Source organism: Heterodontus francisci, chromosome 22, assembly GCF_036365525.1.
Source record: "Heterodontus francisci isolate sHetFra1 chromosome 22, sHetFra1.hap1, whole genome shotgun sequence".
NCBI classification, from domain to species: Eukaryota; Metazoa; Chordata; class Chondrichthyes; order Heterodontiformes; family Heterodontidae; genus Heterodontus; species Heterodontus francisci.
In genome coordinates this window covers 21729848-21801936 of record NC_090392.1, presented here as the reverse complement: position 1 = coordinate 21801936, position 72089 = coordinate 21729848, and positions in this window count along the sequence as shown.

Genomic DNA, 72089 nt, shown 5'->3' with positions numbered 1-72089 from the left:
TTCCCCACACTCTGAAACCCCTTCCGCACACACTGAAACCCCTTCCACACAGAGTGAAACCCTTCCCCACACACTGAAACCCCTTCCCCACACACTGAAACCGCTTCCGCACTCAGTGAAACCCTTCCCCACACACTGAAACCCCTTCCCCACACACTGAAACAACTTCCCCACACACTGAAACCCCTCCGCATACACTGACACACTTCCCCACAAATTGAAACCCCTTCCGCACACACCGAAACCCCTTCCCCACAAAGTGTAATCCTTCCCCACACACTGAAACACATCCCCACACACTGAAACACCTTCACCACACACTGAAACCCCTTCCCCAGACACTGAAACCCCTTCCCCACACACTGAAACCACTTCCACACACACTGAAACATCTTCCCCACACACTGAAAACCGTTCCCCAAGCACTGAAACACATCCCCACACACTGAAACCCCTTCCCCGCACACTGAAACACATCCCCACACACTGAAACCCCTTCCCCACACACTGAAACACATCCCCACACACTGAAACCCCTTCCCCATACACAGAAACACCTTCAGCACACACTGTAACACATCCCCACACACTGAAACCCCGTCCCCACACACTGAAACCCCTTCCCCACACAATCAAACACATCCCCACAGACTGAAACCCCTTCCCCACACACTGAAACCCCTTCCGCACACACTGAAACACCTTCCCCACAAACTGAAACCCCTTCCCCACACACTGAAACCCTTTACGCACTCTTTGAAACACCTTCCGAAACACACTGAAACACCTTCCCCACACACTGAAACCCCTTCCCCACACACTGAAACCCCTACCGCACACACTGAAACACCTTCCCCACACACTGAAACCCCTTCCCCACACGCTGAAACACCTTCCCCACACACTGAACCCCTTCGCCACACACTGAAACCCATTCTGCACAAACTGAAACCCTTCCCCACACACTGAAACCCCTTCCCCACACATTGAAACCCCTCCCCACACACTGAAACCCCTTCCCCCCACACTGAAACCGTTCCCCACACTCTGAAACCCCTTCCCCACTCACTGAAACCCCTTCCCCACAAGCTGAAACACTTCCCCACACACTGAAACCCCTTCCGCACACACTGAAACCCCTTCCATACACACTGAAACAACATCCCCATACACTGAAACCCCTTCCCCACACTCTGAAACCCCTTCCGCTCACACTGAAACCCCTTCCGCACAGAGTGAAACCCTTCCCCACACACTGAAACCCCTCCCCCACCCACTGAAACATATCCCCACACACTGAAACCCCTTCCCCACACACTGAAACACATCTGCACACACTGAAACCCCTTCCCCACACACTGAAACCCCTTCCCCACACACTGAAATCCTTCCCGACACACTGAAACCCCTTCCCCACACACTGTAACCCCTTCCCCACACGCTGAATCACCTTCCCCTCACACTGAAACCCTTCGCCACACACTGAAACCCCTTCCGCACACACTGAAACCCTTCCCCACACACTGAAACGCCTTCCCCACACATCGAAACCCCTCCCCACACACTGTAACCCTTCCCCACACACTGAACCAATTTCCCACACACTGAAACCCCTTCCCCACACACTGAAACCCCTTCCCCACACACTGAAAACCTTCCCGACACACTGAAACCCCTTCCCCACACACTGAAACCCCTTCCCCTCACACTGAAACACCTTCCGCACACAGTCAAACCCTTCCCCACACTGAACCCCCTTCCGCACACAATGAAACACCTTCCCCACACATTGAAACCCCTTCCCCACACACTGAAACACCATCCGCACTCACTGAAACCCTTTCTGCACACACTGAAACACCTTTCCCACACACTGAAACCCCTTCCCAACACACTGATACCCCTTCCACACACACTGAAACACCTTCCCCAAACACTGAAACCCCTTCCCCTCACACTGAATCCCCTTCTGCACACAGTGAAACCCTTCCCCACACACTGAAGTCCCTTCCCCCCACACTGAAACCGTTCCCCACGCTCTGAAAACCCTTCCCAACTCACTGAAACCCCTTCCCCACAAGCTGCAACCCTTACCCACACTCTGAATCCCCTTCCCCACACACTGAATCACCTTCCCCACACATTGAAACCCCTTCCCCACACACTGAAACCCCTTCCGCACACACTGAAACCCCTTCCACACACACTGAAACACCGTCCCCACACACAGAAACCCCTTCCCCACACTCTGAAACCCCTTCCGCACACACTGAAACCCCTTCCACACAGAGTGAAACCCTTCCCCACACACTGAAACCCCTTCCCCACACACTGAAACCGCTTCCGCAGTCAGTTAAACCCTTCCCCACACAGTGAAACCCCTTCCCCACACACTGAAACAACTTCCCCACACACTGAAACCCCTCCGCATACACTGAAACACTTCCCCACAAATTGAAACCCCTTCCCCACACACCGAAACCCCTTCCCCACAAAGTGTAATCCTTCCCCACACACTGAAACACTTCCCCACACACTGAAACCCCTTCACCACACACTCTGTAACCCCTTCCCCACACACTGAAACCTTTACCCACACAGTGGAACCACTTCCCACACACTGAAACCCTTTCCCCACACACTGTAACCGTTCCCCACACACTGAAACCCTTCCCCACACACTGAAACCCCTTCCCCACATACTGAAACCCCTTCCCCACACACTGAAACACCTTCCCCACACACTGAAACCCCTTCCGCACACAGTTAAACCCTTCCCCACACACTGAAACCCCCTCCCCACACACTGAATACCCTTCCGCACACAATGAAACACCTGCCCCACACAATGAAACACCTTCCCCACACACTGAATCCCCTTCCGCACAAACTGAAACCCCTTCCGCACACAATGAAACACCTTCCCCACACACTGAAACTCCTTCCCCACAAACTGAAACACCTTCCGCACACACTGAAACCCCTTCCGCAAACACTGAAACATCTTCCCCCCACACTGAAACCCCTTCCCCAGACACTGAAACCCCTTTCCCACACACTGAAACCACTTCCACACACACTGAAACATCATCCCCACACACTGAAAACCGTTCCCCAAGCACTGAAACACATCCCCACACACTGAAACCCCTTCCCCGCACACTGAAATACATCCCCACACACTGAAACCCCTTCCCCACACACTGAAACACATCCCCACACACTGAAACCCCTTCCCCATACACAGAAACAACTTCAGCACACACTGTAACACATCCCCACACACTGAAACCCCGTCCCCACACACTGAAACCCCTTCCCCACACAATGAAACACATCCCCACACACTGAAACCCCTTCCCCACGCACTGAAACCCCTTCCGCACACACTGAAACACCTTCCCCACAAACTGAAACCCCTTCCCCACACACTGAAACCCTTTACGCACTCTTTGAAACACCTTCCGAAACACACTGAAACACCTTCCCCACACACTGAAACCCCTTCCCCACACACTGAAACCCCTACCGCACACACTGAAACACCTTCCCCACACACTGAAACCCCTTCCCCACACGCTGAAACACCTTCCCCACACACTGAACCCCTTCGCCACACACTGAAACCCCTTCTGCACAAAGTGAAACGCTTCCCCACACACTGAAACCCCTTCCCCACACATTGAAACCCCTCCCCACACACTGTAACCCTTCCCCACACACAGAACCAATTCCCCAAACACTGAAACCCCTTCCCCACACACTGAAATCCTTCCCGACACACTGAAACCCCTTCCCCACACACTGAAACCCCTTCCCCTCACACTGAATCCCCTTCTGCACACAGTGAAACCCTTCCCCACACACTGAAACCCATTCCCCCCACACTGAAACCGTTCCCCACGCTCTGAAAACCCTTCCCCACTCACTGAAACACCTTCCCCACAAGCTGCAACCCTTACCCACACTCTGAATCCCCTTCCCCACACACTGAATCACCTTCCCCACACATTGAAACCCCTTCCCCACACACTGAAACCCCTTCCGCACACACTGAAACCCCTTCCACACACACTGAAACACCGTCCCCACACACTGAAACCCCTTCCCCACACTCTGAAACCCCTTCCGCACACACTGCAACCCCTTCCACACAGAGTGAAACCCTTCCCCACACACTGAAACCCCTTCCCCACACACTGAAACCGCTTCCGCACTCAGTGAAACCCTTCCCCACACACTGAAACCCCTTCCCCACACACTGAAACAACTTCCCCACACACTGAAACCCCTCCGCATACACTGACACACTTCCCCACAAATTGAAACCCCTTCCGCACACACCGAAACCCCTTCCCCACAAAGTGTAATCCTTCCCCACAAACTGAAACACATCCCCACACACTGAAACACCTTCACCACACACTGAAACCCCTTCCCCAGACACTGAAACCCCTTCCCCACACACTGAAACCACTTCCACACACACTGAAACATCTTCCCCACACACTGAAAACCGTTCCCCAAGCACTGAAACACATCCCCACACACTGAAACCCCTTCCCCGCACACTGAAACACATCCCCACACACTGAAACCCCTTCCCCACACACTGAAACACATCCCCACACACTGAAACCCCTTCCCCATACACAGAAACACCTTCAGCACACACTGTAACACATCCCCACACACTGAAACCCCGTCCCCACACACTGAAACCCCTTCCGCACACAATCAAACACATCCCCACACACTGAAACCCCTTCCCCACACACTGAAACCCCTTCCGCACACACTGAAACACCTTCCCCACAAACTGAAACCCCTTCCCCACACACTGAAACCCTTTACGCACTCTTTGAAACACCTTCCGAAACACACTGAAACACCTTCCCCACACACTGAAACCCCTTCCCCACACACTGAAACCCCTACCGCACACACTGAAACACCTTCCCCACACACTGAAACCCCTTCCCCACACGCTGAAACACCTTCCCCACACACTGAACCCCTTCGCCACACACTGAAACCCATTCTGCACAAACTGAAACCCTTCCCCACACACTGAAACCCCTTCCCCACACATTGAAACCCCTCCCCACACACTGTAACCCTTCCCCACACACAGAACCAATTCCCCACACACTGAAACCCCTTCCCCACACACTGAAATCCTTCCCGACACACTGAAACCCCTTCCCCACACACTGAAACCCCTTCCCCTCACACTGAATCCCCTTCTGCACACAGTGAAACCCTTCCCCACACACTGAAACCCCTTCCCCCCACACTGAAACCGTTCCCCACGCTCTGAAAACCCTTCCCCACTCACTGAAACACCTTCCCCACAAGCTGCAACCCTTACCCACACTTTGAATCCCCTTCCCCACACACTGAATCACCTTCCCCACACATTGAAACCCCTTCCCCACACACTGAAACCCCTTCCGCACACACTGAAACCCCTTCCACACACACTGAAACACCGTCCCCACACACAGAAACCCCTTCCCCACACTCTGAAAACCCTTCCGCACACACTGAAACGCCTTCCACAAAGAGTGAAACCCTTCCCCACACACTGAAACCCCTTCCCCACACACTGAAACCGCTTCCGCACTCAGTGAAACACTTCCCCACACACTGAAACCCCTTCCCCACACACTGAAACAACTTCCCCACACACCGAAACCCCTCCGCATACACTGAAACACTTCCCCACAAATTGAAACCCCTTCCCCACACACCGAAACCCCTTCCCCACAAAGTGTAATCCTTCCCCACACACTGAAACACATCCCCACACACTGAAACACCTTCACCACACACTCTGTAACCCCCTCCCCACACACTGAAACCTTTACCCACACAGTGGAACCACTTCCCCACACACTGAAACCCCTTCCCCACACACTGTAACCGTTCCCCACACACTGAAACCCTTCCCCACACACTGAAACCCCTTCCCAATATACTGAAACCCCTTCCCCACACACTGAAACACCTTCCCCACTCACTGAAACCCCTTCCGCACACAGTTAAACCCTTCCCCACACACTGAAACCCCCTCCCCACACACTGAATACACTTCCGCACACAATGAAACACCTGCCCCACAGAATGAAACACCTTCCCCACACACTGAATCCCCTTCCGCACAAACTGAAACCCCTTCCGCACACAATGAAACACCTTCCCCACACACTGAAACCCCTTCCCCACAAACTGAAACACCTTCCGCACACACTGAAACCCCTTCCGCAAACACTGAAACATCTTCCCCCCACACTGAAACCCCTTCCCCAGACACTGAAACCCCTTCCCCACACACTGAAACCACTTCCACACACACTGAAACATCTTCCCCACACACTGAAAACCTTTCCCCAAGCACTGAAACACATCCCCACACACTGAAACCCCTTCCCCGCACACTGAAACACATCCCCACACACTGAAACCCCTTCCCCACACACTGAAACACCGTCCCCACACACTGAAACCCCTTCCCCACACAATGAAACACATCCCCACAAACTGAAACCCCTTCCCCACACACTGAAACCCCTTCTGCACACACTGAAACACCTTCCCCACAAACTGAAACCCCTTCCCCACACACTGAAACCCTTTACGCACTCTTTGAAACACCTTCCGAAACACACTGAAACACCTTCCGCACACACTGAAACCCCTTCCGCACACACTGAAACCCCTTCCGCACACACTGAAACACCTTCCCCACACACTGAAACCCCTTCCGCACACACTGAAACACCTTCCCCACACACTGAAACCCCTTCCCCACACGCTGAAACACCTTCTCCACACACTGAACCCCTATGCCACACACTGAAACCCCTTCTGCACAAACTGAAACCCTTCCCCACACACTGAAACCCCTTCCCGACACACTGAAACCCCTTCTGCACACACTGAAACACCTTCCCCACAAACTGAAACCCCTTCCCCACACACTGAAACCCTTTACGCACTCTTTGAAACACCTTCCGAAACACACTGAAACACCTTCCCCACTCACTGAAACCCCTTCCGCACACAGTTAAACCCTTCCCCATACACTGAAACCCCCTCCCCACACACTGAATACACTTCCGCACACAATGAAACACCTGCCCCACAGAATGAAACACCTTCCCCACACACTGAATCCCCTTCCGCACAAACTGAAACCCCTTCCGCAAACAATGAAACACCTTCCCCACACACTGAAACGCCTTCCCCACAAACTGAAACACCTTCCGCACACACTGAAACCCCTTCCGCAAACACTGAAACATCTTCCCCCCACACTGAAACCCCTTCCCCAGACACTGAAACCCCTTCCCCACACACTGAAACCACTTCCACAAACACTGAAACATCTTCCCCACACACTGAAAACCTTTCCCCAAGCACTGAAACACATCCCCACACACTGAAACCCCTTCCCCGCACACTGAAACACATCCCCACACACTGAAACCCCTTCCCCACACACTGAAACACCGTCCCCACACACTGAAACCCCTTCCCCACACAATGAAACACATCCCCACAAACTGAAACCCCTTCCCCGCACACTGAAACCCCTTCTGCACACACTGAAACACCTTCCCCACAAACTGAAACCCCTTCCCCACACACTGAAACCCTTTACGCACTCTTTGAAACACCTTCCAAAACACACTGAAACACCTTCCGCACACACTGAAACCCCTGCCCCACACACTGAAACCCCTTCCGCACACACTGAAACACCTTCCCCACACACTGAAACCCCTTCTGCACACACTGAAACACCTTCCCCACACACTGAAACCCCTTCCCCACACGCTGAAACACCTTCTCCACACACTGAACCCCTTCGCCACACACTGAAACCCCTTCTGCACAAACTGAAACCCTTCCCCACACACTGAAACCCCTTCCCCACACACTGAAACCCCTTCTGCACACACTGAAACACCTTCCCCACAAACTGAAACCCCTTCCCCACACACTGAAACCCTTTACGCACTCTTTGAAACACCTTCCGAAACACACTGAAACACCTTCCGCACACACTGAAACCGCTTCCCCACACACTGAAACCCCTTCCGCACACACTGAAACACCTTCCCCACACACTGAAACCCCTTCCGCACACACTGAAACACCTTCCCCACACACTGAAACCCCTTCCCCACACGCTGAAACACTTTCTCCACACACTGAACCCCTTCGCCACACACTGAAACCCCTTCTGCACAAACTGAAACCCTTCCCCACACACTGAAACCCCTTCCCCACACATTGAAACCCCTCCCCACACACTGTAACCCTTCCCCACACACAGAACCAATTCCCCACACAATGAAACCCCTTCCCCACACACTGAAATCCTTCCCGACACACTGAAACCCCTTCCCCACACACTTAAACCCCTTCCGCACACACTGAAACCCCTTCCGCACAACGTTAAAACCTTCCCCACACACTGAAACCCCCTCCCCACACACTGAAACCCCTTCCCCACACACTGAATACCCTTCCGCACACAATCAAACACCTTACCCACACAATGAAACACATTCCACACACACTGAATCCCCTTCCCCACTCACTGAAACCCCTTCTGCACACAATGAAACACCTTCCCCACACACTGAAACCCCTTCCCCACACACTGAAACACCATCCGCACTCACTGAAACCCTTTCTGCACACACTGAAACACCTTTCCCACTCACTGAAACCCCTTCCCAACACACTGAAACCCCTTCCACACACACTGAAACACCTTCCCCACACACTGAAACCCCTTCCCCTCACACTGAAACCCCTTCTGCACACAGTAAAACCCTTCCCCACACACTGAAACCCCTTCCCCCCACACTGAAACCGTTCCCCACACTCTGAAACCCCTTCCCCACTCACTGAAACCCCTTCCCCACAAGCTGAAACCCTTCCCCACACACTGAAACCCCTTCCGCACACACTGAAACCCCTTCCATACACACTGAAACACCATCCCCACACACTGAAACCCCTTCCCCACACTCTGTAACCCCTTCCGCACACACTGAAACCCCTTCCGCACAGAGTGAAACCCTTCCCCACACACTGAAACCCCTTCCCCACACACTGAAACATATCCCCACACACTGAAACCCCTTCCCCACACACTGAAACACATCCGCACACACTGAAACCCCTTCCCCACACACTGAAACCCCTTTCCCACACACTGAAAACCTTCCCGACACACTGAAACCCATTCCCCACACACTGTAACCCTTCCCCACACACTGAAATACCTTCCCCACACACTGAACCCCCTTCCCCACACACTGAAACCCCTTCCACACACGCTGAAACACCGTGCCCACACACTGAATCCCCTTCCTCACACTCTGAAATCCCTTCCGCACACACTGAAACCCCTTCCACACAGAGTGAAACCCTTCCCCACACACTGAAACCCCTTCCCCACACACTGAAACTACTTCCGCACTCAGTGAAACCCTTACCCACACAGTGGAACCACTTCCCCACACACTGAAACCCCTTCCCCACACACTGTAACCGTTCCCCACACGCTGAAACCCTTCCCCACACACTGAAACCCCTTCCCCACATACTGAAACCCCTTCCCCACACACTGAAACACCTTCCCCACACACTGAAACCCCTTCCGCACACAGTTAAATCCTTCCCCACTCACTGAAACCCCCTCCCCACACACTGAATACCCTTCCGCACACAATGAAACACCTTCCCCACACAATGAAACACCTTCCCCACACACTGAATCCACTTCCGCACAAACTGAAACCCCTTCCGCACACAATGAAACACCTTCCCCACACACTGAAACCCCTTCCCCACAAACTGAAACACCTTCCGCACACACTGAAACCCCTTGCGCAAACACTGAAACACCTTCCCCCCACACTGAAACCCCTTCCCCAGACACTGAAACCCCTTCCCCACACACTGAAACCACTTCCACACACACTGAAACATCTTCCCCACACATTGAAAACCGTTCCCCAAGCACTGAAACACATCCCCACACACTGAAACCCCTTCCCCGCACACTGAAACACATCCCCACACACTGAAACCCCTTCCCCATAAACTGAAACACATCCCCACACACTGAAACCCCTTCCCCATACACAGAAACACATTCAGCACACACTGTAACACATCCCCACACACTGAAACCCCGTCCCCACACACTTAAACCCCTTCCCCACACACTGAAACCCCTTCCGCACACAGTTAAACCCTTCCCCACACACTGAAACCCCCTCCCCACACACTGAAACACCATCCCCACAAACTGAAACTCCTTCCCCACACACTGAAACCCTTTACGCACTCTTTGAAACACCTTCCGAAACACACTGAAACACCTTCCCCACACACTGAAACCCCTTCCCCACACACTGAAACCCCTTCCGCACACACTGAAACACCTTCCCCACACACTGAAACCCTTTCCCCACACGCTGAAACACCTTCCCCACACACTGAAACCCTTCGCCACACACTGAAACCCCTTCTGCACAAACTGAAACACTTCCCCACACACTGAAACCCCTTCCCCACACATTGAAACCCCTCCCCACACACTGTAACCCTTCCCCACACACAGAACCAATTCCCCACACACTGAAACCCCTTCCCCACACACTGAAATCCTTCCCGACACTCTGAAACCCCTTCCCCACACACTTAAATCCCTTCCCCACACACTGAAACCCCTTCTGCACACAGTTAAACCCTTCCCCACACACTGAAACCTCCTCCCCACACACTGAAACCCCTTCCCCACACACTGAATACCCTTCCGCACACAATTAAACACCTTACCCACACAATGAAACACATTCCACACACACTGAATCCCCTTCCCCACTCACTGAAACCCCTTCCGCACACAATGAAACACCTTCCCCACACACTGAAACCCCTTCCCCACACACTGAAACACCATCCGCACTCACTGAAACCCTTTCTGCACAATTGAAACACCTTTCCCACTCACTGATACCCCTTCCCAACACACTGAAACCCCTTCCACACACACTGAAACACCTTCCCCACACATTGAAACCCCTTCCCCTCACACTGAAACCCCTTCTGCACACAGTGAAACCCTTCCCCACACACTGAAACCCCTTCCCCACAAGCTGAAACCCTTCCCCACACACTGAAACCCCTTCCGCACACACTGAAACCCCTTCCATACACACTGAAACACCATCCCCACACACTGAAACCCCTACCCCACACTCTGAAACCCCTTCCGCACACACTGAAACCCCTTCCGCACAGAGTGAAACCCTTCCCCACACACTGAAACCCCTTCCCCACACACTGAAACATATCCCCACACACTGAAACCCCTTCCCCACACACTGAAACACATCCGCACACACTGAAACCCTTTCCCCACACACTGAAACCCCTTCCCCACACACTGAAAACCTTCCCGACACACTGAAACACCTTCCCCACACACTGTAACCCTTCCCCACACACTGAAATACCTTCCCCACACACTGAAACCCCTTCCCCACACACTGAAACCACATCCACACACACTGAAACACCGTCCCCACACACTGAAACCCCTTCCCCACACTCTGAAACCCCTTCCGCAAACACTGAAACCCCTTCAACACAGAGTGAAACCCTTCCCCACACACTGAAACCCCTTCCCCACACACTGAAACCGCTTCCGCACTCAGTGAAACCCTTCCCCACACACTGAAACCCCTTCCCCACACACTGAAACAACTTCCCCACACACTGAAACCCTTCCCCACACACTGAAAGCCCTCCGCATACACTGAAACACTTCCCCACAAATTGAAACCCCTTCCCCACACACCGAAACCCCTTCCCCATAAAGTGTAATCCTTCCCCACACACTGAAACACATCCCCACACACTGAAACCCCTTCACCACACACTCTGTAACCCCTTCCCCACACACTGAAACCCTTACCCACACAGTGGAACCACTTACCCACACACTGAAACCCCTTCCCCACACACTGTAACCGTTCCCCACACACTGAAACCCTTCCCCAAACACTGAAACCCCTTCCCCACATACTGAAACCCCTTCCCCACACACTGAAACACCTTCCCCACACACTGAAACCCCTTCCGCAACCAGTTAAATCCTTCCCCACACACTGAAGCCCCCTCCCCACACACTGAATACCCTTCCGCACACAATGAAACACCTTCCCCACACAATGAAACACCTTCCCCACACACTGAATCCCCTTCCGCACAAACTGAAACCCCTTCCGCACACAATGAAACACCTTCCCCACACACTGAAACCCCTTCCCCACAAACTGAAACACCTTCCGCACACTCTGAAACCCCTTCCGCAAACACTGAAACACCTTCCCCCCACACTGAAACCCCTTCCCCAGACACTGAAACCCCATCCCCACACACTGAAACCACTACCACACACACTGAAACATCTTCCCCACACACTGAAAACCGGTCCCCAAACACTGAAACACATCCCCACACACTGAAACCCCTTCCCCACACACTGAAACATATCCCCACACACTGAAACCCCTTCCCCATACACAGAAACACATTCAGCACACACTGTAACACATCCCCACACACTGAAACCCCGTCCCCACACACTGAAACCTCTTCCCCACACACTGAAACACCTTCCCCACACATTGAAACCCCTTCCCCTCACACTGAAACCCCTTCTGCACACAGTGAAACCCTTCCCCACACACTGAAACCCCTTCCCCACAAGCTGAAACCCTTCCCCACACACTGAAACCCCTTCCGCACACACTGAAACCCCTTCCATACACACTGAAACACCATCCCCACACACTGAAACCCCTACCCCACACTCTGAAACCCCTTCCGCACACACTGAAACCCCTTCCGCACAGAGTGAAACCCTTCCCCACACACCGAAACCCCTTCCCCACACACTGAAACATATCCCCACACACTGAAACCCCTTCCCCACACACTGAAACACATCCGCACACACTGAAACCCTTTCCCCACACACTGAAACCCCTTCCCCACACACTGAAAACCTTCCCGACACACTGAAACACCTTCCCCACACACTGTAACCCTTCCCCACACACTGAAATACCTTCCCCACACACTGAAACCCCTTCCCCACACACTGAAACCACATCCACACACACTGAAACACCGTCCCCACACACTGAAACCCCTTCCCCACACTCTGAAACCCCTTCCGCAAACACTGAAACCCCTTCAACACAGAGTGAAACCCTTCCCCACACACTGAAACCCCTTCCCCACACACTGAAACCACTTCCGCACTCAGTGAAACCCTTCCCCACACACTGAAACCCCTTCCCCACACACTGAAACAACTTCCCCACACACTGAAACCCTTCCCCACACACTGAAAGCCCTCCGCATACACTGAAACACTTCCCCACAAATTGAAACCCCTTCCCCACACACCGAAACCCCTTCCCCATAAAGTGTAATCCTTCCCCACACACTGAAACACATCCCCACACACTGAAACCCCTTCACCACACACTCTGTAACCCCTTCCCCACACACTGAAACCCTTACCCACACAGTGGAACCACTTCCCCACACACTGAAACCCCTTCCCCACACACTGTAACCGTTCCCCACACACTGAAACCCTTCCCCAAACACTGAAACCCCTTCCCCACATACTGAAACCCCTTCCCCACACACTGAAACACCTTCCCCACACACTGAAACCCCTTCCGCAACCAGTTAAATCCTTCCCCACACACTGAAGCCCCCTCCCCACACACTGAATACCCTTCCGCACACAATGAAACACCTTCCCCACACAATGAAACACCTTCCCCACACACTGAATCCCCTTCCGCACAAACTGAAACCCCTTCCGCACACAATGAAACACCTTCCCCACACACTGAAACCCCTTCCCCACAAACTGAAACACCTTCCGCACACTCTGAAACCCCTTCCGCAAACACTGAAACACCTTCCCCCCACACTGAAACCCCTTCCCCAGACACTGAAACCCCATCCCCACACACTGAAACCACTACCACACACACTGAAACATCTTCCCCACACACTGAAAACCGGTCCCCAAACACTGAAACACATCCCCACATACTGAAACCCCTTCCCCACACACTGCAACATATCCCCACACACTGAAACCCCTTCCCCATACACAGAAACACATTCAGCACACACTGTAACACATCCCCACACACTGAAACCCCGTCCCCACACACTGAAACCCCTTCCCCACACACTGAAACACCTTCCCCACACATTGAAACCCCTTCCCCTCACACTGAAACCCCTTCTGCACACAGTGAAACCCTTCCCCACACACTGAAACCCCTTCCCCACAAGCTGAAACCCTTCCCCACACACTGAAACCCCTTCCGCACACACTGAAACCCCTTCCATACACACTGAAACACCATCCCCACACACTGAAACCCCTACCCCACACTCTGAAACCCCTTCCGCACACACTGAAACCCCTTTCCGCACAGAGTGAAACCCTTCCCCACACACTGAAACCCCTTCCCCACACACTGAAACATATCCCCACACACTGAAACCCCTTCCCCACACACTGAAACACATCCGCACACACTGAAACCCTTTCCCCACACACTGAAACCCCTTCCCCACACACTGAAAACCTTCCCGACACACTAAAACACCTTCCCCACACACTGTAACCCTTCCCCACACACTGAAATACCTTCCCCACACACTGAAACCCCTTCCCCACACACTGAAACCACATCCACACACACTGAAACACCGTCCCCACACACTGAAACCCCTTCCCCACACTCTGAAACCCCTTCTGCAAACACTGAAACCCCTTCAACACTGAGTGAAACCCTTCCCCACACACTGAAACCCCTTCCCCACACACTGAAACCACTTCCGCACTCAGTGAAACCCTTCCCCACACACTGAAACCCCTTCCCCACACACTGAAACAACTTCCCCACACACTGAAACCCTTCCCCACACACTGAAAGCCCTCCGCATACACTGAAACACTTCCCCACAAATTGAAACCCCTTCCCCACACACCGAAACCCCTTCCCCATAAAGTGTAATCCTTCCCCACACACTGAAACACTTCCCCACACACTGAAACCCCTTCACCACACACTCTGTAACCCCTTCCCCACACACTGAAACCCTTACCCACACAGTGGAACCACTTCCCCACACACTGAAACCCCTTCCCCACACACTGTAACCGTTCCCCACACACTGAAACCCTTCCCCAAACACTGAAACCCCTTCCCCACATACTGAAACCCCTTCCCAACACACTGAAACACCTTCCCCACACACTGAAACCCCTTCCGCAACCAGTTAAATCCTTCCCCACACACTGAAGCCCCCTCCCCACACACTGAATACCCTTCCGCACACAATGAAACACCTTCCCCACACAATGAAACACCTTCCCCACACACTGAATCCCCTTCCGCACAAACTGAAACCCCTTCCGCACACAATGAAACACCTTCCCCACACACTGAAACCCCTTCCCCACAAACTGAAACACCTTCCGCACACTCTGAAACCCCTTCCGCAAATACTGAAACACCTTCCCCCCACACTGAAACCCCTTCCCCAGACACTGAAACCCCATCCCCACACACTGAAACCACTTCCACACACACTGAAACATCTTCCCCACACACTGAAAACCGGTCCCCAAACACTGAAACACATCCCCACACACTGAAACCACTTCCCCGCACACTGAAGCACATCCCCACACACTGAAACCCCTTCCCCACACACTGAAACATATCCCCACACACTGAAACCCCTTCCCCATACACAGAAACACATTCAGCACACACTGTAACACATCCCCACACACTGAAACCCCGTCCCCACACACTGAAACCCCTTCCCCACACAATGAAACACATCCCCACACACTGAAACACCTTCCCCACAAACTGAAACCCCTTCCGCACACAATGAAACACCTTCCCCACACACTGAAACCCCTTCCCCACAAACTGAAACACCTTCCGCACACTCTGAAACCCCTTCCGCAAACACTGAAACACCTTCCCCCCACACTGAAACCCCTTCCCCAGACACTGAAACCCCATCCCCACACACTGAAACCACTTCCACACACACTGAAACATCTTCCCCACACACTGAAAACCGGTCCCCAAACACTGAAACACATCCCCACACACTGAAACCCCTTCCCCGCACACTGAAACACATCCCCACACACTGAAACCCCTTCCCTACACACTGAAACATATCCCCACACACTGAAACCCCTTCCCCATACACAGAAACACATTCAGCACACACTGTAACACATCCCCACACACTGAAACCCCGTCCCCACAGACTGAAACCCCTTCCCCACACAATGAAACACATCCCCACACACTGAAACCCCTTCCCCACACACTGAAACCCCTTCCGCACACACTGAAACACCTTCCCCACAAACTGAAACCCCTTCCCCACACACTGAAACCCTTTACGCACTCTTTGAAACACCTTCCGAAACACACTGAAACACCTTCCCCACACACTGAAACCCCTTCCCCACACACTGAAGCCCCTTCCGCACACACTGAAACACCTTCCCCACACACCGAAACCCCTTCCCCACACACTGAAACATATCCCCACACACTGAAACCCCTTCCCCATACACAGAAACACATTCAGCACACACTGTAACACATCCCCACACACTGAAACCCCGTCCCCACACACTGAAACCCCTTCCCCACACACTGAAACACCTTCCCCACACATTGAAACCCCTTCCCCTCACACTGAAACCCCTTCTGCACACAGTGAAACCCTTCCCCACACACTGAAACCCCTTCCCCACAAGCTGAAACCCTTCCCCACACACTGAAACCCCTTCCGCACACACTGAAACCCCTTCCATACACACTGAAACACCATCCCCACACACTGAAACCCCTACCCCACACTCTGAAACCCCTTCCGCACACACTGAAACCCCTTCCGCACAGAGTGAAACCCTTCCCCACACACTGAAACCCCTTCCCCACACACTGAAACATATCCCCACACACTGAAACCCCTTCCCCACACACTGAAACACATCCGCACACACTGAAACCCTTTCCCCACACACTGAAACCCCTTCCCCACACACTGAAAACCTTCCCGACACACTGAAACACCTTCCCCACACACTGTAACCCTTCCCCACACACTGAAATACCTTCCCCACACACTGAAACCCCTTCCCCACACACTGAAACCACATCCACACACACTGAAACACCGTCCCCACACACTGAAACCCCTTCCCCACACTCTGAAACCCCTTCCGCAAACACTGAAACCCCTTCAACACAGAGTGAAACCCTTCCCCACACACTGAAACCCCTTCCCCACACACTGAAACCGCTTCCGCACTCAGTGAAACCCTTCCCCACACACTGAAACCCCTTCCCCACACACTGAAACAACTTCCCCACACACTAAAACCCTTCCCCACACACTGAAAGCCCTCCGCATACACTTAAACACTTCCCCACAAATTGAAACCCCTTCCCCACACACCGAAACCCCTTCCCCATAAAGTGTAATCCTTCCCCACACACTGAAACACTTCCCCACACACTGAAACCCCTTCACCACACACTCTGTAACCCCTTCCCCACACACTGAAACCCTTACCCACACAGTGGAACCACTTCCCCACACACTGAAACCCCTTCCCCACACACTGTAACCGTTCCCCACACACTGAAACCCTTCCCCAAACACTGAAACCCCTTCCCCACATACTGAAACCCCTTCCCCACACACTGAAACACCTTCCCCACACACTGAAACCCCTTCCGCAACCAGTTAAATCCTTCCCCACACACTGAAGCCCCCTCCCCACACACTGAATACCCTTCCGCACACAATTAAACACCTTCCCCACACAATGAAACACCTTCCCCACAAACTGAAACACCTTCCGCACACTCTGAAACCCCTTCCGCAAACACTGAAACACCTTCCCCCCACACTGAAACCCCTTCCCCAGACACTGAAACCCCATCCCCACACACTGAAACCACTTCCACACACACTGAAACATCTTCCCCACACACTGAAAACCGGTCCCCAAACACTGAAACACATCCCCACACACTGAAACCCCTTCCCCGCACACTGAAACACATCCCCACACACTGAAACCCCTTCCCCACACACTGAAACATATCCCCACACACTGAAACCCCTTCCCCATACACAGAAACACATTCAGCACACATTGTAACACATCCCCACACACTGAAACCCCGTCCCCACACACTGAAACCCCTTCCCCACACAATGAAACACATCCCCACACACTGAAACACCTTCCCCACAAACTGAAACCCCTTCCGCACACAATGAAACACCTTCCCCACACACTGAAACCCCTTCCCCACAAACTGAAACACCTTCCGCACACTCTGAAACCCCTTCCGCAAACACTGAAACACCTTCCCCCCACACTGAAACCCCTTCCCCAGACACTGAAACCCCATCCCCACACACTGAAACCACTTCCACACACACTGAAACATCTTCCCCACACACTGAAAACCGGTCCCCAAACACTGAAACACATCCCCACACACTGAAACCCCTTCCCCGCACACTGAAACACATCCCCACACACTGAAACCCCTTCCCCACACACTGAAACATATCCCCACACACTGAAACACCTTCCCCATACACAGAAACACATTCAGCACACACTGTAACACATCCCCACACACTGAAACCCCGTCCCCACAGACTGAAACCCCTTCCCCACACAATGAAACACATCCCCACACACTGAAACCCCTTCCCCACACACTGAAACCCCTTCCGCACACACTGAAACACCTTCCCCACAAACTGAAACCCCTTCCCCACACACTGAAACCCTTTACGCACTCTTTGAAACACCTTCCGAAACACACTGAAACACCTTCCCCACACACTGAAACCCCTTCCCCACACACTGAAGCCCCTTCCGCACACACTGAAACACCTTCCCCACACACCGAAACCCCTTCCCCACACACTGAAACATATCCCCACACACTGAAACCCCTTCCCCATATACAGAAACACATTCAGCACACACTGTAACACATCCCCACACACTGAAACCCCGTCCCCACACACTGAAACCCCTTCCCCACACACTGAAACACCTTCCCCACACATTGAAACCCCTTCCCCTCACACTGAAACCCCTTCTGCACACAGTGAAACCCTTCCCCACACACTGAAACCCCTTCCCCACAAGCTGAAACCCTTCCCCACACACTGAAACCCCTTCCGCACACACTGAAACCCCTTCCATACACACTGAAACACCATCCCCACTCACTGAAACCCCTTCCGCACACAATGAAACACCTTCCCCACACACTGAAACCCCTTCCCCACACACTGAAACACCATCCGCACTCACTGAAACCCTTTCTGCACACACTGAAACACCTTTCCCACTCACTGAAACCCCTTCCCAACACACTGAAACCCCTTCCACACAACTGAAACACCTGCCCCACACACTGAAACCCCTTCCGCTCACACTGAAACCCCTTCTGCACACAGTGAAACCCTTCCCCGCACACTGAAACCCCTTCCCCCCACACTGAAACCGTTCCCCACACTCTGAAACCCCTTCCCCACTCACTGAAACACCTTCCCCACACAGTGAAACCCCTTCTGCACACACTGAAACCCCTTCCATACACACTGAAACACCGTCCCCACACACTGAAACCCCTTCCCCACAATCTGAAACCCCTTCGGCACACACTGAAACCCCTTCCGCACAGAGTGAAACCCTTCCCCACACACTAACATACCTTCCCCACACACTGAAACCCCTTCCCCACACACTGTAACAACTTCCCCACACACTGAAACACCTTCCCCACACACTGAAACACCTCCCCACACACTGAATACCCTTCCGCACACAATGAAACACCTTCCCCACGCACTGAATCCTCTTCCCCACACACTGAAACCCCTTCTGCACACAGTGAAACCCTTCCCCGCACACTGAAATCCCTTCCCCCCACACTGAAACCGTTCCCCACACTCTGAAACCCCTTCCCCACTCACTGAAACCCCTTCCCCACACAGTGAAACCCCTTCTGCACACACTGAAACCCCTTCCATACACACTGAAACACCGTCCCCACACACTGAAACCCCTTCCCCACACTCTGAAACCCCTTCCGCACACACTGAAACCCCTTCCGCAAAGAGTGAAACCCTTCCCCACACACTAACATACCTTCCCCACACACTGAAACCCCTTCCCCACACACTGTAACAACTTCCCCACACACTGGAACACCTTCCCCACACACTGAAACCCATCCCCACACACTGAATAACCTTCCGCACACAATGAAACACCTTCCCCATGCACTGAATCCTCTTCCCCACAAACTGAAACCCCTTCCGCACACAATGAAACACCTTCCCCACACACTGAAACCCCTTCCCCACACACTGAAACACTTTCCGCACACACTGAAACCCCTTCCGCAAACACTGAAACACCTTCCCCCCACACTTAAACCCCTTCCCCACACACTGAAACCCCTTCCCCACACACTGAAACCACTTCCACACACACTGAAACATCTTCCCCACACACTGAAACCCTTTCCCCAAACACTGAAACACATCCCGACACACTGAAACCCTTCCCCGCACACTGATACACATCCCCACACACTGAAACCCCTTCCCCACACACTGAAACACATCCCCACACACTGGAACACCTTCCCCACACACTGAAACCACTTCCCCATACACAGAAACACCTTCAGCACACACTGTAACACATCCCCACACACTGAAACCCCTTCCCCACACACTGAAACCCCTTCCCCACACAATGAAACACATCCCCACACACTGAAACACCTTCCCCACAAACTGAAACCCCTTCCCCACACACTGAAACCCTTTACGCACTCTTTGAAACACCTTCCGAAACACACTGAAACACCTTCCCCACACACTGAAACCCCTTCCCCACACACTGAAACCCCTTCCGCACACACTGAAACACCTTCCCCACACACTGAAACCCCTTCCCCACACACTAAAACCCTTCCCCACACACTGAACCAATTCCCCACACACTGAAACCCCTTCCCACACGCAGAAACACCTTCCCCACACATTGAAACCCTTCGCCACATACTGAAACCCCTTCCGCACACACTGAAACCCTTCCCCACACACTGAAACCCCTTCCCCACACATTGAAACCCCTCCCCACACACTGTAACCCTTCCCCACACACTGAACCAATTCCCCACACACTGAAACCCCTTCCCCACACACTGAAAACATTTCCGACACACTGAAATCCCTTCCCCACACACAGAAACCCCTTCTCCACACACTGAAACCCCTTCCACACACAGTTAAACCCTTCCCCACACACTGAAACCCCCTCCCCACGCACTGAGACCCCTTCCCCACACACTGAATACCCTACTGCACACAATGAAACACCTTACCCACACAATGAAACACATTCCACACACACTGAATCCCCTTCCCATCTCACTGAAACCCCTTCCACACACAATGAAACACCTTCCCCACACAATGAAACCCCTTCCCCACACACTGAAACACCATCCGCACTCACTGAAACCCTTTCTGCACACACTGAAACACCTTTCCCACAGACTGAAACCCCTTCCCAACACACTGAAACCCCTTCCACACACACTGAAACACCTTCCCCACACACTGAAACCCCTTCCCCTCACATTGAAACCCCTTCTGCACACAGTGAAACCCTTCCCCACACACTGAAACCCCTTCCCCCCACACTGTAACCGTTCCCCACACTCTGAAACCTCTTCCCCACTCACTGAAACCCCTTCGCCACAAGCTGAAACCCTTACCCACACTCTGAATCCCTTCCCCACACACTGAATCACCTTCCCCACACATTGAAACCCCTTCCCCACACACTGAAACCCCTTCCGCACACACTGAAACCCCTTTCATACACACTGAAACACCGTCCCCACACACTGAAACCCCTTCCCCACACTCTAAAACCCCTTCCGCACACACTGAAAACCCTTCCGCACAGAGTGAAACCTTCCCCACACACTGAAACCCCTTCCCCACACACTGAAACATATCCCCACACACTGAAACCCCATCCCCACACACTGAAACACATCCGCACATACTGAAACCCCTTCCCCACACACTGAAACCCCTTCCCCACACACTGAAAACCTTCCCGACACACTGAAACCCCATTCCCACACACTGTAACCCTTCCCCGACACACTGAAATACCTTCCCCACACACTGAAACCACTTCCCCACACACTGAAACAACTTCCCCACACACTGAAACACCTTTCCCACACACTGAAACCCCTTCCACACACGCTGAACCACCTTCCCCACACACTGAAACCCTTCGCCATACACTGAAACCCCTTCCGCACACACTGAAACACATCCTCACACACTGAAACCCCTTCCCCACACATTGAAATCCCTTCCCCACACGCTGAAACACCTTCCCCACACACTGAAACCCTTCGCCGCGCACTGAAACCCATTCCACACACACTGAAACCCTTCCCCACACACTGAAACCCCTTCCCCACATATTGAAACCCCTCCCCACACACTGTAACCCTTCCCCACACACTGTACCAATTCCCCACACACTGAAACCCCTTCCCCACACACTGAAACCCCTTCCCCACACACTGAAAACATTCCCGACACACTGAAACCCCTTCCCCACACACTGAAACCCCTTCCCAACACACTGAAACCCCTTCCGCACGCAGTTAAACCCTTCCCCACACACTGAAACCCCCTCCCCACACACTGAAACCCCTTCCCCACGCACGGAATACCCTTCCGCACACAATGAAACACCTTACCCACACAATGAAACACATCCCACACACACTGAATCCCCTTCCCCACTCACTGAAGCCCCTTCCGCACACAATGAAACACCTTCGCCACACACTGAAACCCCTTCCCCACACACTGAAACACCATCCGCACTCACTGAAACCCTTTCAGCACACATTGAAACACCTTTCCCACACACTGAAACCCCTTCCCAAAACACTGAAACCCCTTCCACACACACTAAAACACCTTCCCCACACATTGAAACTCCTTCCCCTCACACTGAAACCCCTTCTGCACACAGTGAAACCCTTCCCCACACACTGAAACCCCTTCCCCCCACACTGAAACCGTTCCCCACACTCTGAAACCCCTTCCCCACTCACCGAAACCCCTTCCCCACAAGCTGAAACCCTTACCCACACTCTGAATCCCCTTCCCCACACACTGAAACACCTTCCACACACATTGAAACCCCTTCCCCACACACAGAAACCCCTTCCGCACACACTGAAACCCCTACCACACACACTGAAACACCGTCCCCACACACTGAAACCCTCTCCCCAAACTCTCTGAAACCCCTTCCGCACACACTGAAACCCCTTCCGCACACAGTTAAACCCTTCCCCACACACTGAAACCCCTTCCCCACACACTGAAACATATCCCCACACACTGAAACCCCTTCCCCACACACTGAAACACATCCTCACACACTGAAACCCCTTCCCCACACACTGAAACACCTTCCCCACACACCGACACCCCTTCCTCACACACTGAAACTGCTTCCGCACTCAGTGAAGCCCATCCCCACACACTGAAACCCCTTCCTCACACACTGAAACAACTTCCCCACACACTGAAACCCTTCCCCACACACTGAAACCCCTCCGCATACACTGAAACTCTTCCCCACAAACTGAAACCCCTTCCCCACACTACGAAACCCCTTCCCCACAAAGTGTAATCCTTCCCCACACACTGAAACACTTCCCCACACACTGAAACCCCTTCCCCACACACTGTAACCCCTTCCCCACACACTGAAACCCTTCCCCACACACTGAAACCCCTTCCCCACACACTGAAACCGTTCCCCAGACACTGAAACCCTTCCCCACACACTGAAACCCCTTCCCCACACACTGAAACCCCTTCCCCACACACTGAAACACCTTCCCCACACACTGAAACCCCTTCCCCACACACTGAAACACCGTCCCCACACATTGAAACCCCTTCCCCACACACTGAAACCCCTTCCGCACACACTGAAACCCCTTCCATACACACTGAAACCGTTCCCCACACTCTGAAACCCCTTCCCCACTCACTGAAACACCTTCCCCACACAGTGAAACCCCTTCTGCACACACTGAAACCCCTTCCATACACACTGAAACACCGTCCCCACACACTGAAACCCCTTCCCCACAATCTGAAACCCCTTCGGCACACACTGAAACCCCTTCCGCACAGAGTGAAACCCTTCCCCACACACTAACATACCTTCCCCACACACTGAAACCCCTTCCCCACACACTGTAACAACTTCCCCACACACTGAAACACCTTCCCCACACACTGAAACACCTCCCCACACACTGAATAACCTTCCGCACACAATGAAACACCTTCCCCACGCACTGAATCCTCTTCCCCACACACTGAAACCCCTTCTGCACACAGTGAAACCCTTCCCCGCACACTGAAACCCCTTCCCCCCACACTGAAACCGTTCCCCACACTCTGAAACCCCTTCCCCACTCACTGAAACCACTTCCCCACACAGTGAAACCCCTTCTGCACACACTGAAACCCCTTCCATACACACTGAAACACCGTCCCCACACACTGAAACCCCTTCCCCACACTCTGAAACCCCTTCCGCACACACTGAAACCCCTTCCGCACAGAGTGAAACCCTTCCCCACACACTAACATACCTTCCCCACACACTGAAACCCCTTCCCCACACACTGTAACAACTTCCCCACACACTGGAACACCTTCCCCACACACTGAAACCCATCCCCACACACTGAAACCCCTTCCGCACACAATGAAACACCTTCCCCACACACTGAAACCCCTTCCCCACAGACTGAAACACTTTCCGCACACACTGAAACCCCTTCCGCAAACACTGAAACACCTTCCCCCCACACTTAAACCCCTTCCCCACACACTGAAACCACTTCCCCACACACTGAAACCACTTCCACACACACTGAAACATCTTCCCCACACACTGAAACCCGTTCCCCAAACACTGAAACACATCCCGACACACTGAAACCCTTCCCCGCACACTGATACACATCCCCACACACTGAAACCCCTTCCCCACACACTGAAACACATCCCCACACACTGGAACACCTTCCCCACACACTGAAACCACTTCCCCATACACAGAAACACCTTCAGCACACACTGTAACACATCCCCACACACTGAAACCCCGTCCCCACACACTGAAACCCCTTCCCCACACAATGAAACACATCCCCACACACTGAAACACCTTCCCCACAAACTGAAACCCCTTCCCCACACACTGAAACCCTTTACGCACTCTTTGAAACACCTTCCGAAACACACTGAAACACCTTCCCCACACACTGAAACCCCTTCCCCACACACTGAAACCCCTTCCGCACACACTGAAACACCTTCCCCACACACTGAAACCCCTTCCCCACACACTGAAACCCTTCCCCACACACTGAACCAATTCCCCACACACTGAAACCCCTTCCCACACGCAGAAACACCTTCCCCACACACTGAAACCCTTCGCCACATACTGAAACCCCTTCCGCACACACTGAAACCCTTCCCCACACACTGAAACCCCTTCCCCACACATTGAAACCCCTCCCCACACACTGAAACCCCTTCCCCACACACTGAAACCCCTTCCCCACACACTGAAACCCCTTCCGCACACACTGAAACACCTTCCCCACACACTGAAACCCCTTCCCCACACACTGAAACCCTTCCCCACACACTGAACCAATTCCCCACACACTGAAACCCCTTCCCACACGCAGAAACACCTTCCCCACACACTGAAACCCTTCGCCACATACTGAAACCCCTTCCGCACACACTGAAACCCTTCCCCACACACTGAAACCCCTTCCCCACACATTGAAACCCCTCCCCACACACTGAAACCCCTTCCCCACACACTGAAACCCCTTCCCCACACACTGAAAACATTCCCGACAAACTGAAACCCCTTCCCCACACACTGAAACCCCTTCTCCACACACTGAAACCCCTTCCACACACAGTTAAACCCTTCCCCACACACTGAAACCCCCTCCCCACGCACTGAGACCCCTTCCCCACACACTGAATACCCTACTGCACACAATGAAACACCTTACCCACACAATGAAACACATTCCACACACACTGAATCCCCTTCCCATCTCACTGAAACCCCTTCCACACACAATGAAACACCTTCCCCACACAATGAAACCCCTTCCCCACACACTGAAACACCATCCGCACTCACTGAAACCCTTTCTGCACACACTGAAACACCTTTCCCACAGACTGAAACCCCTTCCCAACACACTGAAACCCCTTCCACACACACTGAAACACCTTCCCCACACACTGACACCCCTTCCCCTCACATTGAAACCCCTTCTGCACACAGTGAAACCCTTCCCCACACACTGAAACCCCTTCCCCCCACACTGAAAACGTTCCCCACACTCTGAAACCTCTTCCCCAATCACTGAAACCCCTTAGCCACAAGCTGAAACCCTTACCCACACTCTGAATCCCTTCCCCACACACTGAATCACCTTCCCCGCACAGTGAAACCCCTTCCCCACACACTGAAACCCCTTCCGCACACACTGAAACCCCTTCCATACACACTGAAACACCGTCCCCACACACTGAAATCCCTTCCCCACACTCTAAAACCCCTTCCGCACACACTGAAAACCCTTCCGCACACAGTGAAACCCTTCCCAACACACTGAAACCCCTTCCCCACACACTGAAACATATCCCCACACACTGAAACCCCATCCCCACACACTGAAACACATCCGCACATACTGAAACCCCTTCCCCACACACTGAAACCCCTTCCCCACACACTGAAAACCTTCCCGACACACTGAAACCCCTTCCCCACACACTGTAACCCTTCCCCGACACACTGAAATACCTTCCCCACACACTGAAACCACTTCCCCACACACTGAAACAACTTCCCCACACACTGAAACACCTTTCCCACACACTGAAACCCCTTCCGCACACGCTGAACCACCTTCCCCACACACTGAAACCCTTCGCCATACACTGAAACCCCTTCCGCACGCACTGAAACCCTTCCTCACACACTGAAACCCCTTCCCCACACATTGAAATCCCTCCCCACACACTGTAACCCTTCCCCACACACTGAACCAATTCCCCACACACTGAAACCCCTTCCCCACACGCTGAAACACCTTCCCCACACACTGAAACCCTTCGCCGCGCACTGAAACCCATTCCGCACACACTGAAACCCTTCCCCACACACTGAAACCCCTTCCCCACATATTGAAACCCCTCCCCACACACTGTAACCCTTCCCCACACACTGAACCAATTCCCCACACACTGAAACCCCTTCCCCACACGCTGAAACCCCTTCCCCACACACTGAAAACATTCCCGACACACAGAAACCCCTTCCCCACACACTGAAACCCCTTCCCAACACACTGAAACCCCTTCCGCATGCAGTTAAACCCTTCCCCACACACTGAAACCCCCTCCCCACACACTGAAACCCCTTCCCCACGCACTGAATACCCTTCCGCACACAATGAAACACCTTACCCACACAATGAAACACATTCCACACACACTGAAACCCTTCCCCACACACTGAAACACCTTCCCCACACATTGAAACCCCTACCCCACAAGCTGAAACCCTTTCCACACACACTGAAACCCCTTCCACACACACTGAAACACCGTCCCCACACACTGAAACACCTTCCCCACACTCTGAAACCCCTTCCGCACACACTGAAACCCCTTCCGTACAGAGTGAAACCCTTCCCCACACACTGAAAACCCTTCCCCACACACTGAAACACATCCCCACACAATGAAACACCTTCCCCACACACTGAATCCCCTTCCCCACAAAGTGAAACCCCTTCCGCACACAATGAAACACCTTCCCCACATACTGAAACCCCTTCCCCACACACTGAAACACCTTCCGCACACACTGAAACCCCTTCCGCAAACACTGAAACACCTTCCCCCACACTGAAACCCCTTCCCCACACACTGAAACCCCTTCCCCACACACTGAAACATCTTCCACACACACTGAAACCCGTACACCAAACACTGAAACACATCCCCGCAAACTGAAACCCCTTCCCCACACACTGAAACCCCATCCGCACTCAGTGAAACCCTTCCCCACACACTGAAACCCCTTCCCCACACACTGAAACAACTTCCCCATGCAGGGAAACCCTTCCCCACACACTGAAAGCCATCCCCACACACTGAACCCCATCCCCACACACTGAAACCAATCCCCACACACTGAAACACTTTCCCCACACACTGAAACACTTCCCCACACACTGAAACCCTTCCCCACAAACTAAAACACCTTCCCCACACACTGATACACCTTCCCCACACACTGATACACCTTCCCCATGCACTGAAACACCTTCCCCACACACTGAAATCCCTTCCCCACATACAGAAATACCTTCCCCACACACTGAAACACCTTCCCCACACACTGGTACCCCTTCCCCACACACTGAAACCCTTCCCCCACACTGAAACTGCTTCCCCACACACGGACACACCATCCCCACACACTGAAACCCCTTCGCCACACACTGAAACACATCCCCACACACTGAAGCACATCCCCATGCACTGAAACACCTTCACCACACACTGAAACCCCTACCCCACCCACTGAAACACCTTCCCCACACACTGGTACCCATCACCACACACTGAAACCCTTCCCCACACTGTGAAACCCCTTCCCCACACACTGAAACACCTTCCCCACACACTGAAACCCATCCCCACACACTGAAACCCACCCCCACACACTGAATCCCATCCTCACACTCGGAAACACCTTCCGAACACACTGAAACACTTCCCCACACACTGAAACACCTTCCCCACACACTGAAACTCCTTCCGCACACACTGAAACCCCTTCCCCACACACTGAAACACCTTTCCCACACATTGATACTCCTTCCCCACACACTGAAACCGTTCCCCACACAATGAAACACTTTCCCCACCCATTGAAACCCCTTCCCCAAACACTGTAACAACATCCCCACACACTGAAACACCTTCCCCACACACCGAAAACCCTTCCGCACACACTGAAACACCTTCCCCACACACTGAAACCCTTCCCCACACACTGAAACCCCTTCCGCACACACTGAAATCCTTCCCCACACGCTGAATCCCCTTCCCCACACACTGAAACCCCGTTCCCACACACTGTAACCCTTCCCCACACACTGAAAAACATCCCCAGACACTGAAACCCCTTCCCCACACACTGAAACCCCTTCCCCACACACTGAAACACTTCCCGACACACTGAAACACATTCCCAAACACAGAAACACCTTCCGAACACACTAAAACCCCTTCCGCACAGACTGAAACACATTCCCACACACTGTAACCCATCCCCACACACAGAAACACCTTCCCCACACACTGAAACACATCCCCATAAACTGAAACACATCCCCACACACTGAAACACCTTCCCCATAAACTGAAACCCCTTCCCCACACACTGAAACACCTTCCCCACACACAGGAACCCAACCCCACACACTGAAACACCTTCCCCACACTTTGAAACCCTTCCCCACACACTGAAAAACACCGCCACACACTGAAGCGCATCCCCACAGACTGAAACACCTTGCCCACACACTGAGACCCCTTCCCCACACACTGAAGCACCTACCCCACACACTGAAACACCTTCCCCAAACAGTGAAGTCCCATCCCCACACACTGAAACACTTCCCCACATACTGAGCCCCCTTCCCCACACACTGAAACACCTTCCCCACATACTGAATCACCTTCCCCACACACTGAGACACCTTCCCCACACACTGATACCCCTTCCCCACACACTGAAACACCTTCCGCACACACTGAAACCCCTTCCGCTAACAATGAAACACCTTCACGACACACTGAAACCGCTTCCCCACACATTGAAACCCCTCCCGCACACCCTGAAACCCTTTACGCACTCTTTGAAACACCTTCCGAAACACACTGAAACACCTTCCCCACACACTGAAACCCCTTCCCCACACACTGAAACCCCTTCCGCACACACTGAAACACCTTCCCCACACACTGAAACCCCTTCCCCACACACTAAAACCCTTCCCCACACACTGAACCAATTCCCCACACACTGAAACCCGTTCCCACACGCAGAAACACCTTCCCCACACACTGAAACCCTTCGCCACATACTGAAACCCCTTCCGCACACACTGAAATCCTTCCCCACACACTGAAACCCCTTCCCCACACATTGAAACCCCTCCCCACACACTGTAACCCTTCCCCACACACTCCCCAATTCCACACACACTGAAACCCCTTCCCCACACACTGAAAACATTCCCGACAAACTGAAACCCCTTCCCCACACACTGAAACCCCTTCTCCACACACTGAAACCCCTTCCACACACAGTTAAACCCTTCCCCACACACTGAAACCCCCTCCCCACGCACTGAGACCCCTTCCCCACACACTGAATACCCTACTGCACACAATGAAACACCTTACCCACACAATGAAACACATTCCACACACACTGAATCCCCTTCCCATCTCACTGAAACCCCTTCCACACACAATGAAACAGCTTCCCCACACAATGAAACCCCTTCCCCACACACTGAAACACCATCCGCACTCACTGAAACCCTTTCTGCACACACTGAAACACCTTTCCCACAGACTGAAACCCCTTCCCAACACACTGAAACCCCTTCCACACACACTGAAACACCTTCCCCACACACTGACACCCCTTCCCCTCTCATTGAAACCCCTTCTGCACACAGTGAAACCCTTCCCCACACACTGAAACCCCTTCCCCCCACACTGAAAACGTTCCCCACACTCTGAAACCTCTTCCCCACTCACTGAAACCCCTTCGCCACAAGCTGAAACCCTTACCCACACTCTGAAACCCTTCCCCACACACTGAAACCCCTTCCGCACACACTGAAATCCTTCCCCACACGCTGAAACCCCTTCCCCACACACTGAAACCCCGTTCCCACACACTGTACCCCTTCCCCACACACTGAAAAACATCCCCAGACACTGAAACCCCTTCCCCACACACTGAAACCCCTTCCCCACACACTGAAACACTTCCCGACACACTGAAACACATTCCCAAACACAGAAACACCTTCCGAACACACTAAAACCCCTTCCGCACAGACTGAAACACATTCCCACACACTGTAACCCATCCCCACACACAGAAACACCTTCCCCACACACTGAAACACATCCCCATAAACTGAAACACATCCCCACACACTGAAACACCTTCCCCATAAACTGAAACCCCTTCCCCACACACTGAAACACCTTCCCCACACACAGGAACCCAACCCCACACACTGAAACACCTTCCCCACACTTTGAATCCCTTCCCCACACACTGAAAAACACCGCCACACACTGAAGCGAATCCCCACAGACTGAAACACCTTGCCCACACACTGAGACCCCTTCCCCACACACTGAAGCACCTACCCCACACACTGAAACACCTTCCCCAAACACTGAAGTCCCATCCCCACACACTGAAACACTTCCCCACACTCTGAGCCCCCTTCCCCACACACTGAAACACCTTCCCCACATACTGAATCACCTTCCCCACACACTGAGACACCTTCCCCACACACTGATACCCCTTCCCCACACACTGAAACACCTTCCGCACACACTGAAACCCCTTCCGCTAACAATGAAACACCTTCACGACACACTGAAACCGCTTCCCCACAAACTGAAACCCCTTCCCCACACACTGAAACACTTTACGCACTCTTTGAAACACCTTCCGAAACACACTGAAACACCTTCCCCACACACTGAAACCCCTTCCCCACACACTGAAACCCCTTCCGCACACACTGAAACACCTTCCCCACACACTGAAACCCCTTCCCCACACACTGAACCCCTTCCCCACACACTGAACCAATTCCCCACACACTGAAACCCCTTCCCACACGCAGAAACACCTTCCCCACATACTGAGCCCCCTTCCCCACACACTGAAACACCTTCCCCACATACTGAATCACCTTCCCCACACACTGAGACACCTTCCCCACACACTGATACCCCTTCCCCACACACTGAAACACCTTCCGCACACACTGAAACCCCTTCCGCTAACAATGAAACACCTTCACGACACACTGAAACCGCTTCCCCACACATTGAAACCCCTCCCGCACACACTGAAACCCTTTACGCACTCTTTGAAACATCTTCCGAAACACACTGAAACACCTTCCCCACACACTGAAACCCCTTCCCCACACACTGAAACCCCTTCCGCACACACTGAAACAACTTCCCCACACACTGAATCACCTTCCCCACACACTGAGACACCTTCCCCACACACTGATACCCCTTCCCCACACACTGAAACACCTTCCGCACACACTGAAACCCTTTACGCACTCTTTGAAACACCTTCCGAAACACACTGAAACACCTTCCCCACACACTGAAACCCCTTCCCCACACTCTGAGCCCCCTTCCCCACACACTGAAACACCTTCCCCACATACTGAATCACCTTCCCCACACACTGAGACACCTTCCCCACACACTGATACCCCTTCCCCACACACTGAAACACCTTCCGCATACACTTAAACCCCTTCCGCTAACAATGAAACACCTTCACGACACACTGAAACCGCTTCCCCACAAACTGAAACCCCTTCCCCACACACTGAAACCCTTTACGCACTCTTTGAAACACCTTCCGAAACACACTGAAACACCTTCCCCACACACTGAAACCCCTTCCCCACACACTGAAACCCCTTCCGCACACACTGAAACACCTTCCCCACACACTGAAACCCCTTCCCCACACACTGAAACCCTTCCCCACACACTGAACCAATTCCCCACACACTGAAACCCCTTCCCACACGCAGAAACACCTTCCCCACATACTGAGCCCCCTTCCCCACACACTGAAACACCTTCCCCACATACTGAATCACCTTCCCCACACACTGAGACACCTTCCCCACACACTGATACCCCTTCCCCACACACTGAAACACCTTCCGCACACACTGAAACCCCTTCCGCTAACAATGAAACACCTTCACGACACACTGAAACCGCTTCCCCACACATTGAAACCCCTCCCGCACACACTGAAACCACTTCCACACACACGGAAACATCTTGCCCACACACTGAAACCAGTTCCCCAAACACTGAAACACATCCCCAAACACAGAAACCCCTTCCCCACACACTGAAGCACATCCCCACACACTGAAACCCCTTCCCCAAACACTGAAACCCCTTCCCCATACACAGAAACAACTTCCGCACACACTGAAACACTTCCCAACACACTGAAACCAATTCCCCACACACTGAAACCCCTTCCCCAAACAATGATACACATCCCCACACACTGAAAACCCTGCCCACACACTGAAACCCCTTCCGCACACACTGAAACACCTTCCCCACAAACTGAAACCCCTTCCCCACACACTGAAACCCTTTCCGCACACTTTGAAACACCGTCCGCACACACTGAAACACCTTCCCCACACATTGAAACCCCTTCCCCACACACTGAAACCCCTTCCGCACACACTGAAACACCTTCACCACACACTGAAACACCTTCCCCACACACTGAAACCTCTTCCGCACACACTGAAATCACTTCCACACACAGTGAAACCCATCCCCACACACTGAAACCCCTTCCCCACACAATGAAACCCCTTTCTCACACGCTGAAACACATCCGCACACATTGAAACCACTTCGCCAACACACTGAAACCCCTTCCCCACACAGTGAAAACACTTCCCCCACACTGAAACCCTTCCCCACACTCTGAAACCCCTTCCCCACTCACTGAAACCCCTTCCCCACACACTGAAACACCTTCCCCACACACTGAATCCCCATCCCCACACACTGAAACACCTTCCCCACACAATGAAACACCTTCCGCACACACTGAAACCCATCCCCACAAACTGAAACCCTTGAGCACACACTGAAACCCCTACCCCACAAACTGAAATCCCTTCCCCACACAATGAAACACATCCCCACACACAGAAATACCTTCCCCACACACTGAAACCCCTTCCGCACAAACTGAAACCCATCCCCACACACTGAAACCCATCCCCACATACTGAAACACCTTCCCCACACGCTCAAACCCTTCCCCACACACTGAAACACATCCCCACAGACGGAAGCATCTTCCCCACACACTGAAACCCCTTCCCCACACACTGAAACACCTTCCCCACACAGTGAAACCCATTCCCACACACTGAAACCACTTCCGCGCACAGTGAAACCCATCCCCACATACTGAAACCCCTTCCACACACTGAAACCCATTCCCACACACTGAAACCACTTCCGCACACAGTGAAACCCATCCCCACACACAGAAACCCCTTCCTCACAAACTTAAACCCTTTCCGCACTCACTGAAATACCTTCCGCACACACTGAAACACCTTCCCCACTCACTGAAACCCCTTCCGCACACACTGAAACAACTTCCCCACACACTGAAACACCTTCCCCACACACTGAAACCCCTTCTGCACACACTGAAATCACTTCCGCACACAGTGAAACCCGTCCCCACACACTGAAACCCCTTCCCCACACAATGAAACCCCTTTCTCACACGCTGAAACACATCTGCACACATTGAATCCACTTCGCCACACACTGAAACCCCTTCCCCACACAGTGAAAACACTTCCCCCCACACTGAAACCCTTCCCCACACTCTGAAACCCCTTCCCCACTCACTGAAACACCTTCTCCACACACTGAAACCCTTACCCACACTCTGAAACCCCTTCCCCACACACTGAAACACCTTCCCCACACACTGAATCCCCATCCCCACACACTGAAACATTTCCCCACACTCTGAGCCCCCTTCCCCACACACTGAAACACCTTCCCCACATACTGAATCACCTTCCCCACACACTGAGACACCTTCCCCACACACTGATACCCCTTCCCCACACACTGAAACACCTTCCGCACACACTGAAACCACTTCCGCTAACAATGAAACACCTTCGCCACACACTGAAACCGCTTCCCCACACACTGAAACCCCTCCCGCACACACTGAAACAACTTCCACACACACTGAAACATCTTGCCCACACACTGAAACCAGTTCCCCAAACACTGAAACACATCCCCACACACAGAAACCCCTTCCCCACACACTGAAGCACATCCCCACACACTGAAACACTTACCAACACACTGAATCCAATTCCCCACACACTGAAACCCATTCCCCAAACAATGATACACATCCCCACACACTGAAAACCCTGCCCACACACTGAAACCCCTTCCGCACACACTGAGACACATTCCCCACAAACTGAAACCCCTTCCCCACACACTGAAACCCTTTCCGCACACTTTGAAAGACCGTCCGCACACACTGAAACACCTTCCCCACACATTGAAACCCCTTCCCCACACACTGAAACCCCTTCCGCACACACTGAAACACATTCACCACACACTGAAACACCTTCCCCACACACTGAAACCCCTTCCGCACACACTGAAATCACTTCCGCACACAGTGAAACCCGTTCCCACACACTGAAACCCCTTCCCCACACAATGAAACCCCTTTCTCACACGCTGAAACACATCCGCACACATTGAAACCACTTCGCCACACACTGAAACCTCTTCCCCACACAGTGAAAACACTTCCCCCACACTGAAACCCTTCCCCACACTCTGAAACCCCTTCCCCACTCACTGAAACCCCTTCCCCACACACTGAAACACCTTCCCCACACACTGAATCCCCATCCCCACACACTGAAACACCTTCCCCACACAATGAAACACCTTCCGCACACACTGAAACCCATCCCCGCAAACTGAAACCCTTGAGCACACACTGAAACCCCTACCCCACAAACTGAAATCCCTTCCCCACACAATGAAACACATCCCCACACACAGAAAGTCCTTCCCCACACACTGAAACCCCTTCTGCACACACTGAAACCCATCCCCACACACTGAAACCCATCCCCACATACTGAAACACCTTCCCCACACGCTCAAACCCTTCCCCACACACTGAAACACATCCCCACACACTGAAACACATCCCCACCGACGGAAGCATCTTCCCCACACACTGAAACCCCTTCCCCACACACTGAAACACCTTCCCCACACACTGAAACCCATTCCCACACACTGAAACCACTTCCGCACACAGTGAAACCCATCCCCACACACTGAAACCCCTTCCACACACTGAAACCCATTCCCACACACTGAAACCACTTCCGCACACAGTGAAACCCATCCCCACACACAGAAACCCCTTCCTCACAAACTTAAACAATTTCCGCACTCACTGAAATACCTTCCGCACACACTGAAACACCTTCCCCACTCACTGAAACCCCTTCCGCACACACTGAAACACCTTCCCCACACACCGAAACACCTTCCCCACACACTGAAACCCCTTCCGCACACACTGAAATCACTTCCGCACACAGTGAAACCCGTCCCCACACACTGAAACCCCTTCCCCACACAATGAAACCCCTTTCTCACACGCTGAAACACATCCGCACACATTGAAACCACTTCGCCACACACTGAAACCCCTTCCCCACACAGTGAAAACACTTCCCCCCACACTGAAACCCTTCCCCACACTCTGAAACCCCTTCCGCACTCAATGAAACACCTTCTCCACACACTGAAACCCTAACCCACACTCTGAAACCCCTTCCCCACACACTGAAACACCTTCCCCACACACTGAATCCCCATCCCCACACACTGAAACACCTTCCCCACACAATGAAACACCTTCCGCACACACTGAAACCCATCCCCACAAACTGAAACCCTTGAGCATACACTGAAACCCCTACCCCACAAACTGAAATCCCTTCCCCACACAATGAAACACATCCCCACACACAGAAAGACCTTCCCCACACACTGAAACCCCTTCCGCACACACTGAAACCCATCCCCACACACTGAAAACCATCCCCACATACTGAAACACCTTCCCCACACGCTGAAACCCTTCCCCACACACCGAAACACATCCCCACACACTGAAACACATCCCCACACACGGAAGCATCTTCCCCACACACTGAAACCCCTTCCCCACACACTGAAACCCTTTCCCACACACGGAAACCACTTCCGCACACAGTGAAACCCATCCCCACACACTGAAACCCCTTCCCCACACACTGAAACCCATTCCCACACACTGAAACCACATCCGCACACAGTGAAACCCATCCCCACACACAGAAACCCCTTCCTCACAAACGTAAACCCTTTCCGCACTCACTGAAATACCTTCCGCACACACTGAAACACCTTCCCCACACACTGAAACCCCTTCCGCACACACCGAAACACCTTCCCCACACACTGAAACCCCTTCCCAACACACTGAAACCACTTCCGCACACAGTGAAACCCATCCCCACACACTGAAACCCCTTCCACACACAATGAAACCCCTTTCTCACACACCGAAACACATCCCCACACACTGAAACCCCTTCCCCACACACCGAAACCCCTTCCCCACACACTGAAAACACTTTCCCCCACACTGAACCCTTCCCCACACTCTGAAACCCCTTCCCCACTCACAGAAACACCTTCCCCACACACTGAAACCCTTACCCACACTCTGCAACCCAATCCCCACCCACTGAAACACCTTCCCCACACACTGAAACCCCTTCCCCACACACTGAATCCCCTTCCCCACTCACTGAAACACCTTCCCCACACAACGAAACCCCTTCCGCCCACACTGAAACCCATCCCCACAAACTGAAACCCATCCCCACACACTGAAACCCCTTCCCCGCACACTGAAATCCCTTCCCCACACACTGAAACACATCCCCACACACAGAAAGCCCTTCGCTACACACTGAAACCCCTTCCGCACACACTGAAACCCATCCCCACACTCAGAAATCCATCCCCACAAACTGAAACCCATCCCCACACACTGAAACACCTTCCCCACACACTGAAACCCTTCCCCACACACTGAAACTCATCCCCACACACTGAAACACATCCCCACACACGTAAGCACCATCCCCACACACTGAAACCCCTTCCCCACACACTGAAACCCTTCCGCACACACTGAAACACATCCCCACAAACTGAAACCCATCCCCACACACTGAAACACCTTCCCCACACACTGAAACCCTTCCCCACACACTGAAACTCATCCCCACACACTGAAGCACATCCCCATGCACTGAAGCACATCCCCATGCACTGAAACACCTTCCTCACACACTGAAACCCTTCCGCACACACTGAAACACATCCCCACACACTGAAGCACATCCCCATGCACTGAAACACCTTCACCACACACTGAAACCCCTTCCCCACCCACTGAAACACCTTCCCCACACACTGGTATCCCATCCCCACACACTGATTCCCTTCCCCACACTCTGAAACCCCTTCCCCACACACTGAAACACCTTCCCCACACACTGAAACCCATCCCCACACACTGAAACCCACCCCCACACACTGAAACCCATCCTCACACTCGGAAACACCTTCCGAACACACTGAAACACTTCCCCACACACTGAAACACCTTCCCCACATACTGAAACTCCTTCTGCACACACTGAAACCCATCCCCACACACTGAAACCCATCCCCAAACACTGAAACACCTTCCCCACACACTGAAACCGTTCCCCATGCACTAAAACACATCCCCACACACTGAAACAAATCCCTACACACTGAAACACCTTCCCCACACACTGAAACCCCTTCCCCACACACTAAAACACCTTCCCCAGACACTGAAACACCTTCCCCGCACACTGAAATACCATCCCCACACACTGAAACACCTTTCCCACACACTGAAACCCCTTCCCCACACACAGGAACCCTTCCCCACATACTGAAACAACTTCCCCAAACACTGAAACCCCTTCCCCAGACACTGAAGCAGCTTCCCCACACACTGAATCGCCATCCCCACACACTGAAGCTCCTTTCCCACACACTGAAACACCTTCCCCACACACTGAAACCCATCCCCACACACTGAACCCCATCCTCACACACTGAAACCAATCCCCACACACTGAAACACTTTCCCCACACACTGAAACACTTCCCCACACACTGAAACCCTTCCCCACAAACTAAAACACCTTCCCCACACACTGAAACCCCTTCCCCACACACTGATACACCTTCCCCACACACTGAAACACCTTCCCCACACACTGAAATCCCTTCCCCACATACAGAAATACATTCCAAAAACACTGAAACACCTTCCCCACACACTGGTACCCCTTCCCCACCCACTGAAACCCTTCCCCCACACTGAAACACCTTCCCCACACACGGAAACACCATCCCCACACACTGAAACCCCTTCCCCACACACTGAAACACCTTCCCCACACACTGAAACCCATTCCCACAAACTGAAACACCTTCCTCACACACTGAAACCCTTCCGCACACACTGAAACACATCCCCGCACACTGAAGCACATCCCCATGCACTGAAACACCTTCACCACACACTGGAACCCCTTCCCCACCCACTGAAACACCTTCCCCACACACTGGTATCCCATCCCCACACACTGAAACTCTTCCCCACACACTGAAACACATCCTCACACTCGGAAACACCTTCCGACCACACTGAAACACTTCCCCACACACTGAAACACCTTCCCCACACACTGAAACCCATCCCCACACACTGAAAAACCTTCCCCACACACTGAAACCCTTCCCCAGACACTAAAACACATCCCCACACACTGAAAGGCCTTCCCCACACACTGAATCCCCATCCCCACACACTGAAACACCTTCCCCACACAATGAAACACCTTCCGCACACACTGAAACCCATTACCACAAACTGAAACCCTTGAGCACACACTGAAACCCCTACCCCACAAACTGAAATCCCTTCCCCACACAATGAAACACATCCCCACACACAGAAAGACCTTCCCCACACACTGAAACCCCTTCCGCACACACTGAAACCCATCCCCACACACTGAAACCCATCCCCACATACTGAAACACCTTCCCCACACGCTGACACCCTTCCCCACACACTGAAACACATCCCCACACACTGAAACACATCCCCACACACGGAAGCATCTTCCCCACACACTGAAACCCCTTCCCCACACACTGAAACACCTTCCCCACACACTGAAACCCATTCCCACACACTGAAACCACTTCCGCACACAGTGAAACCCATCCCCACACACTGAAACCCCTTCCCCACACACTGAAACCCATTCCCACACACTGAAACCACTTCCGCACACAGTGAAACCCATCCCCACACACAGAAACCCCTTCCTCACAAACTTAAACCCTTTCCGCACTCACTTAAATACCTTCCGCACACACTGAAACACCTTCCCCACACACTGAAACCCCTTCCGCACACACAGAAACACCTTCCCCACACACTGAAACCCCTTCCCCACACACTGAAACCACTTTCGCACACAGTGAAACCCATCCCCACACACTGAAACCCCTTCCCCACTCAATGAAACCCCTTTCTCACACACCGAAACACATCCCCACACACTGAAACACCTTCCCCACACACCGAAACCCCTTCCCCACACACTGAAAACACTTTCCCCCACACTGAACCCTTCCCCACACTCTGAAACCCCTTCCCCACTCACAGAAACACCTTCCCCACACACTGAAACCCTTACCCACACTCTGCAACCCAATCCCCACCCACTGAAACACCTTCCCCACACACTGATACCCCTTCCCCACACACTGAATCCCCTTCCCCACTCACTGAAACACCTTCCCCACACAACGAAACCCCTTCCGCCCACACTGAAACCCCTTCCGCCCACACTGAAACCCATCCCCACAAACTGAAACCCATCCCCACACACTGAAACCCCTTCCCCGCACACTGAAATCCCTTCCCCATACACTGAAACACATCCCCACACACAGAAAGCCCTTCGCTACACACTGAAACCCCTTCCGCACACACTGAAACCCATCCCCACACTCAGAAACCCATCCCCACAAACTGAAACCCATCCCCACACACTGAAACACATTCCCCACATACTGAAACCCTTCCCCACACACTGAAACTCATCCCCACACACTGAAACACATCCCCACACACGTAAACACCATCCCCACACACTGAAACCCCTTCCCCACACACTGAAACACCTTCCCCACACACTGAAACCCATTCCCACAAACTGAAACACATCCCCACACACTGAAGCACATCCCCATGCACTGAAGCACATCCCCATGCACTGAAACACCTTCCCCACACGCTGACGCCCTTCCCCACACACTGAAACACATCCCCACACACTGAAACACATCCCCACACACGGAAGCATCTTCCCCACACACTGAAACCACTTCCCCACACACTGAAACACCTTCCCCACACACTGAAACCCATTCCCACACACTGAAACCACTTCCGCACACAGTGAAACCCATCCCCACACACTGAAACCTCTTCCCCACACACTGAAACCCATTCCCACACACTGAAACCACTTCCGCACACAGTGAAACCCATCCCCACACACAGAAACCCCTTCCTCACAAACTTAAACCCTTTCCGCACTCACTGAAATACCTTCCGCACACACTGAAACACCTTCCCCACACACTGAAACCACTTCCGCACACACTGAAACACCTTCCCCACACACTGAAACCCCTTCCCCACACACTGAAACCACTTCCGCACACAGTGAAACACATCCTCACACACTGAAACCCCTTCCCCACACAATGAAACCCCTTTCTCACACACTGTAACAACTTCCACACACACTGAAACACCATCCCCACATACTGAAACACCTTCCCCACACAATGAAACCCTTCCTCACACACTGAAACCCCTTCCACATACACTGAAACCCTTTCCCACACACTGAAACCCCTTCCCCACACACAGAAACACCTTCCCCACACACTGTAACCCTTCCCCACACACTGAACCACTTCCCCACACACTGAAACCCCTTTCCCTCACACTGAAACCCCTTCCCCACACACTGAAACCCTTCCCGACGCACTGAAACCCCTTCCCCGCACACTGAAACCCCTTCCCCACACACTGAAACCCTTCCCCACACACTGAAAAACCTTCCCCACACACTGAAACACCTTCCCCACACACTGAAACGCCTTCCACACACACTGAATACCCTTCCGCACACAATGAAGCACCTTCCCCACACAATGAAACAACTTCCCCACAAACTGAATCCCCTTCCCCACACACTGAAACGCCTTCACACACAAGGAAACACCTTCTCCACACACTGAAACCCCTTCCCCACACACTGAAACAACTTCCCCACAAACTGAAACCCTTTCTGCACACAGTGAAACCTTTGCCCACACACTGAAACCCCTTCCCCACACACTGTAACACATCCCCACACACTGAAACCTCTTCCCCACACACTGAAACCCATTCCCACACACTGAAACCACTTCCACACACAGTGAAACCCATCCCCACACACAGAAACCCCTTCCTCACAAACTTAAACCCTTTCCGCACTCACTGAAATACCTTCCGCACACACTGAAACACCTTCCCCACACACTGAAACCCCTTCCGCACACACTGAAACACCTTCCCCACACACTGAAACCCCTTCCCCACACACTGAAACCACTTCCGCACACAGTGAAACCCATCCCCACACACTGAAACCCCTTCACCACACAATGAAACCCCTTTCTTACACACCGAAACACATCCCCACACACTGAAACCCCTTCCCCACACATCGAAATCCCTTCCCCACACACTGAAAACACTTTCCCCCACACTGAACCCTTCCCCACACTCTGAAACCCCTTCCCCACTCACAGAAACACCTTCCCCACACACTGAAACCCTTACCCACACTCTGCAACACAATCCCCACCCACTGAAACACCTTCCCCACACACTGAAACCCCTTCCCCACAGACTGAATCCCCTTCCCCACTCACTGAAACACCTTCCCCACACAACGAAACCCCTTCCGCCCACACTGAAACCCATCCCCACAAACTGAAACCCATCCCCACACACTGAAACCCCTTCCCCGCACACTGAAATCCCTTCCCCACACACTGAAACACATCCCCACACACAGAAAGCCCTTCGCTACACACTGAAACCCCTTCCGCACACACTGAAACCCATCCCCACACTCAGAAACCCATCCCCACAAACTGAAACCCATCCCCACACACTGAAACACCTTCCAAACACACTGAAACCCTTCCCCACACACTGAAACTCATCCCCACACACTGAAACACATCCCCACACACGTAAACACCATCCCCACACACTGAAACCCCTTCCCCACACACTGAAACACCTTCCCCACACACTGAAACCCATTCCCACAAACTGAAGCACATCCCCACACACTGAAGCACATCCCCATGCACTGAAGCACATCCCCATGCACTGAAACACCTTCCTCACACACTGAAACCCTTCCGCACACACTGAAACACATCCCCACACACTGAAGCACATCCCCATGCACTGAAACACCTTCACCACACACTGAAACCCCTTCCCCACCCACTGAAACACCTTCCCCACACACTGGTATCCCATCCCCACACACTGAAACCCTTCCCCACACTCTGAAACCCCTTCCCCACACACTGAAACACCTTCCCCACACACTGAAACCCATCCCCACACACTGAAACCCACCCCCACACACTGAAACCCATCCTCACACTCGGAAACACCTTCCGAACACACTGAACAACTTCCCCACACACTGCAACACCTTCCCCACACACTGAAACTCCTTCGACACACACTGAAACCCATCCCAACACACTCAAACCCATCCCCAAACACTGAAACACCTTACCCACACACTGTTACCCTTCCCCAGACACTAAAACACATCCCCACACACTGAAACAAATCCCCACACACTGAAACACCTTCCCCACACACTGAAACCCCTTCCCCACACACTAAAACACCTTCCCCAGACACTGAAACACCTTTCCCGCACACTGAAATACCATCACCACTCACTGAAACACATTTCCCACACACTGAAACCCCTTCCCCACACACAGGAACCCTTCCACACACACTGAAACAACTTCCCCAAACACTGAAACCCCTTCCCCAGACACTGAAGCAGCTTCCCCACACACTGAATCCCCATCCCCACACACTGAAACTCCTTTCCCACACACTGAAACACCTTCCCCACACACTGAAACCCATCCCCACACACTGAACCCCATCCTCACACACTGAAACCAATCCCCACACACTGAAACACTTTCCCCACACACTGAAACACTTCCCCACACACTGAAACCCTTCCCCACAAACTAAAACACCTTCCCCACACACTGAAACCCCTTCCCCACACACTGATACACCTTCCCCACGCACTGAAACACCTTCCCCACACACTGAAATCCCTTCCCCACATACAGAAATACCTTCCCCACACACTGAAACACCTTCCCCACACACTGGTACCCCTTCCCCACCCACTGAAACCCTTCCCCCACACTGAAACACCTTCCCCACACACGGAAACACCATCCCCACACACTGAAACCCCTTCCCCACACACTGAAACACCTTCCCCACACACTGAAACCCATTCCCACACACTGAAACACCTTCCTCACACACTGAAACCCTTCCGCACACACTGAAACACATCCCCACACACTGAAGCACATCCCCATGCACTGAAACACCTTCACCACACACTGAAACCCGTTCCCCACCCACTGAAACACCTTCCCCACACACTGGTATCCCATCCCCACACACTGAAACTCTTCCCCACACTCTGAAACCCCTTCCCCACACACTGAAACCCATTCCCCACACACTGAAACCCATCCCCACACACTGAAACCCACCCCCACACACTGAAACCCATCCTCACACTCGGAAACACCTTCCGAACACACTGAAACACTTCCCCACACACTGAAACACCTTCCCCACACACTGAAACTCCTTCCGCACTCACTGAAACCCATCCCCACACACTGAAAGCCATCCCCACACACTGAAACCCATCCCCACACACTGAAACACCTTGCCCACACACTGAAACCCTTCCCCAGACACTAAAACACATCCCCACACACTGAACCCCATCCCCACACACTGAAACCAATCCCCACACACTGAAACACTTTCCCCACACACTGAAACACTTCCCCACACACTGAAACCCTTCCCCATAAACTAAAACACATTCCCCACACACTGAAACCCCATCCCCACACACTGATACACCTTCCCCACGCACTGAAACACCTTCCCCACACACTGAAATCCCTTTCCCACATACAGAAATACCTTCCCCACACACTGAAACACCTTCCCCACACACTGGTACCCCTTCCGCACAAACTGAAACCCTTCCCCCACACTGAAACACCTTCCCCACACACGGAAACACCATCCCCACACACTGAAACCCCTTCCCCACACACTGAAACACTTTCCCCACGCACTGAAACCCATTCCCACAAACTGAAACACCTTCCTCACACACTGAAACCCTTCCGCACACACTGAAACACATCCCCACACACTGAAGCACATCCCCATGCACCTAAACACCTTCACCACACACTGAAACCCCTTCCCCACCCACTGAAACACCTTCCCCACACACTGGTATCCCATCCCCACACACTGAAACTCTTCCCCACACTCTGAAACCCCTTCCCCACACACTGAAACACCTTCCCCACACACTGAAACCCATCCCCACACACTGAAACCCACCCCCACACACTGAAACACATCCTCACACTTGGAAACACATTCGGAACACACTGAAACACTTCCCCACACACTGAAACACCTTCCCCACACACTGAAACTCCTTCCGCACACACTGAAACCCATCCCCACACACTGAAAGCCATCCCCACACACTGAAACCCATCCCCACACACTAAAACACCTTCCCCACACACTGAAACCCTTCCGCAGACACTAAAACACATCCCCACACACTGAAACCCATCCCCACACACTGAAACCAATCCCCACACACTGAAACACTTTCCCCACACACTGAAACACTTCCCCACACACTGAAACCCTTTCCCACAAACTAAAACACCTTCCCCACACACTGAAACCCCTCCCCACACACTGATACACCTTCCCCACGCACTGAAACACCTTCCCCACACACTGAAATCCCTTCCCCACATACAGAAATACCTTCCCCAAACACTGAAAAACCTTCCCCACACACTGGTACCCCTTCCTCACACACTGAAACCCTTCCCCCACACTGAAACACCTTCCCCACACACTGAAACCCCTTTCCCACACACTATAACAACTTCCACAAACACTGAAACACCTTCCCCACACACTGAAACACCTTCCCCACACAATGAAACCCTTCCTCACACACTGAAACGCCTTCCACACACACTGAAACCCTTTCCCACACACTGAAACCCCTTCCCCACACACTGAAACACCTTCCCCACACACTGTAACCCTTCCCCACACACTGAACCACTTCCCCACACACTGAAACCCCTTCCCCTCACACTGAAACCCCTTCCCCACACACTGAAACCCTTCCCGACGCACTGAAACCCCTTCCCCGCACACTGAAACCCCTTCCCCACACACTGAAACCCTTCCCCACACACTGAAAAACCTTCCCCATACACTGAAACATCTTCGCCACACACTGAAACACCTTCCCCACACACTGAAACGCCTTCCCCACACACAGAATACCCTTCCGCACACAATGAAACAACTTCCCCACAAACTGAATCCCCTTCCCCACACACTGAAACCCCTTCCACACACAATGAAACACCTTCCCCACACACTGAATCCCCTTCCCCACACACTGAAACCCCTTCCACACACAAGGAAACACCTTGCACACACACTGAAACCCCTTCCCCACACACTGAAACACCTTCCCCACAAACAGAAACCCTTTCTGCACACAGTGAAACCTTTGCCCACACACTGAAACCCCTTCCCCACACACTGAAACACATCCCCACACACTGAAACCCCTTCCGTACAAACTGAAACCCCTTCCGCACACACTGAAACGTCTTCCCACACACTGAAACCCCTTCCTCACACACTTAAACCCTTTCCGCACTCACTGAAACACCTTCCGCACACACTGAAACAAGTTCCCCACACACTGAAACCCCTTCCGCACACACTGAAACACCTACGCCACACACTGAAACCCCTTCCCCACACACCGAAACCCCTTCCGCACACAGTGAAACCCATCCCCACACACTGAAACCCCTTCCCCACACAATGAAACCCCTTTCTCACACACTGAAACACATCCCCACACACTGAAACGCCTTCCCCACACACTGAACCCTTCCCCACACTCTGAAACCCCTTCCCCACTCAGAGAAACACCTTCCCCACATACTAAAACCCTTACACACACTCTGCAACCCCATCCCCACACAATGAAACACCTTCCCCACACACTGAAACCCCTTCCCCACATACTGAATCCCCTTCCCCACACACTGAAACACCTTCCCCACACAATGAAACCCCTTCCGCACACACTGAAACCCATCCCCACAAACTGAAACCCATCCCCACACACTGAAACCCCTTCCCCGCACACTGAAATCCATTCCCCACACACTGAAACACATCCCCACACACAGAAAGCCCTTCGCAACACACTGAAACCCGTTCCGCACACACTGAAACCCATCCCCACACACAGAAACCCATCCACCAAACTGAAACCCATCCCCACACACTGAAACACCTTCCCCACACACTGAAACCCTTCCCCACACACTGAAACACATCCGCACACACTGAAACGCATCCCCACACACTGAAACACCTTCCCCACACACTGAAACCCCTTCCTCACACACTAAAAGACCTTCCCCACACACTGAAACACCTTCCCCGCACACTGAAATACCATCCCCACACACTGAAACACCTTTTCCACACACTGAAACCCCTTCCCCACACACTGGAACCCATCCCCACACACTGAAACTCCTTCCCCAAACACTGAAACCCCTTCCCCACACACTGAAACAGCTTCCCCACACACTGAATCCACTTCCCCACACAATGAATCCACTTCCCAACACACTGAAACACCTTCCCCACACACTGAAACACCTTCCCCAAACAATGAAACACCTTCCGCACACACTGAAACCCATCCCCACAAACTGAAACCCTTGAGCACACACTGAAACCCCTACCCCACAAACTGAAATCCCTTCCCCACACAATGAAACACATCCCCACACACAGAAAGACCTTCCCCACACACTGAAACCCCTTCCGCACACACTGAAACCCATCCCCACACACTGAAACCCATCCCCACATACTGAAACACCTTCCCCACACGCTGGAACCATTCCCCACACACTGAAACACATCCACACACACTGAAACACATCCCCACACACGGAAACATCTTCCCCACTCACTGAAACCCCTTCCCCACACACTGAAACACCTTCCCCACACACTGAAACCCATTCCCACACACTGAAACCACTGCCGCACACAGTGAAACCCATCCCCACACACTGAAACCCCTTCCCCACACACTGAAACCCATTCCCACACACTGAAACCACTTCCACACACAGTGAAACCCATCCCCACACACAGAAACCCCTTCCTCACAATCTTAAACCCTTTCCGCACTCACTGAAATACCTTCCGCACACACTGAAACACCTTCCCCACACACTGAAACCCCTTTCTCACACACTGAAACACATCCCCACACACTGAAACCCCTTCCCCACACACCGAAACCTCTTCCCCACACACTGAAAAATCTTTCCCCCACACTGAACCCTTCACCACACTCTGAAACCCCTTCCCCACTCAGAGAAACCCTTCCCCATACACTGACACCCCTTCCTCACAGACTGAAACCATTCCCCACACACTGCAACCCCTTCCCCACACACTGAAACCCCGTCCCCACACATTGTAATACTTCCCCACACACTGAAACACTTCCCCACACACTGAAGCACCTTCCCCACACACTGAAACCCCTTCCCCACACACTGAAACCCATTCCCCACACACAGAAACACCCTCCACACACACTGAAACCCCTTTCCCACACACTGAAACCTCTTCCCCACACACTGAAATCCCTTCCCCACACATTGAAACACCTTCCCCACACACTGAAACACCTTCATTACTGACTGAAACCCCTTCCCCAAACACTGAAACCCCTTCCGCTCACACAGAAATACCTTCCCCACACAGTGAAACCCTTCCCCACACACTGAAACACCTTCCCCACACACTGAAACACTTCCCAACACACTGAAGCACCTTCCACTCACACTGAAACCCCTTCCACACACACTGAAACCCCTTCCCCACACACTGAAACACCTTCCCAACACACTGAAACCCCTTGCGCACACAAACAAACACCTTCCCCACACACTGAAACACCTTCCCCACACACTGAAACACCTTCCGCACACACTGAAACCCATTCCGCTCACACTGAAACCCCTTCCCCACACACTGAAACCACTTGCGCACACAGTGAAACCCCTTTCTCACACACTGAAACACATCCCCACACACTGAAACCCCTTCCCCACACACCGAAACCTCTTCCCCACACACTGAAAAATCTTTCCCCCACACTGAACCCTTCACCACACTCTGAAACCCCTTCCCCACTCAGAGAAACACCTTCCCCACACACTTAAACCCTTACCCACACTCTGCAACCCAATCCGCACCCACTGCAACACCGTCCCCACACACTGAAAGCCCTTCCCCACAAACTGAATCCTCTTCCCCACACACTGAAACCTCTTCCACACACAAGGAAACACCTTCCCCACACAATGAAACCCCTTCCCCACGCACTGAAACACCTTCCCCACAAACTGAAACCCTTTCTGCACACTGTGAAACCCTTCACCACACACTGAAACACCTTCCCCACACACTGAAACACATTCCTCACATACACTGAAACCCCTTCCCCACACACTGAAATACTTCCCCCACACTGAAACACCTTCCCCACACACTGAAACACATTCCTCACATACACTGAAACCCCTTCCCCACACACTGAAACACCTTCCCCACACACTGAAACACCTTTACCACACACTGAAACACCTTCCCCAAACACTGAAACGCCTTCCGCTCACACTGAAACACCTTCTGCACACACTGAAACCCTTCCCCACACACTGAAACACCTTCCCCACACACTGAAACACTTCCCAGGACACTGAAACCCCTTCCCCACACACTGAAACACACCCCCACACACTGAAACCCCTTTCCCACACACTGAAACACATCCCCACACAAAGAAACACCTTCCCCACACACTGTAACCCCTTCCCCACACACTGAAACCCCTTCCGCACACAGTGAAACCCTTCCCCACACACTGAAAACCCTTCCCCACACACTGAAACCCTTCCCCATACACTGACACCCCTTCCCCACAGACTGAAACCCTTCCCCACACACTGAAACCCCTTCCCCACACACTGAAACCCCATCCCCACACATTGTAATACTTCCCCACACACTGAAACACTTCCCCACACACTGAAACATCTTCCCCACACACTGAAACCCCTTCCCCACACACTGAAACCCATTCCCCAGACACAGAAACACCCTCCCCACACACTGAAACCCCTTTCCTACACACTGAAACCTCTTCCCCACACACTGAAATCCCTTCCCCACACATTGAAACACCTTCCCCACACACTGAAACACCTTCATTACTCACTGAAACCCCTTCCCCAAACACTGAAACCCCTTCCGCTCACACAGAAACACCTTCCCCACACAGTGAAACCCTTCCCCACACACTGAAACACCTTCCCCACACACTGAAACACTTCCCAACACACTGAAGCACCATCCACACACACTGAAACCCCTTCCACACACACTGAAACCCCTTCCCCACACACTGAAACACCTTCCCAACACACTGAAACCCCTTGCGCACACAAACAAACACCTTCCCCACACACTGAAACACCTTCCCCACACACTGAAACACCTTCCGCACACAGTGAAACCCATTCCGCTCACACTGAAACACCTTCCCCACACACTGAAACCCCTTCCCCACGCACTGAAACCCCTTCCCCACACACTGTAACCCCTTCACCACACACTGAAAACCCTGCCCCACACACTGAAACCCTTCCGCATACACTGACACCCCTTCCTCACCGACTGAATCCCTTCCCCACATACTGAAACCCCTTCCCCACACACTGAAACCCCGTCCCCACACACTGTAATACTTCACCACACACTGAAACACTTCCCCACACACTGAAACCCCTTCCCCACACACTGAAACCCCTTCCCCACACACTGAAACTCCTTCCCCACACACTGAAAAACCTTCCCCACACACAGAAACACCTTCCACACACACTGTAACCCCTTCCCCGCACACTGAAAACCCTTCCCCACACACTGAAACCCTTCCCCATACACTGACACCCCTTCCTCACAGACTGAAACCCTTCCCCACACACTGAAACCCCTTCCCCACACACTGAAACCACGTCCCCACACACTGTAATACTTCCCCACACACTGAAACACTTCCCCACACACTGAAACGCCTTCCCCACACACTGAAACCCCTTCCCCACACACTGAAACCCATTCCCCAGACACAGAAACACCTTCCCCACACACTGAAACCCCTTTCCCAGACACTGAAACCCCTTCCCCAAACACTGAAATCCCTTCCCCACACACTGAAACACCTTCCCCACACACTGAAACACCTTCACCAAACACTGAAACCCCTTCCCCAAACACTGAAACCCCTTCCGCTCACACTGAAACACCTTCCCCACACACTGAAACCCTTCCCCACACACAGAAACACCTTCCCCACACACTGAAACCCTTCCCAACACACTGAAGGACCTTCCACACACACTGAAACCACTTCCACACACACTGGAACCCCTTCCCCACACACTGAAACACCTTCCCAACACACTGAAACCCCTTCCGCACACAAACAAACACCTTCCCCACACACTGAAACCCCTTCCCCACACACTGAAAGCCATTCCCCAGACACTGAAACCCTTCCCCACACACTGAAACCCCTTTCCCACACACTGAAAGCCATTCCCCAGACACTGAAACCCTTCCCCACACACTGAAACACTTCCCAACACACTGAAACCCCTTCCGCACACAATCAAACACCTTCCCCACACACTGAAACCCCTTCCACACACACTGAAACACATTCCGCACACACTGAAACCCCTTCCACTCACACTGAAACACCTTCCCCACACACTGAAACCCCTTCCCCACGCACTGAAACCCCTTCCGCACACACTGAAACCCCTTCCACACACACTGAAACACCTTCCCCACACACTGAAACCCCTTCCGCTCACAGTGAAACTCTACCCCACACACTGAAACACCTTCCCAACACACTGAAACCCTTCCCCACACACTGAAACACCTTCCCCACACACTGAAACACTTTCCAACACACTGAAACACCTTCCACACACACTGAAACCCCTTCCACACACACTGAAACCCCTTCCCCACACACTGAAACCCCTTCCACACACAATCAAACACATTCCCCACACACTGAAACCCCTTCCCCACACACTGAAACACCTTCCGCACACACTGAAACCCCTTCCGCGCACACTGAAACACCTTCCCCACACACTGAAACACCTTCCCCACGCACTGAAACCCCTTCCCCACACACTGAAACCCATTCCGCTCACACTGAAACACCTTCCCCACACACTGAAACCCCTTCCGCACACAGTGAAACTCTACCCCACACACTGAAACCACTTCCCCACACACTGAAACACATCCCCACACACTGAAACCCCTTCCCCACGCACTGAAACCCTTCCCCATACACTGACACACCTTCCTCACAGACTGAAACCCTTCCCCACACACTGAAACCCCTTCCCCACACACTGAAACCCCGTCCCCACACACTGTAATACTTCCCCACACACTGAAACACTTCCCCACACACTGAAACCCCTTCCCCACACACTGAAACACCTTCCCCACACACTGAAACCCATTCCCCACACACAGAAACACCTTCCCCACACACTGAACCCCCTTTCCCAGACACTGAAACCCCTTCCCCAAACACTGAAATCCCTTCCCCACACACTGAAACACCTTCCCCACACACTGAAACACCTTCACCACACACTGAAACCCCTTCCCCAAACACTGAAACCCTTCTGCTCACACTGAAACACCTTTCCCACACACTGAAGCCCTTCCCCACACACTGAAACACCTTCCCCACACACTGAAACCCTTCCAACACACTGAAGCACCTTCCACACACACTGAAACCCCTTCCACACACACTGGAACCCCTTCCCCACACACTGAAACACCTTCCCAACACACTGAAACCCCTTCCGCACACAAACAAACACCTTCCCCACACACTGAAACCCCTTCCCCACACACTGAAACACCTTCCGCACACACTGAAACCCCTTCCGCTCACACTGAAACACCTTCCCCACACACTGAAACCCCTTCCCCACGCACTGAAAACCCTTCCCCACACACTGAAACCCTTCCCCACACACTGAAACCCCTTTCCCACACACTGAAAGCCATTCCCCAGACACTGAAACCCTTCCCCACACACTGAAACACTTCCCAACACACTGAAACCCCTTCCGCACACACTGAAACACATTCTGCACACACTGAAACCCCTTCCACTCACACTGAAACACCTTCCCCACACACTGAAACCCCTTCCCCACGCACTGAAACCCCTTCCCCACACACTGAAACCCCTTCCACACACACTGAAACACCTTCCCCACACACTGAAACCCCTTCCGCTCACAGTGAAACTCTACCCCACACACTGAAACACCTTCCCAACACACTGAAACCCTTCCCCACACACTGGAACACCTTCCCCACACACTGAAACACTTCCCAACACACTGAAACACCTTCCACACACACTGAAACCCCTTCCACACACACTGAAAACCCTTCCCCACACACTGAAACCCCTTCCGCACACAATCAAACACCTTCCCCACACACTGAAACACCTTCCGCACACACTGAAACCCCTTCCGCGCACACTGAAACACCTTCCCCACACACTGAAACACCTTCCCCACGCACTGAAACACCTTCCCCACACACTGAAACCCCTTCCACACACACTGAAACACCTTCCCCACACACTGAAACCCCTTCCGCACACAGTGAAACTCTACCCCACACACTGAAACCACTTCCCCACACACTGAAACACATCCCCACACACTGAAACCCCTTCCCCACACACTGAAACACACCCCCACACACTGAAACCCCTTTCCCACACACTGAAACACATCCCCACACACAGAAACACCTTCCACACACACTGTAACCCCTTCCCCACACACTGAAACCCCTTCCGCACACAGTGAAACCCTTCCCCACACACTGAAAACCCTTCCCCACACACTGAAACCCTTCCCCATACACTGACACCCCTTCCTCACAGACTGAAACCCTTCCCCACACACTGAAACCCCTTCCCCACACACTGAAACCCCGTCCCCACACACTGTAATATTTCCCCACACACTGAAACACTTCCCCACACACTGAAACCCCTTCCCCACACACTGAAACCCCTTACCCACACACTGAAACCCATTCCCCACACACATAAACACCTTCCCCACACACTGAAACCCCTTTCCCAGACACTGAAACCCCTTCCCCAAACACTGTAATCCCTTCCCCACACACTGAAACACCTTCCCCACACACTGAAACACCTTCACCACACACTGAAACCCCTTCCCCAAACACTGAAACCCCTTCCGCTCACACTGAAACACCTTCCCCACACACTGAAACCCTTCCCCACACACTGAAACACCTTCCCCACACACTGAAACCCTTCCAACACACTGAAGCACCTTCCACACACACTGAAACCCCTTCCACACACACTGGAACCCCTCCCCCACACACTGAAACACCTTCCCAACACACTGAAACCCCTTCCGCACACAAACAAACACCTTCCCCACACACTGAAACCCCTTCCCCACACACTGAAACACCTTTCCCACACACTGAAACCCCTTCCGCTCACACTGAAACACCTTCCCCACACACTGAAACCCCTTCCCCACGCACTGAAACCCCTTCCCCACACACTGTAACCCCTTCCCCACACACTGAAACCCTTCCCCATCCACTGACACCCCTTCCTCACAGACTGAAACCCTTCCGCGCATACTGAAACCCCTTCCCCACACACTGAAACCCCGTCCCCACACACTGTAATACTTCCCACCACACTGAAACCCCTTCCCCACACACTGAAACCCCTTCCCCACACACTGAAACTCCTTCCCCACACACAGAAACCCATCCCCAGACACTGAAACCCCTTCCCCACACACTGAAACCCCTTCCCCACAAACTATAAAACATTCCCCACAAACTATAAAACATTCCCCACACACTGAAACCCCTATCTCACACACTGAAAACCCTTCCCCACACACTGAAACCCTTCCCCATACACTGACACACCTTCCTCACAGACTGAAACCCTTCCCCACACACTGAAACCCCTTCCCCACACACTGAAACCCCGCCCCCACACACTTTAATACTTCCCCACACACTGAAACACTTCCCCACACACTGAAACTCCTTCCCCACACACTGAAACACCTTCCCCACACACTGAAACCCATTCCCCACACACAGAATTACCTTCCCCACACACTGAAACCCCTTTCCCAGACACTGAAACCCCTTCCCCAAACACTGAAATCCGTTCCCCACACACTGAAACACCTTCCCCACACACTGAAACACCTTCACCACACACTGAAACCCCTGCCCCAAACACTGAAACTCCTTCCGCTCTCACTGAAACACCTTCCCCACACACTGAAACCCTTCCCCACACACTGAAACACCTTCCCCACACACTGAAACCCTTCCAACACACTGAAGCACCTTCCACACACACTGAAACCCCTTCCACACACACTGGAACCCCTTCCCCACACACTGAAACACCTTCCCAACACACTGAAACCCCTTCCGCACACAAACAAACACCTTCCCCACACACTGAAACCCCTTCCCCACACACTGAAACACCTTCCGCACACACTGAAACCCCTTCCGCTCACACTGAAACCCCTTCCCCACACACTGAAACCCCTTCCCCACGCACTGAAACCCCTTCCCCACACACTGTAACCGCTTCCCCACACACTGAAACCCTTCCCCATACACTGACACCCCTTCCTCACAGACTGAAACCCTTCCCCACGTACTGAAACCCCTTCCCCACACACTGAAACCCCGTCCCCACACACTGTAATACTTCCCCACACACTGAAAAACTTCCCCACACACTGAAACCCCTTCCCCACACACTGAAACCCCTTCCCCACACACTGAAACTCCTTCCCCACACACAGAAACCCATCCCCAGACACTGAAACCCCTTCCCCACACACTGAAACCCCTTCCCCACAAACTGAAAAACCTTCCCCACACACTGAAACCCCTATCTCACACATTGAAAAACCTTCCACACACGCTGAAACACATCCCCACACACTGAAACACCTTCCCCACAAACAGAAACCCCTTCACCTCACACACTGAAACACCTTCCGAACACACTGAAACACCTTCCCCACACACTGAAATACCTTCCCCACACTCTGAAACACCTTTCCCACACACTGAAAGCCGTTCCCCAGACACTGAAACTCTTCCCCACACACTGAAACACCTTCACCGCACACTGAAAACCCTTCCACACACACTGAAACACCTTTCCCACACACTGAAACCCTTCCCCCACACTGAAACACCTTCCCCACACACTGAAACACATTCCTCACATACACTGAAACCCCTTCCCCACACACTGAAACACCTTCCCCACACAATGAAACACCTTTACCACACACTGAAACACCTTCCCCAAACACTGAAACCCCTTCCCCACACACTGAAACACCTTCTGCACACACTGAAACCCTTCCCCACACACTGAAACACCTTCCCCACACACTGAAACACTTCCCAGCACACTGAAACCCCTTCCCCACACACTGAAACACACCCCCACACACTGAAACCCCTTTCCCACAAACTGAAACACATCCCCACACAAAGAAACACCTTCCCCACACACTGTAACCCCTTCCCCACACACTGAAACCCCTTTCGCACACAGTGAAACCCTTCCCCACACACTGAAAACCCTTCCCCACACACTGAAACCCTTCCCCATACACTGACACCCCTTCCTCACAGACTGAAACCCTTCCCCACACACTGAAGCCCCTTCCCCACACACTGAAACCCCGTCCCCACACATTGTAATACTTCCCCACACACTGAAACACTTCCCCACACACTGAAACACCTTCCCCACACACTGAAACCCCTTCCCCACACACTGAAACCCATTCCCCACACACAGAAACACCCTCCCCAAACACTGAAACCCCTTTCCCACACACTGAAACCTCTTCCCCACACACTGAAATCCCTTCCCCACACACTGAAACACCTTCCCCACACACTGAAACACCTTCATTACTCACTGAAACCCCTTCCCCAAACACTGAAACCCCTTCCGCTCACACAGAAACACCTTCCCCACACAGTGAAACGCTTCCCCACACACTGAAACACCGTCCCCACACACTGAAACACTTCCCAGCACACTGAAGCCCCTTCCACACACACTGAAACCCCTTCCACACACACTGAAACCCCTTCCCCACACATTGAAACACCTTCCCAACACACTGAAACCCCTTGCGCACACAAACAAACACCTTCCCCACACACTGAAACACCTTCCCCACACACTGAAACACCTTCCGCACACACTGAAACCCATTCCGCTCACACTGAAACACCTTCCCCACACACTGAAACCCCTTCCCCACGCACTGAAACCCCTTCCCCACACACTGTAACCCCTTCCCCACACACTGAAAACCCTGCCCCACACTCTGAAACCCTTCCGCATACACTGACACCCCTTCCTCACCGACTGAAACCCTTCCCCACATGCTGAAACCCCTTCCCCACACACTGAAACCCCGTCCCCACACACTGTAATACTTCACCACACACTGAAACACTTCCCCACACACTGAAACCCCTTCCCCACACACTGAAACCCCTTCCCCACACACTGAAACTCCTTCCCCACACACTGAAACCCTTCCCCACACACTGAAACCCCTTCCGCACACAATCAAACACCTTCCCCACACACTGAAACCCCTTCCCCACACACTGAAACACCTTCCGCACACACTGAAACCCCTTCCGCGCACACTGAAACACCTTCCCCACACACTGAAACACCTTCCCCACGCACTGAAACCCCTTCCCCACACACTGAAACCCCTTCCACACACACTGAAACACCTTCCCCACACACTGAAACCCCTTCCGCACACAGTGAAACTCTACCCCACACACTGAAACCACTTCCCCACACACTGAAACACATCCCCACACACTGAAACCCCTTCCCCACACACTGAAACACACCCCCACACACTGAAACCCCTTTCCCACACACTGAAACACATCCCCACACACAGAAACACCTTCCACACACACTGTAACCCCTTCCGCACAAACTGAAACCCCTTCCGCACACAGTGAAACCCTTCCCCACACACTGAAACCCCTTACCCACACACTGAAACCCATTCCCCACACACATAAACACCTTCCCCACACACTGAAACCCCTTTCCCAGACACTGAAACCCCTTCCCCAAACACTGTAATCCCTTCCCCACACACTGAAACACCTTCCCCACACACTGAAACACCTTCACCACACACTGAAACCCCTTCCCCAAACACTGAAACCCCTTCCGCTCACACTGAAACACCTTCCCCACACACTGAAACCCTTCCCCACACACTGAAACACCTTCCCCACACACTGAAACCCTTCCAACACACTGAAGCACCTTCCACACACACTGAAACCCCTTCCACACACACTGGAACCCCTCCCCCACACACTGAAACACCTTCCCAACACACTGAAACCCCTTCCGCACACAAACAAACACCTTCCCCACACACTGAAACCCCTTCCCCACACACTGAAACACCTTTCCCACACACTGAAACCCCTTCCGCTCACACTGAAACACCTTCCCCACACACTGAAACCCCTTCCCCACGCACTGAAACCCCTTCCCCACACACTGTAACCCCTTCCCCACACACTGAAACCCTTCCCCATCCACTGACACCCCTTCCTCACAGACTGAAACCCTTCCGCGCATACTGAAACCCCTTCCCCACACACTGAAACCCCGTCCCCACACACTGTAATACTTCCCACCACACTGAAACCCCTTCCCCACACACTGAAACCCCTTCCCCACACACTGAAACTCCTTCCCCACACACAGAAACCCATCCCCAGACACTGAAACCCCTTCCCCACACACTGAAACCCCTTCCCCACAAACTATAAAACATTCCCCACAAACTATAAAACATTCCCCACACACTGAAACCCCTATCTCACACACTGAAAACCCTTCCCCACACACTGAAACCCTTCCCCATACACTGACACACCTTCCTCACAGACTGAAACCCTTCCCCACACACTGAAACCCCTTCCCCACACACTGAAACCCCGCCCCCACACACTTTAATACTTCCCCACACACTGAAACACTTCCCCACACACTGAAACTCCTTCCCCACACACTGAAACACCTTCCCCACACACTGAAACCCATTCCCCACACACAGAATTACCTTCCCCACACACTGAAACCCCTTTCCCAGACACTGAAACCCCTTCCCCAAACACTGAAATCCGTTCCCCACACACTGAAACACCTTCCCCACACACTGAAACACCTTCACCACACACTGAAACCCCTGCCCCAAACACTGAAACTCCTTCCGCTCTCACTGAAACACCTTCCCCACACACTGAAACCCTTCCCCACACACTGAAACACCTTCCCCACACACTGAAACCCTTCCAACACACTGAAGCACCTTCCACACACACTGAAACCCCTTCCACACACACTGGAACCCCTTCCCCACACACTGAAACACCTTCCCAACACACTGAAACCCCTTCCGCACACAAACAAACACCTTCCCCACACACTGAAACCCCTTCCCCACACACTGAAACACCTTCCGCACACACTGAAACCCCTTCCGCTCACACTGAAACCCCTTCCCCACACACTGAAACCCCTTCCCCACGCACTGAAACCCCTTCCCCACACACTGTAACCGCTTCCCCACACACTGAAACCCTTCCCCATACACTGACACCCCTTCCTCACAGACTGAAACCCTTCCCCACGTACTGAAACCCCTTCCCCACACACTGAAACCCCGTCCCCACACACTGTAATACTTCCCCACACACTGAAAAACTTCCCCACACACTGAAACCCCTTCCCCACACACTGAAACCCCTTCCCCACACACTGAAACTCCTTCCCCACACACAGAAACCCATCCCCAGACACTGAAACCCCTTCCCCACACACTGAAACCCCTTCCCCACAAACTGAAAAACCTTCCCCACACACTGAAACCCCTATCTCACACATTGAAAAACCTTCCACACACGCTGAAACACATCCCCACACACTGAAACACCTTCCCCACAAACAGAAACCCCTTCACCTCACACACTGAAACACCTTCCGAACACACTGAAACACCTTCCCCACACACTGAAATACCTTCCCCACACTCTGAAACACCTTTCCCACACACTGAAAGCCGTTCCCCAGACACTGAAACTCTTCCCCACACACTGAAACACCTTCACCGCACACTGAAAACCCTTCCACACACACTGAAACACCTTTCCCACACACTGAAACCCTTCCCCCACACTGAAACACCTTCCCCACACACTGAAACACATTCCTCACATACACTGAAACCCCTTCCCCACACACTGAAACACCTTCCCCACACAATGAAACACCTTTACCACACACTGAAACACCTTCCCCAAACACTGAAACCCCTTCCCCACACACTGAAACACCTTCTGCACACACTGAAACCCTTCCCCACACACTGAAACACCTTCCCCACACACTGAAACACTTCCCAGCACACTGAAACCCCTTCCCCACACACTGAAACACACCCCCACACACTGAAACCCCTTTCCCACAAACTGAAACACATCCCCACACAAAGAAACACCTTCCCCACACACTGTAACCCCTTCCCCACACACTGAAACCCCTTTCGCACACAGTGAAACCCTTCCCCACACACTGAAAACCCTTCCCCACACACTGAAACCCTTCCCCATACACTGACACCCCTTCCTCACAGACTGAAACCCTTCCCCACACACTGAAGCCCCTTCCCCACACACTGAAACCCCGTCCCCACACATTGTAATACTTCCCCACACACTGAAACACTTCCCCACACACTGAAACACCTTCCCCACACACTGAAACCCCTTCCCCACACACTGAAACCCATTCCCCACACACAGAAACACCCTCCCCAAACACTGAAACCCCTTTCCCACACACTGAAACCTCTTCCCCACACACTGAAATCCCTTCCCCACACACTGAAACACCTTCCCCACACACTGAAACACCTTCATTACTCACTGAAACCCCTTCCCCAAACACTGAAACCCCTTCCGCTCACACAGAAACACCTTCCCCACACAGTGAAACGCTTCCCCACACACTGAAACACCGTCCCCACACACTGAAACACTTCCCAGCACACTGAAGCCCCTTCCACACACACTGAAACCCCTTCCACACACACTGAAACCCCTTCCCCACACATTGAAACACCTTCCCAACACACTGAAACCCCTTGCGCACACAAACAAACACCTTCCCCACACACTGAAACACCTTCCCCACACACTGAAACACCTTCCGCACACACTGAAACCCATTCCGCTCACACTGAAACACCTTCCCCACACACTGAAACCCCTTCCCCACGCACTGAAACCCCTTCCCCACACACTGTAACCCCTTCCCCACACACTGAAAACCCTGCCCCACACTCTGAAACCCTTCCGCATACACTGACACCCCTTCCTCACCGACTGAAACCCTTCCCCACATGCTGAAACCCCTTCCCCACACACTGAAACCCCGTCCCCACACACTGTAATACTTCACCACACACTGAAACACTTCCCCACACACTGAAACCCCTTCCCCACACACTGAAACCCCTTCCCCACACACTGAAACTCCTTCCCCACACACTGAAACCCTTCCCCACACACTGAAACCCCTTCCGCACACAATCAAACACCTTCCCCACACACTGAAACCCCTTCCCCACACACTGAAACACCTTCCGCACACACTGAAACCCCTTCCGCGCACACTGAAACACCTTCCCCACACACTGAAACACCTTCCCCACGCACTGAAACCCCTTCCCCACACACTGAAACCCCTTCCACACACACTGAAACACCTTCCCCACACACTGAAACCCCTTCCGCACACAGTGAAACTCTACCCCACACACTGAAACCACTTCCCCACACACTGAAACACATCCCCACACACTGAAACCCCTTCCCCACACACTGAAACACACCCCCACACACTGAAACCCCTTTCCCACACACTGAAACACATCCCCACACACAGAAACACCTTCCACACACACTGTAACCCCTTCCGCACAAACTGAAACCCCTTCCGCACACAGTGAAACCCTTCCCCACACACTGAAAACCCTTCCCCACACACTGAAACCCTTCCCCATACACTGACACCCCTTCCTCACAGACTGAAACCCTTCCCCACACACTGAAACCCCTTCCCCACACACTGAAACCCCGTCCCCACACACTGTAATATTTCCCCACACACTGAAACACTTCCCCACACACTGAAACCCCTTCCCCACTCACTGAAACCCCTTCCCCACACACTGAAACCCATTCACCACACACATAAACACCTTCCCCACACACTGAAACCCCTTTCCCAGACACTGAAACCCCTTCCCCAAACACTGTAATCCCTTCCCCACACACTGAAACACCTTCCCCACACACTGAAACACCTTCACCACACACTGAAACCCCTTCCCCAAACACTGAAACCCCTTCCGCTCACACTGAAACACCTTCCCCACACACTGAAACCCTTCCCCACACACTGAAACACCTTCCCCACACACTGAAACCCTTCCAACACACTGAAGCACCTTCCACACACACTGAAACCCCTTCCACACACACTGGAACCCCTCCCCCACACACTGAAACACCTTCCCAACACACTGAAACCCCTTCCGCACACAAACAAACACCTTCCCCACACACTGAAACCCCTTCCCCACACACTGAAACACCTTCCGCACACACTGAAACCCCTTCCGCTCACACTGAAACACCTTCCCCACACACTGAAACCCCTTCCCCACGCACTGAAACCCCTTCCCAACACACTGTAACCTCTTCCCCACACACTGAAACCCTTCCCCATACACTGAAACCCCTTCCTCACAGACTGAAACCCTTCCCCGCATACTGAAACCCCTTCCCCACACACTGAAACCCCGTCCCCACACACTGTAATACTTCCCACCACACTGAAAAACTTCCCCACACACTGAAACCCCTTCCCCACACACTGAAACCCCTTCCCCACACACTGAAACTCCTTCCCCACACACAGAAACCCATCCCCCGACACTGAAACCCCTTCCCCACACACTGAAACCCCTTCCCCACAAACTATAAAACTTTCCCCACACACTGAAACCCCTATCTCACACACTGAAAACCCTTCCCCACACACTGAAACCCTTCCCCATACACTGACACACCTTCCTCACAGACTGAAACCCTTCCCCACACACTGAAACCCCTTCCCCACACACTGAAACCCCGCCCCCACACACTTTAATACTTCCCCACACACTGAAACACTTCCCCACACACTGAAACCCCTTCCCCACACACTGAAACACCTTCCCCACACACTGAAACCCTTTCCCCACACACAGAATTACCTTCCCCACACACTGAAACCCCTTTCCCAGACACTGAAACCCCTTCCCCAAACACTGAAATCCGTTCCCCACACACTGAAACACCTTCCCCACACACTGAAACACCTTCACCACACACTGAAACCCCTTCCCCAAACACTGAAACCCCTTCCGCACACAAACAAACTCCTTCCCCACACACTGAAACCCCTTCCCCACACACTGAAACACCTTCCGCACACACTGAAACCCCTTCCGCTCACACTGAAACCCCTTCCCCACACACTGAAACCCCTTCCCCACGCACTGAAACCCCTTCCCCACACACTGTAACCGCTTCCCCACACACTGAAACCCTTCCCCATACACTGACACCCCTTCCTCACAGACTGAAACCCTTCCCCACGTACTGAAACCCCTTCCCCACACACTGAAACCCCATCCCCACACACTGTAATACTTCCCCACACACTGAAAAACTTCCCCACACACTGAAACCCCTTCCCCACACACTGAAACCCCTTCCCCACACACTGAAACTCCTTCCCCACACACAGAAACCCATCCCCAGACACTGAAACCCCTTCCCCACACACTGAAACCCCTTCCCCACAAACTGAAAAACCTTCCCCACACACTGAAACCCCTATCTCACACATTGAAAAACCTTCCACACACGCTGAAACACATCCCCACACACTGAAACACCTTCCCCACAAACAGAAACCCCTTCACCTCACACACTGAAACACCTTCCGAACACACTGAAACACCTTCCCCACACACTGAAATACCTTCCCCACACTCTGAAACACCTTTCCCACACACTGAAAGCCGTTCCCCAGACACTGAAACTCTTCCCCACACACTGAAACACCTTCACCGCACACTGAAAACCCTTCCACACACACTGAAACACCTTTCCCACACACTGAAACCCTTCCCCCACACTGAAACACCTTCCCCACACACTGAAACACATTCCTCACATACACTGAAACCCCTTCCCCACACACTGAAACACCTTCCCCACACAATGAAACACCTTTACCACACACTGAAACACCTTCCCCAAACACTGAAACACCTTCCGCACACACTGAAACCCCTTCCGCTCACACTGAAACCCCTTCCCCACACACTGAAACCCCTTCCCCACGCACTAAAACCCCTTCCCCACACACTGTAACCGCTTCCCCACACACTGAAACCCTTCCCCATACACTGACACCCCTTCCTCACAGACTGAAACCCTTCCCCACGTACTGAAACCCCTTCCCCACACACTGAAACCCCATCCCCAAACACTGTAATACTTCCCCACACACTGAAAAACTTCCCCACACACTGAAACCCCTTCCCCACACACTGAAACCCCTTCCCCACACACTGAAACTCCTTCCCCACACACAGAAACCCATCCCCAGACACTGAAACCCCTTCCCCACACACTGAAACCCCTTCCCCACAAACTGAAAAACCTTCCCCACACACTGAAACCCCTATCTCACACATTGAAAAACCTTCCACACACGCTGAAACACATCCCCACACACTGAAACACCTTCCCCACAAACAGAAACCCCTTCACCTCACACACTGAAACACCTTCCGAACACACTGAAACACCTTCCCCACACACTGAAATACCTTCCCCACACTCTGAAACACCTTTCCCACACACTGAAAGCCGTTCCCCAGACACTGAAACTCTTCCCCACACACTGAAACACCTTCACCGCACACTGAAAACCCTTCCACACACACTGAAACACCTTTCCCACACACTGAAACCCTTCCCCCACACTGAAACACCTTCCCCACACACTGAAACACATTCCTCACATACACTGAAACCCCTTCCCCACACACTGAAACACCTTCCCCACACAATGAAACACCTTTACCACACACTGAAACACCTTCCCCAAACACTGAAACCCCTTCCGCTCACACTGAAACACCTTCTGCACACACTGAAACCTTTCCCCACACACTGAAACACCTTCCCCACACACTGAAACACTTCCCAGCACACTGAAACCCCTTCCCCACACACTGAAACACACCCCCACACACTGAAACCCCTTTCCCACACACTGAAACACATCCCCACACAAAGAAACACCTTCCCCACACACTGTCACCCCTTCCCCACACACTGAAACCCCTTCCGCAAACAGTGAAACCCTTCCCCACACACTGAAAACCCTTCCCCACACACTGAAACCCTTCCCCATACACTGACACCCCTTCCTCACAGACTGAAACCCTTCCCCACACACTGAAACCCCTTCCCCACACACTGAAACCCCGTCCCCACACATTGTAATACTTCCCCACACACTGAAACACTTCCCCACACACTGAAACACCTTCCCCACACACTGAAACCCCTTCCCCACACACTGAAACCCATTCCCCACACACAGAAACACCCTCCCCAAACACTGAAACCCCTTTCCCACACACTGAAACCTCTTCCCCACACACTGAAATCCCTTCCCCACACACTGAAACACCTTCCCCACACACTGAAACACCTTCTTTACTCACTGAAACCCCTTCCCCAAACACTGAAACCCCTTCCGCTCACACAGAAACACCTTCCCCACACAGTGAAACGCTTCCCCACACACTGAAACACCGTCCCCACACACTGAAACACTTCCCAGCACACTGAAGCCCCTTCCACACACACTGAAACCCCTTCCACACACACTGAAACCCCTTCCCCACACATTGAAACACCTTCCCAACACACTGAAACCCCTTGCGCACACAAACAAACACCTTCCCCACACACTGAAACACCTTCCCCACACACTGAAACACCTTCCGCACACACTGAAACCCATTCCGCTCACACTGAAACACCTTCCCCACACACTGAAACCCCTTCCCCACGCACTGAAACCCCTTCCCCACACACTGTAACCCCTTCCCCACACACTGAAAACCCTGCCCCACACTCTGAAACCCTTCCGCATACACTGACACCCCTTCCTCACCGACTGAAACCATTCCCCACATACTGAAACCCCTTCCCCACACACTGAAACCCCGTCCCCACACACTGTAATACTTCACTACACACTGAAACACTTCCCCACACACTGAAACCCCTTCCCCACACACTGAAACCCCTTCCCCACACACTGAAACTCCTTCCCCACACACTGAAACCCTTCCCCAGACACTGAAACCCATTCCCCACACACTGAAACCCCTTCCACACAGACTGAAAAACCTTCCCCACACACAGAAACACCTTCCACACACACTGTAACCCCTTCCCCGCACACTGAAACCCCTTCCTCACACAGTGAAACCCTTCCCCACACACTGAAAACCCTAACCCACTCACTGAAACCCTTCCCCATACTCTGACACCCCTTCCTCACAGACTGAAACCCTTCCCCACACACTGAAAACCCTTCCCCACACACTGAAACCCCGTCCCCACACACTGTAATACTTCCCCACACACTGAAACACTTCCCCACACACTGAAACGCCTTCCCCACACTCTGAAACCCCTTCCCCACACACTGAAACCCATTCCCCACACACAGAAACACCTTCCCCACACACTGATACCCCTTTCCCAGACACTGAAACCCCTTTCCCAAACACTGAAATCCCTTCCCCACACACTGAAACACCTTCCCCACACACTGAAACACCTTCACCACACACTGAAACCCCTTCCCCAAACACTGAAACCCCTTCCGCTCACACTGAAACACCTTCCCCACACACTGAAATCCTTCCCCACACACAGAAACACCTTCCCCACACACTGAAACCCTTCCCAACACACTGATGCACCTTCCACACACACTGAAACCCCTTCCACACACACTGGAACCCCTTCCCCACACACTGAAACACCTTCCCAACACACTGAAACCCCTTCCGCACACAAACAAACACCTTCCCCACACACTGAAACCCCTTCCCCACACACTGAAAGCCATTCCCCAGACACTGAAACCCTTCCCCACACACTGAAACCCCTTTCCCACACACTGAAAGCCATTCCCCAGTCACTGAAACCCTTCCCCACACACTGAAACACTTCCCAACACACTGAAACCCCTTCCGCACACAATCAAACACCTTCCCCACACACTGAAACCCCTTCCCCACACACTGAAACACATTCCGCACACACTGAAACCCCTTCCACTCACACTGAAACACCTTCCCCACACACTGAAACCCCTTCCCCACGCACTGAAACCCCTTCCCCACACACTGAAACACCTTCCACACACACTGAAACACCTTCCCCACACACTGAAACCCCTTCCGCTCACAGTGAAACTCTACCCCACACACTGAAACACATTCCCAACACACTGAAACCCTTCCCCACACACTGAAACACCTTCCACACACACTGAAACCCCTTCCACACACACTGAAACCCCTTCCCCACACACTGAAACCCCTTCCGCACACAATCAAACACCTTCCCCACACACTGAAACCCCTTTCCCACACACTGAAACACCTTCCGCACACACTGAAATCCCTTCCGCGCACACTGAAACACCTTCCCCACACACTGAAACACCTTCCCCACGCACTGAAACCCCTTCCCCACACACTGAAACCCCTTCCACACACACTGAAACAACTTCCCCACACACTGAAAGCCCTTCCGCACACAGTGAAACTCTACCCCACACACTGAAACCACTTCCCCACACACTGAAACACATCCCCACACACTGAAATCCCTTCCCCACACACTGAAACACACCCCCACAGACTGAAACACCTTTCCCACACACTGAAACACATCCCCACACACATAAACACCTTCCACACACACTGTAACCCCTTCCCCACACACTGAAACACCTTCCCCACACACAGAAACACCTTCCCCACACACTGAAACCCCTTCCCCACACACTGAAACCCATTCCCCACACACAGAAACACCTTCCCCACACACTGAAACCCCTTTCCCAGACACTGAAACCCCTTCCCCAAACACTGAAATCCCTTCCCCACACACTGAAACACCTGCCCCACACACTGAAACACCTTCACCACACGCTGAAACCCCTTCCCCAAACACCGACACCCCTTCCGCTCACACTGAAACACCTTCCCCACACACTGAAACCCTTCCCCACACACTGAAACACCTTCCCCACACACTGAAACCCTTCCAACACACTGAAGCACCTTCCACACACACTGAAACCCCTTCCACACACACAGGAACCCCTTCCCCACACACTGAAACACCTTCCCAACACACTGAAACCCCTTCCGCACACAAACAAACACCTTCCCCACACACTGAAACCCCTTCTCCACACACTGAAACACCTTCCGCACACACTGAAACCCCTTCCGCTCACACTGAAACACCTTCCCCACACACTGAAACCCCTTCCCCACGCACTGAAACCCCTTCCTCACACACTGTAACCCCTTCCCCACACACTGAAACCCTTCCCCATACACTGACACCCCTTCCTCACAGACTGAAACCCTTCCCCACATACTGAAACCACTTCCCCACACACTGAAACCCCGTCCCCACACACTGTAATACTTCCCCACACACTGAAAAACTTCCCCACACACTGAAACCCCTTCCCCACACACTGAAACCCCTTCCCCACACACTGAAACCCCTTCCCCACAAACTGAAAAACCTTCCCCACACACTGAAACCCCTATCTCACACACTGAAAAACCTTCCACACACGCTGAAACACATCCCCACACACTGAAACACCTTCCCCACAAACAGAAACCCCTTCACCTCACACACTGAAACACCTTCCGAACAGACTGAAACACCTTCCCCACACACTGAAATACCTTCCCCACAATCTGAAACACCTTTCCCACACACTGAATGCCGTTCCCCAGACACTGAAACTCTTCCCCACACACTGAAACACCTTCACCGCACACTGAAAACCCTTCCACACACACTGAAACACCTTTCCCACACACTGAAACCCTTCCCCCACACTGAAACACCTTCCCCACACACTGAAACACATTCCTCACATACACTGAAACCCCTTCCCCACACACTGAAACACCTTCCCCACACACTGAAACACCTTTACCACACACTGAAACACCATCCCCAAACACTGAAACCCCTTCCGCTCACACTGAAACACCTTCTGCACACACTGAAACCCTTCCCCACACACTGAAACACCTTCCCCACACACTGAAACACTTCCCAGCACACTGAAACCCCTTCCCCACACACTGAAACACACCCCCACACACTGAAACCCCTTTCCCACACACTGAAACACATCCCCACACAAAGAAACACCTTCCCCACACACTGTAACCCCTTCCCCACACACTGAAACCCCTTCCGCACACAGTGAAACCCTTCCGCACACACTGAAAACCCTTCCCCACACACTGAAATCCTTCCCCATACACTGACACCCCTTCCTCACAGACTGAAACCCTTCCCCACACACTGAAACCCCTTCCCCACACACTGAAACCCCGTCCCCACACATTGTAATACTTCCCCACACACTGAAACACTTCCCCACACACTGAGACACCTTCCCCACACACTGAAACCCCTTCCCCACACACTGAAACCCATTCCCCACACACAGAAACACCCTCCCCACACACTGAAACCCCTTTCCCACACACTGAAACCTCTTCCCCACACACTGAAATCCCTTCCCCAAACACTGAAACACCTTCCCCACACACTGAAACACCTTCATTACTCACTGAAACCCCTTCCCCAAACACTGAAACCCCTTCCGCTCAAAGAGAAACACCTTCCCCACACAGTGAAACCCTTCCCCACACACTGAAACACCTTCCCCACACACTGAAACACTTCCCAACACACTGAAGCACCTTCCACACACACTGAAACCCCGTCCACACACACTGAAACCCCTTCCCCACACACTGAACCACCTTCCCAACACACTGAAACCCCTTGCGCACACAAACATACACCTTCCCCACACACTGAAACACCTTCCCCACACACTGAAACACCTTCCGCACACACTGAAACCCATTCCGCTCACACTGAAACACCTTCCCCACCCACTGAAACCCCTTCCCCACGCACTGAAACCCCTTCCCCACACACTGTAACCCCTTCCCCACACACTGAAAACCCTGCCCCACACACTGAAACCCTTCCGCATACACTGACACCCCTTCCTCACCGACTGAAACCCTTCCCCACATACTGAAACCCCTTCCCCACACACTGAAACCCCGTCCCTACACACTGTAATACTTCACCACACACTGAAACACCTTCCCCACACACTGAAACCCCT